We start from the raw sequence: 72,089 nt of genomic DNA on the forward strand, positions 1-72,089 counted from the left end.
TATCAAACATCTTCCTGTTATGAGTGAAAATGAGGTTTAATTAAACAAATCTCAATGTTATGTGACTCAGTTATGTAACAGATGAGTTAGATTAACATCAGAGACATTTCCAAACAGTACCATTGTGAGGGGCCGCTGACTTGGGTTTTGGACTCCTTTCAACTACAAGTATCATCGATTCAGTATTGTGCTATAAAAGCAGTCCCTTGGTCAGTAATACTATTGCTCTACGCCAGCTTCTGTGCATGTGAGGCACTGTGGGTCGGTTCCACTGATCGATTTAAATTCATATCCATCCATTCACTCTTCATTCTCACGTTTCGAATTATGGTCAGTGGACGTTTTTGGGCTTTTAATTTGTCACTTTATTTTGTCTCATTTCATACCATTAGAGGCCGATGACCTAGATGTTAGACCCCTTTAAACAACAAGCATCATCATAATCAGCTTTATTGTAACACTACTCTTTTGTTGGAAACCACCCAGAACAAATCGAGCTACTTTTCTTTAGATTTTTTCCAGTTCTTGAATCAAGTAATCCTGGTGAGGGTCCCATATACCGGAACCATACTCTAGTTGGGGTCTTACTAGAGACTTATATGCCCTTTCCTTTACATCTTTACTATAACCCTTAAACACTTCATATCCAGCTGCAGAAATCTGTACCCATTACTTACAATCCCATTTATGTTATTACCCCAATGAAGATCTTTCCTTACATTAACACATAGGTACTTAATGTTATAGAGTGCCATATTGGATTTTGGTAATATGCATACCACAAAATTTGCATCTATAAAAGGCAACAATCATGGATTGCTTAGGCACAGCTCCAAAAGAGTGTTGTGATTTCTGCAAAAAAATAACTGACTAGTGAAAGTGAGGCTATTGATGTAAGAGCTGCAACAGATGTCAGCATTTCATTTTTCTTTCATTTGCTTTACATCGCACTGACACAGATAGCTCTTACGGCAGCGATGGGATAGGAGTGGGTAGGAGTTGAAAGGAAACCACCATGGCCTTAATTAAGTTCCAACCGCAGCATTTGTTTGGTGTGAAAGTGGGATGGTGGTGGTGGTGATTATTGTTTTAAGAGGAAGTACAACTAGGCAACCATCCTCTATATAACACTAATCAGAGAGAAAAATGGAAGGGTTCCGACACTTCGAAAAATGAAGGTATCGGCCAAAGGAAGACAAGGGCCGCGAAGGGCATGAAAATGAAAGACTCCCTAGCCCTCGCAAACCTAATAGCGTCGGGGTCGGAAAAGAACAAGAGTTGACCAAGAGAGGTCGGATAGGATAGATGAAGGTGAGGAGCCTGGCACAAGTAAGTGGAAGAAATGCCAGGACTCAGCTGAGGGCCCCGTGGTCGCCAACCCACGCTCCAAAGTTCAGGGCCCCTGGAGCCCCATTTAGTTGCCTCTTACGACAGGCAGGGGATATCGTGGGTGTTATTCTACCGCCCCCACCCACAGGGGGCCTAAGCTGGAACAGCCCTCAGGATCAACAAGCACACAAGCCCCCACACCGACATCAAGGTCATGGTGTCCCTAGAGGGGGTATGTTACAAGAGTGTGAGCAACTGTAAAATGACCTTGATAATGTTGTGAGATGGATAGAAGGCAATGGTGTGTCGAAAAATGGGGTCAAAGGTCAGGTTGTGAGTTTCACAAATAGGAAAAGCCCTCTCAGTTTTAATTACTGCATTGATGGGGAGAAAGGTCCTTACGGGAATCATTGTAGGTAGGTAGGTGTTAAAGTAAGGAAATGATCTTCATTGGGATAATCACATAAATGGGATTGTATATAAAGGGTACAGATTTCTGTACCTGGTTATGAAGGTGTTTAAGAGGTGTAGTAAAGATGAAAAGGAAAGGGCATATAAGACTCTAGTAAGACCCCAACTAGAGTGTGGTTCCAGTGTATGGGGCTCTAATCAGTATTACTTGATTCAAGTACCAGAAAAATCTAAAGAAAAACAGTTCACTTTGTTCTGGATGATTTCCAACAAAAGAGTAGTGTTACAAAAGATTTTCGGCTGGGAAGACTTGGGAGAAAGGAGACGAGCTGCGTGACTATGCAGTATGCTCCGAGCTGTCAGTAGAGAGATGGCATGGAATGACATTAGTAGATGAATAATTGTGAATGGTGTCTTCAAAATTAGGAAAGATCACAATATGAAAATAAAGTTGGAATTCAAGAGGACAAATTGGGGCAAAATTTGTTTATAGGAAGGGGAGTTAGGGATTGGAATAACTTATTAAAGGGCATGATCAATAAATTTCCAATTTCATTGAAATTTAAGAAAAGGCTCAGAAGACATCAGATAGGAAATCTCCCACCTGGGCGACTGCCCTAACTGTAGATTGGCAATGATTGATTACATTGCTTGATTACATTCTGAAATATGTGAATACAGTTTGCTGAATCAATGTATTATTCTAGGCACCATACCAGAAAGATGGAAGAATATATCACTCAAAGTGTTATATAAAGGAAAAGTGACCCTAATTCACATCAATGCAGAGCTTTGAAATTTGTGCTCTTCAAGATCCTCATGAAACTCCGTGTGAAATGAATAGATTCAACTGCAGATTCAAAAATTCCTGAAGAGCAATTTGGGTTTTTGCACAGACAGATCTACCATTCAAGCAGCAAGATCTCTACAGGGCCAAATGAGAGAATCACTTAGACATCCCCGAGGTAAGTTGTTTGCTTTATTTATAGATCTAAAGCATATGACTTCTTGCACACTACTATCTAAATGACAAGACATAGGGATACTTTCGTACATTATTCAGTTACCGTTTTTGTAACTGTTATTTCTAATGCTTCAAACATCTTCTTTCCTCTTGAAGGATACATGTTTAAATGTTACAAGGAGATTTGTAAATAATGCAGTAGTAGCTAAACAATACAGTTGTGGGAAAATAAGAAGGTAATATGCAATCTTAGACACACAAACCTGCCAGAATATACTGCAGTTGCTAAACAATGCAGATGCAGAATGTAGTATTAAGTAAAAGAACCTTCATTTTTAAACTGAAAGCCTGCCAGAACTAAGCATCAACATTAAGAACCAAAGCATTTATGGACCAAGTGACAGCCTTGGTCTACAATTGCAAAAAGGTTAGGCAGTTGGTCTACTATTGCCTTTTAAGATGATACTTGGTCTTCAAATATGAAACACAGTAATGGACTTAAATCATGTGGCGCTTAGCGTTTTTATTTCACTGGAAATTTGACTGACGAAAGTAGGCATTTCTTATATTTATATTGAAATTTGAAGTCTTGGCCACCAGAATGCACCTTCTAGGGACACCATGACCTTGTGGAGGCTTGTGTGCTTGTTGATTCTGAGTGGTGTGCCAGCTCAGGGTTACTCATGCTGGATTGGCCTCCGTGTAGGGCCAACCTTACAATGTGTCCCCCGAGTTGCCTGAGAGGAGACTGTGCTCTTTATCTTTCATAACTATTTCTACCCTTTATTCTCACCTTCTTATATTTCATTCCTCTTTTGTCTAGCCAACCTCTCTGCCTCGGGTAGAATAAACGATAAGAATAGTTAGAATAGGTTAGTATGGAGTTTTTATCCTCCCCCAATTGCAAGTTTCGGGTCGTGGCGAGGTGATGCATGGCTACTGGGAGAGTAGTTCCTAGCGACCCACCTTCAGATACCGGGCGCAATCTGGAGTATATTGCCTCGCTTTCGGTATGTCAGCGCTCTGTTGAAGGTCAACCTTTTATATCCCGGGTACTCGTAGGACTATGTATGGTTTTTGAGTTTGGTTTTGATTCTTCGGAGGCTGCAGGCCTTAAAACTGCGTCCTTTAATTGTTCAGTTAGGAAACGTAAATGTTTCAATCTTGTTGACCTGTCTAGTAAGGAAGTTTCTGAAGAGTGTCTGCCACGATTTCTGGTTGCGACCAGAGTCGATGGGCAGAGCTTTCTTCAAGAGAACCCATTCCTGATAAGCAATGCTGTGGAAGGTCTTATTGGTGAAGTAGATGAAATGAGGGAATTGCGTGATTGTAGGGTACTCATTAAAACTAGTACGCACGTGCAGAGTAAAAAGTTAGTGGAAGCCACAGTGTTCGGACCAGTGCCGGTTAAGATTGAGAGCCACAAGTCCCTGACTTGATTAAGGCCTCCGATGATGGCCTTACCCGGAGCCTTGCTCGTAGAGGACTATCCGACGTTAAACGTCTTAAGAGGCATGTCGATGATAACCTCTATGACACCAAGGCTTTCATCTTAACTTTCTTTCTTGATAAACTGCCCGAACGTATTAAGGTATCCATGTACACACTCACTGTTCGACCATATTTTCCTTTTCTTATGAGGTGCCACAACTGCCAGCGTTTTGGCCACACCTCACCACGCTGCCAGGGATCAGCAATATGCGGGGCATGTGGAAAAGTGGTGCATGCCAGTGCGGAGTGCACACCACCACCAGTGTGTGTTGACTGCACTGGGGAGCACGCCCCTTGGCCCAAGGAATACCCTACATTTTAACAGGAGAAAAAGATCCAGGAGATTAAGACTCTGGATAAACTTTCTTATTCAGAGGCACAGAAGAAGTATAAATCAATGGCTACTCCAGAATTCTCCGTCTCTTTTGCAGAGAAGGCTGCTAGTGTACGCATATCTCCCGTATGTTTGTACCCTCTGTCCCGCCATGAACACCGCAAACATCAAGTACTCAGCAAGTAAACGTCAAACCACAGACAAATGAATCAATACACGTTTGGAGAAGAAACCTTCTCCAATGAGATGAGGGGTCCCAGGATCCCCAAAAAAGCCTGGCAAGCCATCTGCCAGCTCTCCTCCAAATTGTTTGAAAACGATGGGTAAGAGCGAGAGGTCCCTACTCACTCTTGTTTGATCACTTTCTGGAGAACCTTGTTCTCCCAGGAAGAAGGCCCACTGTTCCCAATCAATAAGATCACCGTCCGTGGAGTGTCCAGTCACCACACCTCCTCCTTCTGAGGAGACGATCGACACTGAACCACTCATTATCGTGGATGATTACGACAATACCGACAAGAACGGTGGAAAATGGCAGGTAATTGCCAAAAAGAAGGGCAAGCAATTGCCCTAATTTTGCAACACTACAAATCCACACAATGGCACTATTGCAGTGGAACTGCAGTAGTTACCACTGTCGCCTAGCTGAGTTACGTCAACTGATATCCGTCTATGCGGCATCCATAATCTGTCTACAGGAATCTCATTTGAGACCTGGACACGACACGACTATGAGAGGATACCGTCTTTTTTCCAAAAACAGAGTAGCTGTGGATGGCGCGGCACCTGGGGGCGTTTGTACCCTAGTTCGCTCCGACATCTTCAGCGAAGAAGTACCGCTCCGTATCAGCAAGATGCAGTTGCAGTTCACACTCCGTTGCCAGTAATGACAACGATTTGCAACATGTACTTTCCACCGGATTATAAACCTGAAATTCGTGCACTACAAGATTTGATCAGTCAGCTGCCTCCTCCTTTCCTCATGCTGGGAGACGTGAATGCCCGTAATATACTATGAGGTTCTCCGTCTTCCTGTTCTAGGGGGAGGATGCTCGAGCGAATGATCAATCTGTTTGATCTTTGGGTGCTTAATACAGGGGAACCGACACATTTCAGCAGCGTACCTGGCACATTTTCACACCTGGATGTCACTTTGTGCAGCGGTGTGCTAGTTCCCCTGCTATGATGGCAAGTACATGACGACCTCTCTGATAGTGACCACTTCCCGATAATTCTATCTCTGTTGAATCAAAGACAGTCCGAAGTACCCAAGCGCTGGTTACTTCGGTGGGCAAATTGGCCAGAATTTACAAAATGCGCAGTGATGGCTGATGATATGCTGGATTCTGTTGACGACCACGTTTCTCCCATTACTACTGGAATTTCGGCTGCTGTGGAGGAAACAATTCCTTCCTCATCCGGTATTCGTCGCCAGAAACACGTCCCATGGTGGACGGATGAAATTGCAGCAGCCATACATGATCGCCGACTGGCTTTTAAGCATTATCGTCGGAATCCTACAATGGACAATCATATAAATTTTTAGCGTTTGCGCGCGAAGGCCTGTTTTTTTATTTGAGAAAGCAAGAAAGCTACGTGGGAAAAGTAAGTGTCATCCATCACGGCACATACTCCGTCATCACAAGTGTGTATTGTCGGAGTACAGAATGTGACCTCGGTACCCGGAATCTCCATTAATGGAGATATAGTTATGATTCCTTCATCATTGCCGACCACATCGCATCACATTTCACAGATACGTCCAAATTAGGAGATTTGACTCTGCATTTCTTCCAATTAAGCGTGAAGAAGGGGCGCACCGTCTTCCTTTTGCCTCTAGTGCTTCGCATCCTTACATCATGCCCTTCATTGAGTGGGAGTTGCGGAGTACACTCACGCTATGCAGAGATGCTGCTCCTGGACCAGACAAAATCCATAATCAAATGCTTAAGCATTTGAGTGACAGACGTCTCAAGAATATCCTCACCCTATTCAACAGAATATGGAGTGAGGGAGTGTTTCCATCTCAATGGCGCGAGGGAATTGTGATACCAATTCCCAAGCCAGGTAAAGATCCAAAATTTCAGGATAGTTATAGGCCAATATGCCTTACGAATGGCCTCTGTAAGCTATTTGAAAGGATGGTTGACCGGCGTTTTGTGTGGGCCATGGAAAAGTAGGGTCTCTTATCTAACTACCAGTGTGGGTTTTGCTGTCATCGGTCTGACACTGATCATCTGGTCAGACTGGAGAGTGCAATTCAGGAGGCCTTTCTCCAGAAGAGACTCACATGACAGCCCCACAGGTGGTGGTGATTTTTGTTTTAAGAGGAAGTACAACGAGGTAATCATCCTCTCTGAACAAATAAGAGGAAAAGAAATTTAAAATATAAAACAAAATTATTTATTCAACAAAGGAATATGGAAACGCAGTACAAAATAAAACAAAAACAAAATTTATAAAAATAGGCCGAAAGGATTACTAACGTATCAAAAGGGAACGTACGTTCCCTGAGTAACAGTACACTTGTAATTTACATACCCTTGATAAGTCCACTGTCGCACATAAAGCGGAAGACGAGATCAGCAGTAGTCGCGTCATCGGCTAGTATGCGTTTGAGGGTTTCCTGCAGGCCGAGGCTCCGTCTTAGGCCAGAGAGATCGGCGCACTCTGTGAGGATGTGGGCCACGGTGAAGTCGGCACCACAAGAACACACTGGGGGGTCTTCCCTCTTTAGGAGATAAGAGTGCGTGGATCGTAAATGACCTATCCTCAGCCTGCACAGTACTATGGCCTCTCTCCGTGAAGGTCGGAAAGAGGACCGCCACACGGTAGTTGTCTTCTTAATTGCTCTCAGCTTGTTGGGAGTTCGGATATCTAGCCACTCCGATTCCCAGAACGCCAAGATGGTTCGACGTAGCTGAGAACAAATATCCTTAGCAGGTACATTGACGGGTCTTGGAGGTAAAAGTGCAGCTTCCTTTGCTGCTTCATCCGCAAGTTCGTTTCCCACAATCCCAACGTGGCTTGGAAGCCACGCGAAAGTGATTCTGGTGCTAGCATCGCTTAACCTGGCTAGAAGGTCATGTATCTGCTGCACCAGTGGGTGTTGCGAGAAACAGGTTTCAATAGACTGCAGAGAGCTTAACGAATCGGTACACAACAGAAAGTGGCTTCTTTCGTCATGCAGTGCAAACTGCAGAGCCTCTAAGTTGGCGTAAAGCTCTGCAGTATACACGCTACATACTTTAGGGAGCGAGACCTTCGTACTGATATCATCAATGACAAAAGAGCAACCAACATTATCTCCGATTTTAGAACCATCCGTGAAGATAAGTCTCGCGGCCGGATATTGGTGAACAAAATCCTGGAAATACCTCCCATGAACGGAGTAATCCGTGTTCACCTTGGGTCCACGGAGCAGATCTAGACGTATATCCGGTCGCGGAACCAACCACGGAGGTACCTCGCTAAGAGTTCGTTCAAGACAACTACCGATATCAATATTCAAATCATGACACAAGCTATCAATCCGAAACCCAACCGGCCGTGTGGCATTCGGCCGGTCTTGGCACCGCTGGTGGTATTGGGTGCGATAGATGCATTGATAGCTTGGATGTAGCGGCATTTCACGAATTTTGGCTGCGTACGTTAGGAGTAACTGCTGCCTCCTTATCCATAAAGGTGGAACTCCCGCTTCAGCGAGCAGGCTGGGAACGGGGCTAGTACGGAAAGCACCCGTTGCCAGCCTTACTCCACTATGGTGAATACTGTCTAAAAGGCTCAGCGTAGATTTTGATGCTGAGCCATAAGCCGCACTTCCATAGTCAATTCGGGAGAGGACCGTAGCCGTGTAAAATCGTAGCAGTACCGCACGGGCAGCCCCCCACGAAGTGCCGCTGAGAAACTTAAGCATGTTAAGTCTCTTCATGCACGCAACCTTTAACTGACGGATGTGGGGCTGCCACGTACGTCTCTTATCAAATTGGAGACCCAGGAATTTGCAGGTGTCAACCACTGGTAAGACACTGTTACGCAAGCGGAGCTCAGGTTCGGGATGCACAGGTCGATGTCGACAGAAATGTACAACTGAGGTTTTCGCTGCTGAAAATCGAAAACCATGTTGCTGGGCGCATCTGTCGACTCGGTTAATAGCTTGCTGTAGCTGTCTCTCTGCAAACGCCACCCTTCCGGAGCTGTAATGTAGAGCTAAGTCGTCTACATACAGCGATGGAACGACTGCGGGCCCAGCAGCGGCAACTATGCCGTTGATGGCGATTGCGAACAGCGTGACACTCAGTACCGATCCCTGAGGTACTCCATTTTCCTGAAAGTAATATTGAGAAAATGCATTCCCTACTCGGACTCGAAAGAGACGGAGGGACATGAATTTCCCCGAAATCCCCACTGGTGTAGAGTGGAGAGAATCCCATATCGCCAGGTAGTATCGTAAGCTTTTTCCAGGTCAAAAAACACGGCAACTAGGTGTTCCTTCCGGAGAAAGGCCTCCTGAATGGCGCTCTCCAGTCTGACCAGATGATCAGTGGCAGACCGATGAGAGCGAAAACCACACTGGTAGTTAGACAAGAGACCCTCCTTTTCCATGGCCCACACAAGACGCCGGTTAACCATCCTTTCAAATAGCTTACAGAGGCCATTTGTAAGGCATATTGGCCTATAACTTTCCAGACGTTTTGGATCTTTACCTGGCTTGGGAATTGGTATTACAATTCCCTCACGCCATTGAGATGGAAACATTCTCTCACTCCATATTCTGTTGAATAGGGTGAGGATATCCTTGAGACATCTGTCACTCAAATGCTTAAGCATTTGATTATGGATTTTGTCCGGTCCAGGAGCCATATCTCTGCATAGCGCAAGTGCACTTCGCAACTCCCACTCCGTGAAGGCCACGTTGTAGGGATGCGAAGCACTAGAGGCAAAAGAGAGATGGTGGGCCTCTGCTTCGCGCTTAATTGGAAGAAATGCAGGGTCGTATCTCCTAGAGCTGGACGTATCTGCGAAATGTGACGCGATGTGGTCTGCAATGACTGAAGGAATCGTAACTATATCTCCATTAATGGAGATTCCGGGTACTGAGGGCACATTCTGTACTCCGACAATACGGCGGAGTTTAGTCCACACTTGTGATGACGGAGTATGTGCCGTGATGGATGACACATACTTTTCCCACGTAGCTTTCTTACTTTCTCGAATCAAAAAATTAGCCTTCGCGCGCAGACGCTTAAATGCGATATGATTGGCCATCGTAGGATTCCGACAATAATGCTTAAAAGCCCGTCGGCGATCACGTATGGCTGCTGCAATTTCGTCCGTCCACCATGGGACCTGCTTCCGGCGACGAATACCGGACGAGGAAGGAATTGTTTCCTCTGCAGCAGCCAGAATTCCAGTAGTAATGGAAGAGAGGTGGTCGTCAACAGACTCCAGCATATCATCAGCCATCACTGCGCGTTTTGTAAATTCTGGCCAATTTGCCCGCCGAAGTAACCAGCGCTTGGGTACTTCGGACTGTCTTTGATTCAAGAGAGACAGAATTATCGGGAAGTGGTCACTATTACAGAGGTCGTCGTGAACTTGCCACCGTAGCAGGGGAACTAGCGCACGGCTACACAAAGTGACATCCAGGTGTGAGAATGTGCCATGCGCGCTACTGAAGTGTGTTGGTTCCCCTGTATTGAGCACACAAAGATCAAATAGGTTGATCATTCGCTCGAGCTTCCTCCCCCTAGAACAAGAAGACGGAGAACCCCATAGTGTGTTACGGGCGTTTACATCCCCCAGCATGAGGAAAGGAGGAGGCAACTGAGCGATCAAATCTTGTAGTGCATGCATATCAATGTTATAATCCGGTGGAAAGTACACGTTTCAAACCGTTGTCATTACTGGCAACGGAGTGCGAACTGCAACTGCATCTAGCTGAGTACGGAGTGGTACTTCTTCGCTGAAGATGTCGGAGCGAACTAGGGTACAAACGCCCCCAGTTGCCGCGCCATCCACAGATACTCTGTCTTTGGAATAAAGACGATATCCTCTCATAGTCGTGTCGTGTCCAGGCCTCAAACGAGATTCCTGTAGACAGACTATGGAGGCCGCATAGACGGATATCAGTTGACGTAACTCAGCTAGGCGACAGTGGTAACTACTGCAGTTCCACTGCAATAGTGCCATTGTGTGGATTGGTACTGTTGCAAAATTAGGACAATTGCTTGCCCTTCTTTTTGTCAACTACCTGCCATTTTCCGCCGTTGTTGTCGGTATTTTCGTCACCATCCACGACAATGAGTGGTTCAGTCTCCATTGTCTCCTCAGAAGAAGGAGGCGCAGTGACTGGACCCTCCGCGGACGGTGATCTCAATGGTCTGGAACAGTGGGCCTTCTTCCTGGGAGAACTAGGTTCTCCACAAAGTGATCGAACAAGAGGGCGTCTGGCCCTCTCGCTCTTGCCCACCGTTTCTCTCTTTTTGGGAGGAGAGCCGGCAGATGGCTTGCCGGATTTCTTCGGTGATCCTGTGGACCCCGACTGAGTTGGAGAAGGCTTCTTCTCCATTTTTTTGGGGGAGCTCTGTGGCTTCACCTTCTCCTCCTTTATGATCTGGGCATTGGAAGGAGGGCTGGACTTTCCAGCCCTATTTGGGGAAGTCTTTCCCCCCGCCCTGTTGGGGGAGGACTTCCCAGCCGAACGTTCCTGGGAAGGGCCCTTCCCAGGCAACGTCGACAGTAACGCTCTTTTCGGTGCTTCACATGCTGAATCTCCAGTTTCTTTAGTTACTGAATTTTGTTGCTGGCTTTGACTCTTCAATGCATTTTTAGTACCGGTGTTCTGTACAAAACTCTGTGGAGTGATCCGTACGTTTGCGACCTTTTCCGCGAATGAGATGGAGAACTCCGGAGCAGCCATGGACTTGAACTTCCTCCGGGCGTCTGGATAAGATAGCTTATCCAGCGTTTTTTTCGCCTGGATCTTCTTCTCCCGCTTGAATGTGGGGCACTCCTTGGAGATTGGAGCATGCGTACCCGGGCAGTTGACGCACACAGGTGGTGGTGTGCATTCAACCCCAGCATGCTCGCACTTCCCACACATTTTGCAGGTCGTCGAACCTGTATATCGCAATGAGGTGTGGCCAAACTTTTGACAGTTATAACACCTCATTGGTGCCGGAATGTACGGACGAAAAGTCAGGCGATACATTGCTACCTTTATTCGTTCAGGCATGGTCTCAGCGTCGAAGGTAAGGATGAAAGCACCCATATCGAGTAGCTTATCACCCACACGCCTCTTCAACCTCTTCACGTCGGTTACACCCCGACGTGCTAGGTACCGGATCATTGTATCATCGGAAGACTTAACCAAATCCCTGTGGAATATAACTCCCTTGCAGGAGTTAAGGGTTTGGTGCTTCTCGATTTTCACCTCTACCTTACCGAATAACTTGGCTTTAAGTAGCCGTCTGGACTGTTCAGCCGTAGATGTCTTGATAAGTACGGATCCATCTCGGAGCTTGCGCATCTCGTCGACTTCACCAGCAACAATTTCTTCAATTGAATTACTTATCATAAAAGGACATTCGTCAAGGAAACTTTTACCATCGACCCTGGAAGCAACCAGGAATCGAGGAAGACGTTCGTCACTCATGTAGTCTACAGGTACTGGAGTATACCGCTTACATTTTTACCAATATTTGACGCTGTTTTTTGAAGGGTGCCACCCTTTGTAAAAGAAGGAAGAGAAAGAGGTTCCGTCTTTTGTCCCACGAGTACTCACGGAAATATGAGGTCGACCTCCGGCAGAGCCAAGGAGATTTACCGGAGGCAAGGCTATATACTCCAGAGGGCGCCCGGTATCTGGAGGGGGTCGCTAGGAACTACTCTCCCAGTAGCCATGCATCACCTCGCCACGACCCGAAACTTGTGATTGGGGGAGGATAAAACCTCCGTACTAACCTAATAATTTTTTTTAAATTTAATTTTTTAATTTATTTTTTAATTTTTATTTTATTATATTTTTTCATTTTTCTGTAATGTCTAACCTAATCTACCCGAGGCAGAGAGGGTGGCCAGACAGGAAGAGGAATGAAATTAAAGATGGTGAGAATAGAAGGGTAGAAATAGTGATGAAGAATAAAGAGCACAGACACCTCTCAAGCAACTCAGGGGACACCTTGTTAGTCTGGCCCTACACCGAGGCCTATCCAGCATGGGTAACCCTGAGCTGGCACAGCCCTCGGGATCAACAAGCACACAAGCCCCCACACCGACTTCAAGGTCATGGTGTCCCTAGAGGGGGTGGCAGCCCCACATCCATCTGTTAAGGTTGCCTGCATAAAGAGACTTAAAATGCTTAAGTTTCTCAGCGGCACTTCGTGGGGGGCTGACCGTGCGGTACTGCTACGATTTTACACGGCGACGGTCTTCTCCCGAATTGACTGTGGAAGTGCGGCTTATGGCTCAACATCAAAATATACGCTGAGCCTTTTAGACAGTATTCACCATAGTGGAGTAAGGAGTAACGGGTGCTTTCCGTACTAGCCCCATTCCCAGCCTACTCGCTGAAGCGGTAGTTCCACCTTTACAGATAAGGAGGCAGCTGTTACTCCTCATGTACGCTGCCAAAATTCGTAAAATGCCGCTACATTCAAGCTATCAATGCATCTATTGTACCCAATACCACCATTAGGCAACTGCATTCCTTAAAATTCAATATCTTCAGAAAGCCTACCCAAACATCTTCCACTATTCATCAAGATTCCTCTCATCCACAAATCCATAAAAGAGCAGCTTATAATAATATGGTTCATCGAGCCTATACTGTCCCAATGACCGAAAGTGATCTTAAAAAAGAATTGAACAACATCCGTATGATTGCTAAACTCAATGGATACAATAGTTCTTTCATTGAAGGTATTATCAATAAATACAAACATCGTCCTATAACCACTCTGAAAAAAGAAATACCAAAAGTTTCTTTATTTTCTACCTTTACGTTCAATAAAGATATTTATAAGGTCACTAACATTTTTAAAAAACATTATATTAAAATCTCCTTCAGAACCAACAATAATAACGCTAAAGTCTTACACAACTCATCATCTGTTAATAGAACTGACTGTTTTTTAAAATCCGGTGTATATAGGGTAACATTCAACAGCTGCAACTTTTCTTATATTGGACGAACAGGAAGAAGCTTTAAAATACTATACTTGGAACATGTCAATACCCTAAAACACAATAAATTTCCTGCAGTTGGTCAACACATGAATGATTATAAACATAAATTTACAGACATAAAACATGAAATGGTAATTCTCAAAATTATGAATAAAGGACCCCTTCTTAACGTAACAGAGAATTGCTTTATAAATCTAGACCAGTATTTTAATCCAAACTTCAATCTTAATGACATTTCTGAAAAATTGAACATTCTTTTTGACCTGCTCATTTAGCTTTTAAGACAATCAAAATCAAATGTTAAAGGTCCGATTTTTCATTCTATTTATAGTACTTTTCTTAAACAATCTTCCATATTCCCACATCCCTCATCCTCACCTTAATATCCTCTCACCCTCCCCCTTTTCTTCTCTTTCCGTTCTTTTTCTCCCTTCACCTCCTCAAGATTTACTTTGAACCTCACCTACCCCTTTTTCTCTCTTCAGCTTATTACAACACGCATCAATTCCCTTATGACATATTTCATTTAAATATTTTCTTCCACCTGACCAAATTTCTTTCTTTTTTTCCTTGCTGTCATTTTTTCAGAGTCAAATGTTTGGTCCGCATTGAACTGCGTATTTCTATCCACCTTTATTTAACTCCATATATGTCAATCCTCCTCGCGTAACATCCATCGTCCTTCAAGATTCTCGAAACAGAAGAGCTTTTTTCTAGCATCTTACTTCGCATCGACATTTATTTCAAGTTTATAAACATCTTGAGAAGACAATGTTACGGTACTGTAATATCAATTGATCTCTGAATGAGCAGCAGCGTCGCTTGAAAACCAACCTTTTTCGAATTCCATGACCAACAACTTAAGTTATACTTTCACAACTTGTTACTTTCATACGGTGCACGGGACCTTTTTATGGATCTCTAATTTTAACATAATGTAGCGCATCTCTGGATTCTTAAGCCTCCACGTGCAACAATTACCTTCCTTCAAGTTCGAAAAAACTGAAGAGCCTTTCCAGCATCCATGTGTTTTTACGTCTATGAATATCTTAAAAAACGACGTATCTTCATCTCAGTTGTTCTTCGAATATACAGCAGCAAATTTAAGAAGCCAACATATGTTGAATTCCTTGACCAACAACTGAAAAATTTCCATCCCTATCAACTTTTTAATGCTATACGGCGCACTGGTCTTTAATCGTACATAAACGACGTGACTTCGGCTCAGTGGTTCTTCAGTTGGATGCCAGTATCTTAAAGGAGCTAGCATATTCTAATCTCCTTATCCAGCAACTCAAGAATTCTTTTCTATAACCTCTTTTTAGTGCGCTCTGGACTTTTTAATGCTATACGGCACACTGGACTTTATTCATAAATAAACGACGTAACTTCAGCTCAGTGGTTCTTCAATTGAATACCTGCATCTTAAGGGAGCAGCAACTCAAGGATTCTTTTTAATATGCATTGGACATATTATGAATCTCTTTCAGTGAGTTATTTTTTAACATAGTGCTGCAAAATATCTCACATGGTATGTACTTTTACGAGACCTTACGTGTCTTTACATTGTTCAATTTCTGCGGTATTTGCATTTTAATTTTGCTTTAGGCTGACGATGATCTATTACTAGGTCAAAACTAGTCCCTAATCATTTATGTAATTTAAACTATTTACATTTTGTATTTAAAAGGTGGACCCTAATAATACATTAATTTACTCTATTGGAATGCCACATGGCCGGTTGGTTTCGGATTGATAACTTGTGTCATGATTTGAATATTGATATCGGTGGTGGTCTTGAACAAACTCTTAGCGAGGTACCTCCGTGGTTGGTTCCGTGACTGGATATACATCTACATCTGCTCCATGGACCCAAGGTGAACACGGATTCCTCCATTTATCAGAGGTATTTCCAAGAATTCATTCACCAATATCCGGCTGCGAGACATACCTTCATGGATGGTTCTAAAATCGCAGATAATGTTGGTTGCTCTTTCGTCACTGATGAAATTAGCACGAAGATCTCGCTTCCTAAAGTATGTAGCGTGTATACTGCAGAGCTTTACGCCATCTTAGAGGCTCTGCAGTTTGCACTGCGTGACGAAATAAGCCACTTTCTTATGCATACCGATTCGTTAAGCTCTCTGCAGTCTATTGAAACCTGTTTCTCACAACACCCACTGGTGCATCAGATACATGACCTTCTAGCCAGGTTAAGGGATGCTGGCACCAGAATCACTTTCGTATGGCTTCCAAGCCACGTTGGGATTGCGGGAAACGAACTTGCGGATGAAGCTGCAAAGGAATCTGTACTTTTACCTCCAAGACCAGTCAATGTACCTGCTAAGGATATTTGTTCTCAGCTACGTCGAACCATCTTGGCGTCCTGGGAATCGGAGTGGCTAGATATCCGAACTCCCAACAAGCTGAGAGCAATTAAGAAGACAACTACCGTGTGGCGGTCCTCTTTCCGACCTTCACGGAGAGAGACCATAGTACTATGCAGGCTGAGGATAGGTCATTTACGATCCACGCACTCTTCTCTCGTAAAGAGGGAAGACCCCCCAGTGTGTTCTTGTGGTGCCGACTTCACCGTGGCTCACATCCTCACAGAGTGCGCCAATCTCTCTGGCCTAAGACGGAGGCTTGGCCTGCAAGAAATACTCGAACGCATACTAGCCGATGACGGGACTACTGCTGATCTCGTCATCCGCATCATGTGCGACAGTGGACTTATCAAGGGTATATAAATTACAAGTTTACTGTTACTCAGGAAACGTACATTCCCTTTTGATTTGTTAGAATTTTTTTTGGCCTAATTCTAATTGTTTTTTTTTCAATTTTGTACTGCACTTCCAAATTCCTTTGTAGAATAAATAATACGGTTTTATATTTTAAATTTCATTCCACTAATTTGTATAGAGAGTACTTCCTCTTAAAACAAGAATCACCACCACCACCACCACCAGAATGCAGGAAAAGCCTGAAATGGGCAAATTGTCGCTTAGTCTACGAATGCATAAGTACATCCAATTACACTAAGCAAGGCTTTATCTGACCCTGTAATCATTAAGAGAGGAATTCCTCTGTGCAGTATTATTGGACATTTATGTTTCCTTATATATATAAATGATGTGGGAAGGGAAGTGGAGTCAGAAGACTTTCTGTGCATTATACTTTTTGTATAGAGTAAGAAATAAGTTACAAGATTGTGAGCATCTGCAAAATGACCTTGATACTGTAGTGAGATGGGCAGAAGGCAATGGTATGATGATAAACGGGGTTAAAAGTCAGGTTGTGGGTTTTCAAATAGGAAAAGCCTTCTCAGTTTTAATTTCTACATTGATGGGTTGAAAGTTCCTTATGGGAATCCTTTCAAGTACCTAGGTATTAATGTAAGAAAAGAACTTCATCGGAGTAATCACATAAAGGGCATTTTAAATAAAGAGTACAGATTTCTGCACCTGGTTATGAAGGTGTTTAAGGGTTGTAGTAAGGATATAAAGGAAAGAAGTCTCTATTATGACCCCAAATAGGGTATGGTTCCTGTGTATGGGAACCTCATCAGGATTACTTGATATAATAACTGGAAAAAATTTAAAGGAAAGCAGCTTGATTTGTTCTGAGTGTTTTCCAACACAAGAGTAGTGTTACAAAAAATTTTGGACTGGAAAGACATGGGACAAAGGAGACGAGCTGCATGACTAAGCAGTATGCTCTGAACTGTTAGTGGAGAGATGGCACTGAATGACATTAGTAGATGAATAATTGTGAATGGTATCTTTAAAGGAGGAAAGATCACAAGGTGAAAGTGTAGTTGGAATTCAAGAGGACAAATTGGAGCAAAGTTTCTTTGTATGAAGGGGCGTTAGGGATTGAAATAACTTTAATTAATCAATCACTCAATACTGATCTGCATTTAGGGCAGTCGCCCAGGAGGCAGATTCCCTATCTGTTGATTTCCTAGCCTTTTCCTAAATGATTTCAAACAAATTGGAAATTTATTGAACATCTCCCTTGGTAAGTTATTCCAATCCCTAACTCCCCTCCCTATGAATTAATATTTGCCCCAGTTTGTTCTTGAATTCCAACTTTATCTTCATATTGTGATCTTTCCTACTTTTATAAACGCCACTCAAATGTATTCGTCTACTAATGTCATTCCACGCCATCTCTCCACTGACAGCACGGAACATACCACTTACATTCAATTCACAAAGTATACATTTATTATTCACCTATTCAATACATACAGTACCACATTTTGTGGTTAAATAATCATGAAAGTTTGAAAAGTTGTGAGATTAATGACTTGTAACATACCACTTAGTCGAGCAGCTCTCCTTCTCTCTCCCAATTCTTCCCAGCCCAAACTTTGTAACATTTTTGTAATGCTACTCTTTTGTCAGAAATCACCCAGAAGAAAATCGAGCTGCTTTTCTTTGGATTTTTTCCAGTTCTTGAATCAGGTAATCCTGGTGAGGGTCCCATACACTTTAAACATACTCTAGTTCAGGTCTTACCAGAGACTTATATGCTCTCTCCTTTACATCCTTACTACAACCCCTAAACACTCTCATAACCATGTGCAGAGATCTGTACCCTTTATTTACAATCCCATTTATGTGATTACCCCAATGAAGATCTTTCCTTATATTAACACCTAGATACTTACAATGATCCCCAAAAGAAACTTCCAACCCACAAATGCAGTAATTAAAACTGAGAGGACTTTTCCTATTTGTGAAACTCAAAACCTGACTTTTGATCCCGTTTATCAACATCCCCATTGCCTGCTGTCCATCTCACAACATTATCAAGGTCACGTTGCAGTTGCTCACAATCTTGTAACTTATTTATTACTCTATAGAGAATAACATCATCCGCAAAAAGCCTTACCTCTGATTCCACTCCTTTATTCATATCATTTATATATATAAGAAAACATAAAGTTCCAATAATACTGCCTTGAGGAATTCCCCTCTTAATTATTACAGGGTCAGATAAAGCTTCACCTACTCTAATTCTCTGAGATCTATTTTCTAGAAATATAGCATCCCACTCAGTCACTCTTTTGTCTAGTCCAATTGCACTCATTTCTACCAGTTGTAACTACTGCAGACTATTGAAATACTGAACAGATAAACGTTGACTCAACTAAGTGAAAAGAACAAGGATAATGGGCGCCACCTGCAAAACAATTGCAGGAATATTTAATGTGTAGAGCAACGAGCCACTCTCTCTCTCAAGGCGACGGTCATCAGGCTGACGAGGCTCCAGACTTGCTTTGTAACCTTACCTGTTTGCTATATAACCCCTGAAATTAAATTTGGGTAACATGCCAGGTTCAGCCTCACTCCACTGACAAAAGACTCACTTAAAGTTTGATTCTATGACTTTACTCCCAGAATAAGAACTAATATGTTACAAACACCAACAAAAATAAACACTTATGCAACCCACTTAGTGCTTGCTGTTTACATAGAGCTAATATACACAATACTATCCAACAAAATCATCTCTTCACGAGATTTACTCGTTTGCCGTCTACAAAGGCAAATTACACATCATTAAAACCTTCAATAAACATAGAACATCGAATAATAACTAATATGTGACAAACACCAACAAAATCTACACTAATGCAACCCACTTAGTGCTGGCCGTTTACATAGAGCTAATATACACAATACCACCCAACAAAATCATCTCTTCACGAGATTTACTCGTTTGCCGTCTTACAAAGGCAAATTACACATCATTAAAATCTTCAATAAACATAGAACATCATTATACTTTTAACATACCTCCAGGTAAGAGCCCCTTCGCACTCCACTGTTACCGTGGATTCTAATCTGGTAGAGAAAAGTACGACGACTATTTCTCTACATATGGATGCAACCTTCTTAAGACGAGCATCCCTAACCTTATTTACACTTCTTCGTCGACGTCTTGAATTCTTTACAATTGCTGGCTGGACAGAAAGCGTTACATGTCCGGAGGCAAGCAAACAGCAATATTCTCCACCAACTGAAGCTGCATACTCGGGTTACAAGTTCCAAACAAACACTTTCTTTTACAGAAAGTCCACTGCAAACCCGGTAAGTCGTTGAGATTAGGCCATGTTCACTCCGTAACAGATACTCCCAACAATAGCAGATCGTATAGCAAACTGCCCAAATACGTCGCTCCCGCAGACCAGTACAAATGAGAAACACACAGTATCAGCATCAGAGTCAGAAACACAATGAGAATCAGAATCAGAATCAGAATGCCTCGCCGCACACGCTTACCCACTTATATATCCTTGCTACACGTGGTAATCGCGTCCTGAAAAGTTTAGTGGTAGCAACGCTCACACCGGCACTTCTTCCCGCGTCACTCTGTCAACACAAACCTCGCTCAAAACAAAGCCCTCGCATTGGCTATCGAGTATATGATGTGACATAGACCGTCCACTCATGTATGTCCACATTGATTCACTCCAATTCTTCAACCGATACAACCTGCCGTACCCCGTGTTTTCAAGCCACCTGTTGCAACACATCCAACTGACTTCAACCGTCCTTCCCGATATAGTCGCAGTTTTCCCAGTTGCACAATCCTTACGGCTAGGCCATATTTACAGACTCTTACCCAAACGGAAATTTATACAAAATATAATGATGAACATATGCAATATTCCCTAACTATACATTCTTCTTATAATATTACGTTTTTACATGGTAAATAAACAAAATTACATGATTTTAACGTAACAAACTATATACGAAAATTTCCTAACCTAAAAACTCGGGGATCGTACATACGTACGGTTACAATACCTCCCCTTGATTTGTGAAGATTATATACAATACATCTGAGCAAATCAGTCTTTTCAGTACAGCAGCCTACACAGCCTGACAAAGTCACTCAGGATTTAAAGAAAATTCACATATTCTTCTTAACATACACAAAACATCTGAACTTACAATACTTCACCTTACATACCTCTTAAGATTGTGAATATTGTGTGTACCAATCATGTCACCTTTGTTATTCAACAGGTGATAAGCACACTTGCCAACTTTCTTACCTACTGTATAAGGTCCCTGATACAATTTAAAAAACTTACGAATTTCTTTGTTGTCTGCAGATGAAATGTGTGGAACCTTTAGTAACACCTCCTCCCCTACTTCAAAACTATCTCCATGATGCCTCCCCTGCTGCATCATTCTCCTATCAGCTGACTTCCTTAAATTCTGCCTCGCTAAATCAATCATCTTTGAAGATACCACTTCTGCTGAGGGTAGATCTACCCTGGTTGCCAATCTCACACAAAAACTCTCTTCCCATTCTTTCACACACAACTTACACAGACTTACATTCGGAACACACATACATTTCACAATCAAAACATCCCTCCTGTACTGAAAACACACCACAATCGCACCTCTTTCATCAATACTCTTCCACACTTCAATGAAATCATTCGTACGATCTTCAGCATCAGATATTCCACTCAACATACGTTTGAATCGGCCTCCTGTTCTCTCATACACGTCACTCTCACTTTCTTTGAACTTTCTCCAAATACCAAAAAGCTTTCCAACACCATTATTCCTCATAAAATCTTCAAACCCTGAATCCCCATAATATTCACAACCACTCTTATGATTCTCATTATGCACAAAATGTGACCTAACCTCCACTTCACAAAGAATTTCACCCACAGCATTGACAGTTTTCCTCCACTCATCCTTATCGGACATACCAGCTTCAATCACCTCAATCTCATTCACACAACCCTTCTCACACTTTCCTTCACTCACACTCTCTCTCTTCCTGAAATCACTACTATCACTGAACTCGAGATCCCGACCATTACTACTAAATTCTCCCACTTCCATATCTTTCATCGCTGTTCCCACTCGCACATCATTCATGCCATCAACACTGTTGCTCTTGACCCTCTTAACGGAAGTTTCATTAATCTCAAAATCATCACTACTCAGACACATTATCGACGTAACATTAATCTCCTCAATTACACCATCCTCTACAACATGATATGTCTTCCTCAAAGACTCCTCCTCCACAAAATAATCTTCATCACCTTTACAACTAACTTCCTTTTCAATTTCTGCAACTTCCCAAAGAGCATCAATTACCACAGTGTTATCACCATCAATTTTAGCACATAGTAGGTCCTCCGACAAATCCTCCTCCTTTTCTTCACACCCCTTACCCCCAAAATCCCTCAAATCATCACCTTCCCTCCCTACATTATCAATTCCTTTCTCCACACTACTACCCCAATCATTAGCTGCCGTGCAATGCTTATCAATTAAATTACTTACCTCCTCCCCTACATTACTAATTTTATCACTTAATTCCTTCCCCTGATTACTAATTTGACTACTTAAATTATTCCCTTGATCAATCAATTTGGCCAACTGCTCCAATACTAACTTCATAAACTCATTATTACCCCCCATGCTACTTTGATTTTGATCACTACCTTCCCCTTCACCCCCCCATTACAATTCCATACACTTTTTCCATAGACATATTATCACTCTGAAAACTACTTTCATCAAACTTTGTGTGCTTGTGCCACAACTGCTCTCCTCATCATTAACTGACATACTTCCTTTATGCACTTTTCTCCTTCTCAAATTCATTACACTACTATTACTCTTACTATTATTCATATTCCACTGATAAAACATAGAACTCAAAACATGACAACACCGATACATAACTCCTAACACAAGCTCACTAAAACACTGGACCAAATGTGCCTACCAAGGTCATATAGCAAGTCTGGATATCATTCTGCCTCACGTTGGCGGCGCCAATTGTAACTACTGCAGACTATTGAAATACTGAACAGATAAACGTTGACTCAACTAAGTGAAAGGAACAAGGATAATGGGCGCCACCTGCAAAACAATTGCAGGAATATTTAATTGTGTAGAGCAACGAGCCACTCTCTCTCTCAAGGCGACGGTCATCAGGCTGACGAGGCTCCAGACTTGCTTTGTAACCTTACCTGTTTGCTATATAACCCCTGAAATTAAATTTGGGTAACATGCCAGGTTCAGCCTCACTCCACTGACAAAAGACTCACTTAAAGTTTGATTCTATGACTTGACTCCCAGAATAAGAACTAATATGTGACAAACACCAACAAAAATAAACACTTATGCAACCCACTTAGTGCTTGCTGTTTACATAGAGCTAATATACACAATACTATCCAACAAAATCATCTCTTCACGAGATTTACTCGTTTGCCGTCTACAAAGGCAAATTACACATCATTAAAACCTTCAATAAACATAGAACATCGAATAATAACTAATATGTGACAAACACCAACAAAATCAACACTAATGCAACCCACTTAGTGCTGGCCGTTTACATAGAGCTAATATACACAATACCACCCAACAAAATCATCTCTTCACGAGATTTACTCGTTTGCCGTCTTACAAAGGCAAATTACACATCATTAAAATCTTCAATAAACATAGAACATCATTATACTTTTAACATACCTCCAGGTAAGAGCCCCTTCGCACTCCACTGTTACCGTGGATTCTAATCTGGTAGAGAAAAGTACGACGACTATTTCTCTACATATGGATGCAACCTTCTTAAGACGAGCATCCCTAACCTTATTTACACTTCTTCGTCGACGTCTTGAATTCTTTACAATTGCTGGCTGGACAGAAAGCGTTACATGTCCGGAGGCAAGCAAACAGCAATATTCTCCACCAACTGAAGCTGCATACTCGGGTTACAAGTTCCAAACAAACACTTTCTTTTACAGAAAGTCCACTGCAAACCCGGTAAGTCGTTGAGATTAGGCCATGTTCACTCCGTAACAGATACTCCCAACAATAGCAGATCGTATAGCAAACTGCCCAAATACGTCGCTCCCGCAGACCAGTACAAATGAGAAACACACAGTATCAGCATCAGAGTCAGAAACACAATGAGAATCAGAATCAGAATCAGAATGCCTCGCCGCACACGCTTACCCACTTATATATCCTTGCTACACGTGGTAATCGCGTCCTGAAAAGTTTAGTGGTAGCAACGCTCACACCGGCACTTCTTCCCGCGTCACTCTGTCAACACAAACCTCGCTCAAAACAAAGCCCTCGCATTGGCTATCGAGTATATGATGTGACATAGACCGTCCACTCATGTATGTCCACATTGATTCACTCCAATTCTTCAACCGATACAACCTGCCGTACCCCGTGTTTTCAAGCCACCTGTTGCAACACATCCAACTGACTTCAACCGTCCTTCCCGATATAGTCGCAGTTTTCCCAGTTGCACAATCCTTACGGCTAGGCCATATTTACAGACTCTTACCCAAACGGAAATTTATACAAAATATAATGATGAACATATGCAATATTCCCTAACTATACATTCTTCTTATAATATTACGTTTTTACATGGTAAATAAACAAAATTACATGATTTTAACGTAACAAACTATATACGAAAATTTCCTAACCTAAAAATTCGGGGATCGTACATACGTACGGTTACACAGTAGTCTCCAATGATCCACCCTATCAAATGCTTTAGACTGGTCAATCGCAATACAGTCCATTACAGTCCATTAAGGGAGATGTTCAATAAATTTTCAATTTCATTGAAATTTAAGAAAAGGCTGCGAAGGCATCAGATAGGGAACCTGCCACCTGGGTGACTGCCCTAAATGTATATTAGTAGTATTTGATTACAGTGCTTGATTACATACTGAAAGATGTGAATACAGTCTGCAGATTTAATGTCTTATTCTAGGCACCATATCAGAAAGAAAGAAGAATGCATCACTCAAAGTGTTATATAAAGGGAAAGGTGACCCTAATTCACATCAACGCATAGCTTTGAAGTTTGTGTTCTTCATGATCCTGATGAAACTTCTTGTGAAATGAATAGATTCAACTGCAGATTCAGAAATTCCTGAAGAGCAATTTGGGTTTTGCAAAGGCAGATCTACCATTCAAGCAGCAACATCTCTACAGAATCACTTAGACATCCCCGAGGTAACTTTTACGCTTTATTTATAGATCTAAAGCATTTGACTTCTTGCACTCTACTACCTAAATGACAGAACATAGAGATATATTCGTACATTATTCAGTTACCGTTTTCGTAACTGTTATTCCTAATGCTTCAAACAACAGACAGGGAATCTGCCACCTGGGCAACTGCCCTAAATGCAGATCAGTAGTGATTGATTGATCTTTCCTCTTGAAGGATGCATGTTTAGAGCTTACTAGGTGATTTGTAAATACTGCAGTAGTAGCATTTTTTTTTCTATTTTGCTTTACGTCGAACTGACACAGATATGTCTTATGGCGATGATGGGATAGGAAATGGTTAGGAAGTGGAAAGAACGGTAGTAGCTAGACAGTCAGATGTGGGATTATAAAGAAGGAAATATACATTCTTAGACACAAACCCACCAGAATTAACTGCAGCTGCTGAACAATACAGATGCCGAATGCAGTATTAAGTAAAAGAACCTTCATTCTTAAACCAAAATCCTGCCAGAACTAAGCATCAACATTAAGAACCAAAGCATTTATAGACCATGTGACAGCCTTCGTCTACAATTGCAAAATGTTTAGTCGGTTGGTCTACTGTTGCCTTTTAAGATGATACTTGGTCTTCAAATGCGAAACACAGTAATGGACTTAAATCGCGTGGCGCTTAGTGTTTTTTATTTTACAGATAATTTTACTGAAGAAATTTTGCATTCCTTATTTTTATATTGATGTTTGAATTCTTGGCCACCAGATTGCAGGCATAGTTGCCGCTGCTGGGCCCGCAGTCATTCCTTCGCTGTATGTAGATGACTTAGCTCTACATTACAGCTCCGGAAGGGTGGCGTTTGCTGAGAGACAGCTACAGCAAGCTATTAACCGAGTCGACAGATGGGCCCTGCAACACGGTTTTCGATTTTCAGCAGCGAAAACCTCTGTTGTACACTTCTGTCGACGTCGGCCTGTGCATCCCGAACCAGAACTCCGCTTGCGAAACAGTGTCTTACCAGTGGTTGACACCTGCAGATTCCTGGGTCTTCATTTTGATAAGAGACTTACGTGGCAGCCCCACATCCGTCAGTTGAAGGTTGCCTGCATGAAGAGACTTAACATGCTTAAGTTTCTCAGCGGCACTTCGTGGGTGGGTGACCGTGCGGTACTGCTGCGATTTTACACAGCTTCGGTCCTCTCCCGAATTGACTATGGAAGTGCGGCTTATGGCTCAGCATCAAAATCTACGCTGAGCCTTTTAGACAGTATTCACCATAGTGGAGTAAGGCTGGCAACGGGTGCTTTCCGTACTAGCCCCATTCCCAGCCTACTCGCTGAAGCGGGAGTTCCACCTTTACGGATAAGGAGGCAGCAGTTACTCCTCACGTACGCTGCCAAAATTCGTGAAATGCCGCTACATCCAAGCTATCAATGCATCTATCGTACTCAATACCACCAGCGGTGCCAAGACCGGCCGAATGCCACACGGCCGGTTGGGTTTCGGATTGATAGCTTGTGTCGTGATTTGAATCTTGATATCGGTGGTTGTCTTGAAAGATCTCTTAGCGAGGTACCTCCGTGGTTGGTTCCGCGACCGGATATACGTCTAGATCTGCTGCGTGGACGCAAGGTGAACATGGATTCCTCCGTTTATCGGAGGTATTTCCAGGACTTCGTTCACCAATATCCGGCTGTGAGACTTATCTTCACGGATGGTTCAAAAATCGGAGATAATGTTGGTTGCTCTTTCGTCATTGATGATATGAGTACGATGATCTCGCTTCCTAAGGTATGTAGCGTATATACTGCAGAGCTTTACGCCATCTTAGAGGCTCTGCAGTTTGCACTGCGTGACGAAAGAAGCCACTTTCTGTTGTGTACCGATTCGTTAAGCTCTCTGCAGTCTATTGAAACCTGTTTCTCGCAACACCCACTGGTGCGGCAGATACATGACCTTCTAGCCAGGTTATGGGATGCTGGAACCAGAATCACTTTCACATGGCTTCCAAGCCACATTGGGATTGCGGGAAACGAACTTGCGGATGAAGCTGCAAAGGAAGCTGCACTTTTACCTCCAAGACGAGTCAATGTATCTGCTAAGGATATTTGGTCTCTGCTACGTCGAACCATCTTGGCGTCCTGGGAATCGGAGTGGCTAGATATGTGAACTCCCAACAAGCTGAGAGCAATTAAGAAGACAACTACCGTGTGGCGGTCCTCTTTCCGACCTTCATGGAGAGAGGCCATAGTACTATGCAGGCTGAGGAGAGGTCATTTACGATCGACACACTCTTATCTCCTGAAGAGGGAAGACCCCCCAGTGTGTTCTTGTGGTGCCAACTTCACCGTGGCCCACATCCTCACAGAGTGCGCCGATCTCTCTGGCCAAAGACGGAGCCTCGGCCTGCAGGAAACACTCGAACGCATACTAGCCGAAGACGCGACTACTGCTGATCTCATCATCCGCTTTATGTGCGACAGTGGACTTATCAAGGGTATATAAATTACAAGTGTACTGTTACTCAGGGAACGTACGTTCCCTTTTGATACGTTAGTAATCCTTTCGGTCTAATCCTGTAATCGCTTTTTGTTATATTTTGTACTGTGTTTCCAAATTACTTGTTGAATAAATTATTTCTTTTTTATATTTTAAAGTTCTCTTCCACCTATTTGTTCAGAGAGGATGATTACCTCGTTGTACTTCCTCTTAAAACAAAAATCACCACCACCACCACCAGATTGCAGGAAAAGGTGGTGGTGGTGATTATTGTTTTAAGAGGAAGTACATCTGGGCAACCATCCTCTATATAACACTAATCAGAGGGAAAATATGGACGGGATCCTACACTTGGAAAAATGAAGGTGTCGGCCAAAGGAAGACGAGGGTAAGGGCCATGAAGGGCGTGGAAATGAAAGACTCCCTAGGCCTCGCCAACTTAATACCGTCGGGGCCTGAAGAGAACAAGAGTTGACCAAGAAAGGTCAGATAGGATAGATGAAAGTTAGGAGCCTGGCACAAAGTAAGTGGAAGCAATGCTAGGACTCAGCTAAGTGCCCCGTGGTCGCCAACCCACGTTTCAATAATCAGAGCCCCTGAGGCCCCGTTTGGTCGCCTTTTATGACAGGCAGGGGATACCATGGGTGTTATTTTACCTTCCCCACCCACAGGGGTAGAAGAGCCTAAAATGAGCAAATTGTCACTTAGTCAACAAATGCATAACTAAGTCCAATTAGTCTAGGCGAAGCTTTATCTGACCCTGTAATAATTAAGAGGAGAATTCCTCAAGGCAGTATTACTGGATATTTATGTTTCTTTATACATATAAATGATGTAAGTACAGAAGTAGAATCAGGGGGAAGGTTTTTTGGGAATGATGTTATTTCATATAGATTAGAAAAAAGTTACACGATTGTGAGCAACTGCTAAATGAACTTGATAATGTTGTGAGATGGACTGAGGGCAATGGTATGACGATAAACGGGGTTAAATGTCAGGTTGTAGGTTGCACAAATAGGAACAGCCTTCTCAGTTTTAATTACTGCATTGATGGGGTTGAAAGCTTCTTATGGTAATAATTTAAGTACCTAGGTGTTAATGTAAGAAATGACCTTCATTGGGATAATCCCATAATGGGGATTTTAAATTAAGGGTACAGGTTTCTGCACCTGGTTATGAAGTTGTTTAAAGTCTGCAGTAAGGATGTAAAGGAAAGGACATATAAGTCTGTAGTAAGACCCCAACTAATGTATGGTTCCAGTATATGGGACCCTCACCAGGATTACTTGATTCAAGAACTGGAAATATCTAAAGAGATGCAGGTCGATTTCTTCTGGGTGATTTCCAACAAAAGAGTAGTATTTCATTAACTTTGGGCTGGGAAGACTCGGGAGAACAGAGATGAGATGCCTGACTAAGCACTATGCTCCAAGCTGTCAGTGGAGAGATAGTATGGAATGACATTAGTAGATAATAATTCTGTGTGGTGTCGTTAAATGTAGGATAGATCACAATGCGAAAATAAAGTTGGAATTCAAGAGAACAAATTGGGGCAAAATTTGTTTATAGGAAGGGGAGTTAGGGATTGAAATAACTTACTAAGAGAGATGTTCAATAGTTTTCCAATTTCTCTGAAGTCAATTAAGAAGAGGCTCAGAAAACATCAGATAGGGAATCTGCCACTAGGCAGACTGCCCTCAATAAAGATCAGTAGTAATTGATTAAATTGCTTGATTACATTCTGAAAGATGTGATAACAGTCTACTGAATCAATGTCTTATTCTAGGCACCACACCAGGAAGGTGGAAAAATGCATCACTTAAAATGTTATATAAAGGGAAAGGTGACTTCAGCGACCCCAATTCATAGCAATGCATAGTTTTGAAATTAGTACTCTTCAGAATCCTTGTGAAAAGAATAGGTTCAACTGCAGATTCAAAAATTCCTGAAGAAAAATTTGGGTTTTGCACACGCACATGCAGCAAGATCTCTACAGGGTCATATAAGAGAATCACTTAGAATTCCCCAAGGTAAGTTGTTCTCTTTATTTATAGATCTAAATCTTTTGACTTCATGAACACTACTATCCAAAAGACAGGACATACGGCTACAATCGTACATTATTCAGTTACCATTTTCATAGCAGTTATGCCTAATGCTTCTAACATCTTCTTTAATCTCGAAGGATGCATGTTTAGGGCTTACAAGGACATTTGTAAATACTGCAGTAGTTGCTAAACAATACAGAAGTGGGATTATAAAGAAGGAAATATGCATTCTTGGACACAAAAATACGCCAGCTGCTAAGCAATGCAGATGCCAAATGCAGTATTAAGTAAAAGTACCTTCATTCCTAAACAAAAAGCCTACCAGAACTAGGAATCAACATTAAGAACGACAGCATTTATAGACCAAGTGACAGCCTTGGTCTACAATTGCAAAATGTTTATTCGGTTGGTCTACTATTGCCTTTTAATATGATACTTGGTCTTCAAATGCAAGCACAGTAATGGAATTAAAACGTGTGGCGCTTAGGTTTTTTTATTTTACTGGAAAGTTTACTGAAGATAGTTGGCATTTCTTATTTTAATATTGAAGTTTGAAGTCTTGGCACCAGAATACAGGAAAATCCTGAAATGAGCCAATTGTTGCTTAGCCTACAAATGCATAACTATTTCCAATTAGACTAGGCGAAGCTTTATCTGACCCTGAAATGATTAAAAGGGGAATTCCTCAAGGGAGTGTTATAGGATATTTATTTTCCTTATACATATAAATGATGTGAGTAACGAAGTGGAATCAGAGAGAAGGCTTTTTGCGAATGATGTTATATTGTATAGAGTAAGAAATTAGTTACAAGATTGTGAGCAACTGCAAAATGACATTCATAATGTTGTGAGATGGACAGAGGGCAATGGTGTGATGATAAACAGGGTTAAAATCAGGTTGTGTGTTTCAAAAATAAGAAAAGCCATCTCAGTTTTAATTACTGCATTGATGGGGTGAAAGTACCTTATGGGAATCAATTTAATTACCTAGGTATTAATGTAAGAAAAGATCTTCATTGGGGTAATCACATAAATGTAAATAAAGGGTACCGTACAGATATCTGCACCTGGTTATGAAGGTGTTCAATGGTGGTAGTAATGATGTAAAGGAATGGGCATATAAGTCTCTAGGAAGAACCAAACTAAAATGTGGTCCCAGTGTATGGGACCCTCACCAGGATTACTTGATTCAAAAACTGTAAAAATCTATAAAGCAGCTCGATTTGTTCTGGGTGATTTCCAACAAAAGAGTAGTGTTACAAAAAATGTTAGGCTGGGAAGACTTGGGAGAAAGGAGATGAGCTGCATGACTAAACAGTATGCTCCAAGCTGTCAGTGGAGAGATGGCATGGAATGACAATAGTAGATGAATAATTCTGAGTGGTGTCTTTAAAAGTAGGAAATATCACAATGTAAAATAAAGTTGTAATTCAAGAGGACAAATTGTGGCAAAATTTGTTTATAGATAGGGGAGTTAGGGATTGGAATAACTTACTAAGAGAGATGTTCAATAAATTTCCAATTTTTTTGAAGTCATTTAAGTAAAGGCTCTGAAAACATCAGATAGGGAATATGCCACCTTGGTGACTGCACTAAATAAAGATCAGTAGTAACTGAACACATTGCTTGATTACATTCTGAAAGATGTGATAACAGTCTGCTGAATCAGTATCTTATTCTAGGCACCATACCAGGAAGATGGAAAAAAGTATCACTCAAGTGTTATATAAAGGGAAAGGTGACTCCAGCGACCCCAATTCATATCAGGGCATAGCTTTGAAATTTGTGCTCTTCAAGAACCTGTTGAAACACCTTGTGAAACGAATACAATCAGTTGCAGATTAAAAAATTCCTGAAGAGAAATTTGTGTTTCGCACAGGCAGATCTACCATTCATGCAGCAAAATCTCTGCAGGGATAAACAAGAGAATCAATTAGACGTCAACGAGGTAAGTTGTTCTCTTCAATTATAGATCTAAAGCTTTTGACTTAATGCACACTACTATCTAAGCTACAGGACAGAGGGATACAATCGTACAATATTCAGTTACCATTTTCATAGCAGTTATTCCTAATGCTTCTAACATCTTGTTTCCTCTTGAAAGATGCATGTTTAGAGCTTACTAGGAGATCTGTAAATACTGCAGTAGTTGCTATACAATACCGAAGTGGGATTATAAACAAGGAAATACGCATCCTTAGATGCACAAACACGCCAGAATATACTGCACGTGCTAAACAGTGCAGATGCCGAATAAATTATTAAGTAAAACAACCTTCATTCTTAAAGCAAAAGCCTGTCAGAACTAAGAATAAACATTAAGAACCAAAGCATTTATAGATCAAGTGACAGCTTTGGTCTACAATTGCAAAATGTATAGTCGGTTGATCCACTATTTCTTTTTTAATATGGTACCTGGTCTTCAAATGCAAAACACAGTAATGGGCTTAAATTGTGTGACGCTTAGTGTTGTTAATTTTACTGGAAATTTTACTGAAGAAGGTTGGTATTTCATGTTTTTATATTAAAGTTTGAATTTTGGCCAGGAAAAACCTGAAATGGGCAAAATGTTGAATGCACAACTATGTCCAATTAGACTAGGCAAAGCCTTATCTGACCCTGTAATAATTAAGAAGGAATTCCTCAAGGCAGTATTATTGGACATTTATGTTTCCTTATACATATAAATGATGAAAGTAAAGGAGTGTAATCAGAGAGACGAATTTTTGCAAATGATGTTATATTGTACAGAGTAAGAAATAAGTTACAAGATTGGTAGCAACTGCAAAATGACCTTGATAATGTTGTTAGCTGGACAGAAGGCAATGGTATGATGATAAACGGGGTTAAAAGTCAGGTTGTGGGCTTCACAAATAGGAACAGCCCTCTCAGTTTAAATTGCTGCAATAATGGGGTGAAAGCTCCTTATGAGGTGGTGGTGGTGGTGGCGATTATTGTTTTAAGAGGAAGTACAACTAGGCAACCATCCTCTATATAACACTAATCAGAGAGAAAAACTGGAAGGGGTCCGACACTTCAAAAAAGGGTATTGGACAAAGGAAGACAAGGGCCACGAAGGGACTGAAAATGAAACACTTCCTAGGTCTCCATACGTAATACTGTTGGGATCGGAAAAGAAGAAGGTGGTGGTGGTGGTGATTATTGTTTTAAGAGGAAGCACAACTAGGCAACCATCCTCTATGTAACACTAATCAGAGGGAAAAATTGAAGGGATCCGACACTTCGAAAAATGAAGATATTGGTCAAAGAAAGACAAGGGCCACGAAGGGCGTGAAAACGAAAGACTCCCTAGCCCTCGCAAACCTAATAGCGTCGGGGTCGGAAACGAACAAGAGTTGACCAAGGGAGGTCGCTTAGGATAGATGAAAGTGAGTAGCCTGGCACAAGTAAGTGGAAGAAATGCCAGGACTCAGCTGAGTGCCTCGTGATCGCCAACCCACGCTCCAAAGTTCAGAGCCCCTTTTAGTCGCCTCTTACGACAGGCAGGGGATACCGTGGGTGTTATTCTACCGCCCCCACCCACAGGGGGAAACCTTCAAGAGAAAGAAATGCAGCTCGATTTGTTCTGGTTCTTTTTTGTTTCCAACAAAAGAGTAGTGTTACAAAAACTGATGATGATGATGATGCTTGTTGTTTAAATGGGCCTAACATCTAGGTCATCAGCCCTAAAATGCACAGAAGGAAATGACAAATTAAAAGCCCAAAAACATCCACTGACCACTATTCAAAACATCAGGACGAAGGATGAATGGAAGGATGGATGGATATGAATTTGAAACTATCAGTGGAACCGACCCACAGTGCCTCACGTGCACAGTAGCTGGTGTAGAACAATAGTATTAGTGACCCAGCGACTGCTTTATAGCACAATGGTTGGTGGTGGTGGTGGTGATTATTGTTTTAAGAGGAAGTACAACTAGGCAACCATCCGCTATATAACACTAATCAGAGGGAAAAATGGAAGGGGTCTGACACTTCAAAAAATGAAGATATCGGCCAAAGAAAGACAAGGGCCACGAAGGGCATGAACATGAAAGACTCCCTAGCCCTCGCAAACCTAATAGCGTCGGGGTCTGAAAAGAACAAGAGTTGACCAAGAGAGGTCGGACAGGATAGATGAAAGTGAGGAGCCTGGCACAAGTAAGTGGAAGCAATGCCAGGACTCAGCTGAGGGCCCCATGGTCGCCAACCCACGCTCCATATTTCAGAGCCCCTGGGGCCCCTTTTAGTCGCCTCTTACGACATTCAGGGGATACCGTGGGTGTTATTCTACCGCCCCCACCCACAGGGGGTTTATAGCACAATACTGAATCTGATATTTGTAGTCGATAGGGGTCCAAAATCCTAGTCAGCAGCCCCTCACAATGGGACTTATCGCTAGGAAAGTGGAACCTTATTATTTGTCATGTTGCGGTACTAATCAAGAATAGCATAGATTCACGGTATTCCACACATTATGGTACTACACACAGGTAATAAAATTCACATGTTTATTACACACCTATCTGTTTAGGACATTACATAAAATCAGTTTCATGGTCCGTATCACACTTCAATAGATTCACAATTAAGTATTTATTATTTTCCACCTAGTCGATACAATGATTGCTTAAGGCAATTTAATGTTTAAAAGTGGTTCATGTTTCGTATTTTATCAACATCTTCAGCCACATAACACTGTTTAGATGAAAAATATATAAAATTGACAAAGTAATGCTTAAGAGGAAGTGTCCTTAAAATTAACATAAGATTGACAACATTAAAACAAACACCCTGAGACACAGAAAAGGTCAGCATATTATAGTTACATTAACAGAGAGTTTAGTATTCCTTTATCCAAATCTGAAAGGAATAAAGAACTGTTGTTTATCTGACAGGAGGTGATTATTGTTTTAAGAGGAAGTACAACTAGGCAACCATCCTCTATATAACGCTAATCAGAGGGAAATATAGAAGGGATCCGACACTTCGAAAAATGAAGATATCGGCCAAAGGAAGACAAGGGCCACGAAGGGCGTGAAAATGAAAGACTCCCTAGCCCTCGCAAACCTAATAGCGTCGGGGTCGGAAAAGAACAAGAGTTGACCAAGAGAGGTCGGATAGGATAGTTGAAAGTGAGGAGCCTGGCACAAGTAAGTGGAAGCAATGCCAGGACTCAGCTTAGGGCCCCGTGGTTGCCAACCCACGCTCCAAAGTTCACAGCCCCTGGGGCCCCTTTTAGTCGCCTCCTACGACAGGCAGGGGATACCGTGGGTGTTATTCTACCACCCCCACCCACAGGGGGATTTATCTGACAACAAGCCCTCTTGAATGGTTTCAACAATAACATGATTGATAAAATAATTAATAAATTTTCGGAGAAGCAGCATTCTAAATTAGCAATCAAACCTAGTAAAACTGAAAAATACATCAAGTTCACATATAATAATCCAAACATACATGTAATAACAAATTTATTTAAGAGAAGAAATTTCAAAATTGCATTTTCCACCAATAACAACATGAAACATCGAATGCAAGAATACATACATAGGACAATCTGGCCGCAATTTTAAAGTTGGTTATTTGGAACGTGTGAATGCTGAAAAACATAGAAGATTCTCAGCTATGGGATCACACATGACTGCCACAGGTCATAAATTTACCAACATAGAACAAGACCTGACCATCATAAAGAAATTAAAGAAGGGCAGCTTAATGAACACATATGAAGATCTATACATTCATCTAGACCAACTTATAAAGAAAAATGATAACCTTAATGAGGCTGTAGAATATAAGAATCCTTTATATTATCAAATTCTAGTATATTTGAAAATGCTTGAGAAAGATCACGAAAAAAGAATTGGAATTTCTCCATCTACAGATAGCCCTACAACTTATTCCTCCTCGGTTGAAGCTATAGGTGGCAGCAAGGAGGTTCTTGACACACCTATATCCCCCGCTCCTCCACCTCCTCAGGTGCAAGAGCAAGGAAGAACGCATCATCAATATTACACCAGACACAAGACTGTGAAAGAATGACAGGAGTTACTGTTCCAAAGGAAAGCATGCTTAATAAGAATTGACAACTAGGAATTAGTTATATTTTCATCTGCATTAATAATAAGAACCACATTGTGATATCTGGTTTTCTTCATTTCGACAATTACCTATAAACTGTATAATTTATAATTTGACCTTTTTTCATGAATTATTAAGAAAAGAATATTCATTTAGGACATACTCTGTATGGAATATTGTACAAGTGTTTCCTTGACAACTGCTTTCAATTGTAGTAATAATTTATATATTTTCTCTTGAGTTTTTGTTTGTTTTAATGTTGTCAATCTTATGTTAATTTTAAGAACACTTCCTCTTAAGCATTACTTTGTCAATTTTATATATTTTTCATCTAAACAGTGTTATGTGGCTGAAGATGTTGATAAAATACGAAACATGAACCACTTTTAACCATTAAATTGCCTTAAGCAATCATTGTATCGACTAGGTGGAAAATAATAAATACTTACTTGTGAATCTGTTTAGGACATTGCGGTGCCATCTACAGGCAACGCAAGCCTATGGCATTCATCACATAAGGGTACTAACCACAGGGACTCGTACAATCCCGTGTTGTTCCTCATGTAGTTGGTACTAATCATAGGCAAGCCAGAACCATGGGTTCTCTTATCCCATGGTGTTGCTCATATAGTGCTACTAATCACAAACTTATTTGGTACCCAACATAGTGGTACTTCACGCAAGTAAATGCAACCCATGGTAGTTTCATGTTTCTAGTTTGATCATACCTTGGTCACCCCTTTTAGTTGTCTCTTATGACAGGCAGGGGTTACCATGGGTGTATTCTTCGTTTGCGTCCCCCACCCACAGGAGGTTGTGTGTTTGGTCCGTGAGAGATATTTTTTTCTCCTCAAGTCCACCGGCAAGCCGGTTAGGACTCCCCTATCCGCCAGTGGAATATCACCTCTCCCCATGCTACGCCAGTGTAATACGTTCATGGTTACAAAAATACGTTTGGGCCGGGAAGATTTGGGAAAAAGGATACGAGTTGCATTACTAAGCAGTATGCTCTGAGGTATCAATGGAGAGTGGCAAGGAATGACATTAGTAGATAAATAATTCTGAGTGGTGTCTTTAAAAGTAGGAAAGATCACGATATGAAAATAGAGTTGGAATTCAAGAGAACAAATTGGGGCAAAATTGGTTTATAGGAAGGGGAGTTAGGAATTGGAGTAACTTACTAAGGTAGGTGTTCAATAAATTTCCAATTTCTTTGAAGTCATTTAAGAAAAGGCTCAGAAAACATCAGATAGGTAATCTGCCACCTGGGCGACTGCTCTAAATGTAGATCAGTAGTGATTGCGTACATTGCTTGATTACATTTTTAAAAATGTGATAACAGTCTGCTGAATCATGTCTTATTCCAGGCATCATACCAGAAAGAGTTAAGAATGCATCACTCAAAGTGTTATATAAAGAGAAAGGTGCCTCCAGCGACCCCATTTCATATCAATGCATAGCTTTGAAATTTGCGCTCTTCAAGATCCTGATGAAATTCCTTGTGAAATTAATAGATTCAGCTCCAGATTCAAAAATTCCTGAAGAGCAATTTGGGTATTGCACAGGCAGATCTCTACAGGACCAATTAACAGAATCACTTAGACGGTGGTGGTGGTGGTGGTGGTGGTGGTGGTGGTGGTGAAGTACAACTAAGCAACCATCCTCTATATAACACTAATCAGAGAGAAAAAATGGAAAGGATCAGCCACTTCGAAAAATGAAGGTTCAGCCAAGGAAAGAACAGGGCCAGAAGGGGCATAAAAATAAAAGACTCCCTAGGCCTTGGGAAACTAATACCTTCATGGTCAGAAAGAACAAGTGTTGACCAAGAGAGGTTCTATAGGATAGATGAAAATAAGGAGCCTGGCACAAGAAAGTGTAAGCAATGCCAAGACTCAGCTAAGGGCCCCATGGTCGCCAACCCACGCTCCCGAGATTAGAGCCCCTAGGGAAAAATCAATCACTTAGACATCGCCGAGGTAAGTTGTTCACTTTATTTGTAGATCTAATGCTTTTTACTTCATGCACACTGCTATCTAAATGACAGGACATAGGGATACAATCGTACATTATTCAGTTACCATTTTCATAACATGCTTCTAACATCTTCTTTCCTCTTGACGGATGCATGTTTAGAGCTTAATAGGAGATATGTAAATACTGCAGTAGTTGCTAAACAATGCAGAAGTGGGATTATAAAGAAGGAAATATGCATTCTTAGACACACAAACCTGCCATATATACTGTGGCTGCTAAACAATTCAGATACTAAATGCAATATTAAGTAAAAGTACCTTCATTCTTAAACCAAAAGCCTGCCAGAGCTAAGCATCTACATTAAGAACCAAAGCATTTATAGACAAAGTGACAGCCTTGGTCTACAATTGCAAAATGTTTTGTCAGTTGGTCTAGTATTGCCTTTTAAAGTGATACTTGGTCTTCAAATATGAAAAGCAGTAATGGACTTAAATCTTAATGTTCTTAGGGTTATCAATTTTATAGGAAATTTTACTGAAAAAAGTTGGCACATCTTATTTCTATATTGAAGTTTGAAGTCTTTGCCACCAGAATATAGGAAAGGCCTGAAATGTGCAAACTGTCGTTTAGTCTATGAATACATAACTACGTCCAATCAGACTAAACAAGGCTTTATCTGACCCCGTAATATTTAAGAGTGGAATTCCACAAGGCAGTATTATTGGATATTTATGTTTCCTTATACATATAAATGATGTGAGTAACGAAGTGAAATCAGAGAGAAGGCTTTTTGCGAATTATGTTATTTTGTATTGAGTAAGAAATAAGTTACAAAATTGTGGGCAACTACCAAATGAACCTGATAATGTTGTGAGAAGGACAGAAGGCAATGGTATGATGATAAGCTGGGTTATAAGTCAGGTTGTGTGTTTCACAAATAGGAAAAGGCTTCTCTGTTTTAATTACAGCAATGATGAGCTGAAAGTTCCTTACGGGCATCATTTTCAGTACCTAGGTGTTAATGTAAGCAAAGAACTTCGTTGGGGTAATCACATAAATGGGATTGTAAATAAAGGGTACAGATTTCTGCACCTGGATATGAAGGTGTTTAAGGATTGTAGTAAGGATATAAAGGAAACGGTATACTTTCTTGATTCAAGAACTGGAAAAAATCTAAAGGAAAGCTGGCGATTTGTTCTGGATGTTTCCAACAAAGTAGTAGTGTTACAAAAAGTTTGCAATGGGAAGACTTGGGAGAAAGGGGATGAGCTGTGTGACTAAGCAGTATGCTCCGAGCTGTCAGTGGAGAGATGGTATGGAATGACATTACTAGATGAATAAACCTGAGCGGTGTCTTTAAAAGTAGAAAGGTCACAATGTGAAAATAAAGTTGGAATTCAAGAAGACACATTGGAGCCAAATTAGTTTATAGGAAGGGGAGTTAGGGATTGGAACAACTTACTAAGGGAGATGTTCTATAAGTTTCCAATTTCTTTGAAGACGTTTAAGAAAAGGCTCAGAAAACATCAGATAGGGAATCTGTCACCTGGGCGTCCACCCTAAATGTAGAGCAGTAGTGATTGATTACATTGCTTGATTACATTCTGAAGGATGTGATAATAGTCTGCTGAATCAATGTCTTATTCTAGGCACCAAACCAGTCAGATGAAAGAATGCATCATTCAAAGTTTTATATAAAGGGAAAGGTGACTCCAGTGACCCCAATTCATATCAAGGCATAGCTTTGAAATTTGTGCTCTTCAAGATCCTGAGGAAACTCCTAGTGAAATGAATAGATTCAATGGCAGATTCAAGAATTCCTGAAGAGCAATTTGGGTTTTGCACAGGCAGATCTGCCTTTCAAGCAGCAGGACCACTACAGGGCCAAATGAGAGAATAATTTAGACATCCCCGAGGTAAATTTATCACTTTATTTATAGATCTAATGCTTTTGATTTCATGCACACTACTCTCTTGTAATTTTTTGATGATAATAATAAATAAATAAAATCATGAATAAAAATATATAAATAAAATTACTCAAAAACTTAATAAAATTAATAAGCATAATTAACCGAAATGTCCGTAGTATGGGTGCCAGAGTTCACCAGAATGGATCCCTCGAATTTAGATAAGAGCATGATAAGCTGTATATCCCAGGGCGTGTACATAATGCTGCGTACTGGTACATCTGTTGCAGGCCTTACCTAACCTCCTGAAAACGACTAACTAGGTAGGAACTGCACCTAGGTTTATCAATAACACTGATTCTAAAATAGCTAACTATATTCTGAACAAATTCCGTGCATGAGCACCTCATCATCATACAACATTATACATATAATACACACATAAAATATTGCTGGAAGACTCCATATTTACAACAACAACAATAATGAAAATCGTGGGAAAACGAAAGCGAGAACTAAGCTACCATTTGTAGATAGTCCGATGAACAATGTACATGTATGAAGATAAACACCCTTCACTGTCTCTATATCAATTCGATTTACCGATTCTCATAATCGGCAGTTATCACATCACACAGATACTGTACCTTGTACTACTGTGTTCACATATTTTAACACTTGTTGTAAAGATATATACACACGTCTGTCGATCCTCAACATATAAATTTATGGAAAGTCTGAGATAGCTTTCACCAACATATAATGCTAGGCCGCCACAAGTGCTACAATACTTAATGCGCAAGCACTCTCCACAAACAGCCACTTTCCACAAACATAACAAGACTACGCTCCACGAACGTTTGAAGTCCAGTCCATTGCAGCCGTGTCACTCCAGTACTATGTATCAGCACCACTTCCTTCCCGTACAGTGCGTCAGTTGTAGTTGTAGTTGTAGTTGTAGTTATCTTCCTTCTCGTTTCTTTACAATCACCTCTACAATCACCCTTACAATGTTCCTTACAATGTCTCTCATTGCCGCCGTATCATCAACCTTTATAGACATCAACATCCCCCTCCTCTCAGATGATACGTCTGGATTGGTGCTTGCCAGCCAATCATGAGTGAACCTCTTCTTTCTCCCAAGTTATAAACAAACACTCGGGAGTTTTACATGAATCATCAAATTTCCCTGGTACAACAACAAGCTCATCTCATCAGGCTGGGATATATACATGACTAATGGAATTTCCTGACACAAGTACATCACAACAGACACTGGGGTAGCCATATGACTCATTCAAATTACCAGAGTTATTACAGCAATGTTTTCCCACTCGTGCAAAACAAATTACTCATACCTACATATGTGGATATCTTCCAGCTTATAAATATAAATGACAAAACCTACAAATGAAATACCGATAATAATAATAATAATAATAATAATAATAATAATAAATCGAATACTGACAATAATATCTCTACCTTCTACATATAATTCGGGGGTGTGATATATGTACTATCACACTCTAAATGACAGGAATAGGGATACAATTGTACCATTCAGTTACCATTTTCATATCATGCTTTTTACATCATCTTTCCTCTTGAAGGATGCATGTTTAAAGGTTACTGGGAGGTTTGTAAATAATGCAGCATTTGCTAAACAATACAGAAGTGGGATTATAAAGAAGGAAATATGCATTCTTAGGCCTATATTACACTATCACATCTCTGTGTCACAGAAGTTTGATAATGTTTATGTGATAAAATATTTTACAGTGTAATACAGCATCTTTGATCACATCTAGCTGTGACACAGTTGTGTGATAAAAGTTATACTCATGATCATACCTTTGATCAAGTCTGTGACAATTCAGAAAGAAAATGGCGGATAATAAGCGCACATGGTCTGTGGTAACCACAAAACTTCTTATTTAATATTATGAATATTATGAATCACATGCAAAGTTGTACAATTCGAAGCACAAAGATTATAAAAGCAGGAACAGAAGACTGAAAATTGACAAAAATATTCTCTCTCTCTCTCTCTCTCTCTCTCTCTCTTGTTCTCCTCAACCTGATGATTTGTGGGTAGCATGACTGTCCTCATCCAACGACCTTCTATCCTGAGCCAGCTGCTTGATTAGTTGATATGGACGTCACCCGTTAATGCCATCGAGGAACCCTGCTCTTGGTCGTCCTCTTCTAGTATTTCCTTCCAGTTTCCCTTCAAGCAGTGTGGTGCACCATGATGAATGCTGCAGTAAATGACCTCTCCAACTACATCTTCTTTTCGCGATCATTTTCTCTTCTTCAGCTCTCTTGAGAACTTCTTCATTTGTTAGCCTGTGAGTCCAGAGTATTTGTAACATTCGACGCCAGCACCACATTTCAAATGCATCTATTCTTTTCTTATCAGCCTTTGATAGAGTCCAGGTTTCAGAGCCATAGGACACAATGCTCAAAATGAAGCTCTTAATGAAATGCTTTCTTACCGGTAGAGATATTGCCTTGGAGGTCAACAGGCTTCTTTTTTTTTAAATTTTATTGAAAGCTCCTTTAGGCTGGGCTATTTGAGAACGGACGTCCTTTCCACACCTCTGATCAGATATAATGATGCTTCCCAAATAACTGAACTGATTTACTTGAGTCAATTTTTTCTCCTTCCAACCAAACATTAACATCCTGTTTACCATCCGGGGTCTTGGTTTTTGTTTTTTTAACATTCATGTTACACTTTAGTATTAGTAGATCATTCAATTTCTTTAGTGAGGTCTGTATCTCTTTCTCAGTTTCAGCTATGAGAGCAATATCATCCGCGAAACGTATTGTTTGGTATAGTTGGCCATTTATTTTTATTCCATGAGTGGTGGTGGTGGTGGTGATTATTGTTTTAAGAGGAAGTACAACTAGGCAACCATCCTCTATATAACACTAATCAGAGAGAAAAAAATGGTAGGGATCCGACACTTCAAAAAATGAAGGTATCGGCCAAAGAAAGACAAGGGCCACGAAGAGCCCTCGCAAACCTAATAACGTCGGGGTCTGAAAAGAACAAGAGTTGACCAAGAGAGGTCGGATAGGATAGATGAAAGTGAGGAGCCTAGCACAAGTAAGTGGAAGCAATGCCAGGACTCAGCTGAGGGCCCCGTTGTCGCCAACCCACGCTCCAAGGTTCAGAGCCCTTGGGGCCACTTCTAGTCGCCTCTTACGACAGGCAGGGGATACCGTGGGTGTTATTCTACCGTCCCTACCCACAGGGGGTTGAAAATGAAAGACTCCCTAGCCCTCGCAAACCTAATAGCGTCGGGGTTGGAAAAGAATAAGAGTTGACCAAGAGAGGTCAGACAGGATAGATGAAAGTAAGGAGCCTGACACAAGTAAGTGGAGGTGGCTGATAACTCTTTCATTGCTTCTTCTAAATACACATTGAATAATAGAGGTGACAGACCACATCCCTGCCATACTCCTTTTCTTATTTTCTCATTGATTTGCTCCTTTCCTACAAACGCTGTCTGGTACTTGTACAGCTGATAGATGATTTTCCGATCTCTGTAGTCCACTTTCAGACTTCTAAGGGCTTTAAGCATAGTATTCCAGTTAACATTATCAAACGCTTTCTCTATATCAATGAAAGCAATTAGGATGTTCTTATTGATTCTTAGGGCTTGTTCAATAATTGTTCTAAGGCTCAGAATTGCTTCTCTTGTTCCTCCGTTTCTCCTAAACCAGAATTGATCCTCTGAGAGATTTTCTTCTATTCTCCATGCGATGGTACATAATTCTTGTAATAATTTTGGAGGCATGTGTTACCAAGCTTAACATTCTATAATATTGACATCTCTTTCTATGATTACTTTATATAATGTTGAGTTCAGTTGCACTGTTCTTCTGATATATTTATCCAGAATTTTCTCCATTGCTTTCAGCATGAAGGAGGATGCTTTGGTTTGGGCATAGTAGGTCAATGAAAATTGATTAATTTAAAAGTGCGCATAAGAGATTGAAATATTTCAGATTCCCTAACGGAATTAACATCTAATCATCTGATGGCCAAGCAGGCATCAATTTTTGATAATGAGACAAAGTGTCTCATAGTGTATTGGCACTGCCGGTGGCTACATTTAACCTACGCAGTGGCCTGCCCAGTATGCACTAGCCAGCATCTTGGTAGGTGTGCTAGGTATCAACTGATGAGCCCAGCCTAGCACACGAGGGCGAAACGCTGGCAACCAGGAATGAGTTAGCTGAAAAAAAAAGGAAAAAAAATTATAATGTCCTATAATGGACCATTTATATTGGTATTATAAGAGATTGAAAGACGAGAGAATTTGAAAGAATTAACATAATAAAGTGTACTAGATTGGAAGAAGAGAGATTCTTCAAGTAAAGCACAAATAAAGTGTACTAGATTGGAAGAAGAGATATTCTTCAAGTAAAGCACAAGTAAAGTGTACTGTAAGTGCCACATGTTTATTATATCTTAGATAAATAGTGATCAAGAAGTTATACAAATTCCTCAAAACAATGTCTTAATCAACTATGCCACCGCCTGCTAGAATCGTATTTTAGGTCATGTTATTTAAGAATGGTGGATGGTGACAAATTTTACACAATGCTGAACAATCACCATTGTTGTTAGCGACGTCAGCTCTGACTGAGTAAAGAGTCAAGATCTGAGTCCTGACATTGCTTCCACATACTTGTGCCAGGCTCCTCACTTTAATCTATCCTATGAGACCTCCCTTGGTCAAATCTTGTTCTTTCCGACCCCGACGCTTTTAGGTTTGCGGGGCTAGGTTGTCTTTCATTTCACGCCCTTCGTGGCCCTTGTCCTCCATTCTCCGATACCTTTATTTTTCGAAGTGTCGGACCCCTTTCATTTTTCTGTCTGATTAGTGTTATATAGAGGATGGTTGCCTAATTGCACTTCCTCTTAAAACAATAATCACCACCACTTCCTTGGGCATAGTATGCCTTTCCAGGTTTAGGTATGAATACTGCTTTAGCTTCAGACCATGATTTTGGGCCGTACCCTAAAGCTAGACTAGCTCTGAAGAGGTCTGTCAGGGAATTGACGAGTATCTCCCGTCCTTCCTGTAGGAGTATCAGAAGAATCTCCTCTGGCCCTGGAGCGTGGATTCATCATTACAGTACTGTGACATAACATATGATAAAAGCTTTGGCATAGCGTAATATACTCAAGAAGTCCTTAATGAGCAAATTTCATCACATTCATGTGATCTAAGATTTTATAATATTCTGTGACACAGAAATGTGATAGGTGTAATATAGGCCTTAGAAACACAAACCCACCAGAATATACTGCAGCTGCTAAACAAGGCAGATGCCGAATGCGGTAATAAGTAAAAGAACCTTCATTCATAAACCAAAAGCCCACCAGAACTAAGCATCAACATTAAGATGGTGATAGTGGTGGTGGTGATTATTGTTTTAAGAGGAAGTACAACTGGGCAACCATCCTCTATATAACACTAATCAGAGAAAAAATGGAAGGAGTCCAACACTTCGAAAAATGAAGGTATCGGCCAAAGTAAGGCAAGGGCCACGAAGGGTGTGAAAATGAAAGACTCCCTAACCCTCGCAAACCTAATAGCGTCGGGGTCGGAAAAGAACAAGAGTTGACCAAGGGAGGTGGGATAGGATGGAGGAAATTGAGGACCCTGGCACAAGTAAGGGGAAGCCATGCCAGGACTCAGCTGAGGTGGTGGTGGTGGTGGTGATTATTGTTTTAAGAGGAAGTACAACTGGGCAACAATCCTCTATATAACACTAATCAGAGGGAAAAATGGAAGGGATCCGACACTTCGAAAAATGAAGATATCGGCCAAAGTAAGACAAGGGCCACGAAGGGCATGAAAATTGACTCCCTAGCCCTCGCAAACCTAATAGCGTTGGGGTCGGAAGAGAACAAGAGTTGACCAAGGGTGGTCGGATAGGATAGATGAAAATGAGGAGCGTGGCACAAGTAAGTGGAAGCAATGCCAGGACTCAGCTGAGGGCCCCGTGTTCGCCAACCCACGCTCCAAAGTTCAGAGCCTCTGAGGCCCCTTTTAGTCGCCTCTTACGACAGGCAGGGGATGCCGTGGGTGTTGTTCTACCGCCCCCACCCACAGGGGGAGGACTCAGCTGAGGGCCCCGTGGTCGCCAACACACACTCCAAAGTTCAGAGTCCCTGGGGCTCCAGGACTCAGCTAAGGGCCCCATGGTCGCCAACCCACGCTCCAAAGTTCAGAGCCCCTGGGGCCCCTTTTATTCGCCTCTTACGACTGGCAGGAGATACTGTGGGTGATATTCTACTGCCCCCACTCACAGGGGGAATCAACATTAAGAACCAAAGCATTTATAGACCATATGACAGCCTAGGTCTACAATTGCAAAATGTTTAGTCGGTTGGTCTACTATTGCCTTTTACGATGGTACTTGGTCTTCAAATGCGAAACACATTAATGGAGTTAAATCGTGTGGCACTTAGGTTTTTAAATTTTACTGGATATTTTACTGAAGAAAGTTGGCATTTCTTATTTTTATATTGAAATTTGAAGTCTTGGCCACCATATTGCTGGAAAAGCCTGATATGTGCAAATTATCGCTTAGTCTACGAATGCTAAACTACGTCCAATTAGACTAAGCGAAGCTTTATCTGACCCTACAATAATTAACAGGGGAAGTCCTCAAGGCATTATTATTGGACATTTATGTTCTCTTATACATATATAAGTAATGTGAGTAAATAAGTGGAATCAGAGAGAAGGCCTTTGCGAATGATGTTATTGTGTACAGAGTAAGAAATAAGTTACAAGAATGTGAGCAACTGCAAAATGACCTTGATAATGTTGTGAGATGGACAGAAGGCAATGGTATGATGATAAATGGGGTTAAAAGTCAGGTTGTGGGTCTCACAAATAGGAAAAGCAGTGGTGGTGGTGGTGATTATTGTTTTAAGAGGAAGTACAACTAGGCAACCATCCTCTATATAACACTAATCAGAGGGAAAAAATGGAAGGGGTCCGATACTTCGAAAAATGAAGATATCGACCAAAATAAGAGAAGGGCCATGAAGGGCAAACCTAATAGCGTCGGGGTCGGAAAAGAACAAGAGTTGACCAAGAGAGGTCGGATAGGATAGATGAAAGTGAGGAGCCTGGCACAAGTGAGTGGAAGCAATGCCAGGACTCAGCTTAGGGCCTCGTGGACGCCAACCCACGCTCCAAAGTTCAGAGCCCCTGAGGCCCCTTTTAGTCGCCTCTTACGACAGGCAGGGGATACCGTGGGTGTTATTCTACCGCCCCCACCCACAGGGGGAAATAGGAAAAGCCCTCTCAATTTTAATTACTGCATTGATGGGGTGAATGTTCCTCATGGAAATCATTGTAAGTACCTAGGTGTTAATGTAAGGAATGATCTTCATTGGGGTAATCACATAAATGGGTTTGTATATAAAGTGTACAGATTTCTGCATCTCGTAATGAAGATGTTTAAGAGTTGTAGTAAAGATGTAAAGGAATGGGCATATACCAACTAGAGTACGGTTCCAGTGTATGGGGCCGTCACCAGAATTATTGATTCAAGGACTAGAAAATCTAAGGAAAAGCAGCTCGAATTGTTCTGAGTGATTTCCAACAAAAGAGTAGTGTAACAAAAAATTAGGGCTGGGGAGACTTGGGATAAAGGAGACGAGCTGTGTGACTAAATAATATGCTATGTGGTGTCAGTGGAGAATGGTGTGGGAGGATATTTGTAGATGAATATTTCTGAGTGGTCTCTTTAAAAGTAGGAAATATCATGATGTGATAATAAAGTTGGCATTCAAGAGGACGAATTGAGGCAATATTTATTTATAGGAAGGGGAGTTACGGATTGAAATGACTTACTAAGGGAAATGTTCAATAAATTTCCCATTTTTTTGAAGTCATTTAAGTAAAGGCTCAGAAAACATCAGATAGGGAATATGCCACCTGGGTGACTGCCCTAAATGTAGATCAGTAGTGACTGAATACATTGCTTGATTACATTCTGAAAGATGTTATAACAGTCTGCTGAATCAGTGTCTTATTCTAGGCACCAAACCATCAAGATTGAGGAATGCATCACTCAAAGTGTTATATAAAGGGAAAGGTGCCTCCAGCAACCCCAATTCATATCAAGGCATAGCTTTGAAATTTGTGCTCTCCAAGGTGCTGATGAAACTCCTTGTGAAATGAATAGATCCAACTGCAGATTCAAAAATTCCTGAAGAACAATTTGGGTTTCGCACATGCAGAGATACCATTCAAGCAGAAAGATCTCTACAGGGCCAAATAAGAGAATCACTTGGACATCCCCGAGGTAAGTTGTATGCTTTATTTATAGATCTCTAGCTTTTGACTCCATGCACACTACTATCTATACAACAGGACATAGGGATACAATCATATATTATTCAGTTACCGTTTTCATAACAGTTATGCCTAATGCTTCTAACATCTTTTTCCTCTCGAAGGATGCATGTTTAGAGCGGTGGTGGTGGTGGTGATTATTGTTTTAAGAGGAAGTACAACTAGGCAGCCATCCTCTATATAACACTAATCAGAGGAAAAAAGGGAAGGGATCCGACACTTCGAAAAATGAAGATATCAGTCAAAAAAAGACAAGGGCCACGAAGGGCGTGAAAATGAAAGAGGTGGTGGTGGTGGTGGTGATTATTGTTTTAAGAGGAAGTACAACTAGGCAACCATCCTCTATATAACACTAATCAGAGGGAAAATATGGAAGGGGGCCGACACTTCGAAAAATGAAGATGTCGGCCAAAGGAAGACAAGGGCCACGAAGGGCGTGAAAATGAAAGACTCCCTAGCCCTCGCAAACCTAATAGCGTCGGGGTCGGAAAAGAACAAGAGTTGACCAAGGGAGGTCGGATAGGATAGATGAAAGTGAGGAGCCTGACACAAGTAAGTGGAAGCAATGCCAGGACTCAGCTGAGGGTCCCGTGGTCGCCAACCCACGCTCCAAAGTTCAGAGCCCCTGAGGCCCCTATTAGTCACCTCTTACGACAGGCAGGGGATGCCGTGGGTGTTATTCTACTGCCCCCACCCACAGCGGGAAGCATGTTTAGAGCCTACTAGGTGATTTTTAAATACTGCAGTAGTTGCTAAGCAATACAGAATTGGGATTATAAAGAAGGAAATACGCAATCTTAGACGCACAAACCCTCCAGAATATACTGCAGAAGCTAAACAATGCAGATGCCCAATGCATTATTAAGCCTGCCAGAACTAAGCATCAACATTATGAACCAAATCATTTATAGATCATATGACAGCCTTGGTCTCCAAATGAGATGATACTTGGTCTTCAAAAGCGAAACACAGTAATGGACTTAAATCGTATGGCGCTTAGGGTTTTTTATTTTACTGGAAATTTTACTGATGAAAGTTGGCATTTCTTAGTTTTATATTGAAATTTGGCTGATGCTTGTTGTTTTAAGGGGCCTAACATCGAAGGTCATTGGCCCCTTGAAATTTGGATTCCTGGCTGCAAGAATACAGGAAAATTCTGAAAGGAGCATATTGTCACTTAGTCTACGAATGCATAACTACATAGAATTAGACTAAACAAGGCTTTATCTGACCCTATAATAATTAAGAAGGGAATTTCAAGGCATTATTATTGGACATTTATGTTTCCTTATACATATAAATGATTTGAGTAAAGAAGTGGAATTGGAGGTGGTGCTGGTGGTGATTATTGTTTTAAGAGGAAGTACAACTAGGCAACCATCCTCTATATAACACTAATCAGAGTGAAAGTATGGAAGGGGTCCGACACTTCGAAAAATGAAGATATCGGCCAAAGGAAGACAAGGGCCATGAAGGGCATGAAAATGAAAGACTCCCTAGCCCTCGCAAACCTAATAGCATCGGGGTCTGAAAAGAACAAGAGTTGACCAAGAGAGGTCGGATAGGATAGATGAAAGTGAGGAGCCTGGGACAAGTAAGTGGAAGCAATGCCAGGACTCAGCTAAGGGCCCCATGGTCGCCAACCCACGCTCCAAAGTTCAGAGCCCTTGGGGAGGTGGAACCAGAGAGAAGGCTTTTGCGAATGATGTCATATTGTATAGAGTAAAAAATATGTCACAAGATTGTGAGCAAATGCAAAATGACCTCGATAATGTTGTGAGATGGACAAAAGGCAATGCCTTGACCATAAACAGTGCTAAAAGTCAGGTTGTGAGTTTCACAAATAGGAAAAGCCCTCTCAGTTTTAATTACAGCATTGATGGGTGAAGGTTCCTTATGGGAATCATTTTAAGTTCCTAGGTGTAAATGAAAGGTAATGAAAGGAAAGATGCCTTATTGGGGTTATTACATGAATGGGATTGTAAATAAAGGGTACAGATTTTGGTACCTGGTTATGAAGGTGTTGAAGGGTTGTAGTAAAGATGTAAAGGAAAGGGCATATAAATCTCTAGTACTTAAGAACCCAACTACATTATGGTTCCAGTGTATGGTACCCTCACCAGGATTACTTGTTTCAAGAACTGGAAATTTTTTTTTAAAATTCATCTCAATTTATTCTGGTGATTTACAACAAAAGAGTAATTTAGTGTTACAAAAATGTTTGGGCTGGGAAGACTTGGGAGAAAGGAGATGAGCTGCATGACTAAGCAGTATGCTCTGAGCTGTCAGTGGTGAGATGGCATGGAATGACACTTGTAGATGAATAATTCTGAGTGGTGTCTTTAAAAGTAGGAAATATCACAATGTGAAAACATAGTTGGAATTCAAGGGGATAAATAAGGACAAAATTTGTTTATAGGAAAGGATTGGAATAACTTACTCAGGGAGATGTTCAATAAATTTCCAATTTCTTTGAAGTCATTTAAGAAAAGTCTCAGAAAACATCAGATAGGGAATCTGCCACCTGGGTGACTGGCCTAAGTGTAGATCAGTAGTGATTGATTACATTGCTTGATATCATTCTGAAATATGTGATAACAGTCTATTGAATCAATGTCTTATTCTAGGCACCACACCAGGAAGGTGGAAGAATGCATCACTCGTAGTGTTATGTAAAGCGAAAGGTGACTCCAGTGATGCCAGTTCATATCAAGGCATAGCTTTGAAATTTGTGCTCTTCAAGATCCTGATGAAGCTCCATGTGAAATGAATAGATTCAGCTGCAGATTGAAAAATTCCTGAAGAGAAATTTTGGTTTCGCACAGGCAGATCTACCATTCATGCAGCAAGATCTCTACATGGCCAAATAAGAGAATCACTTAGACATCCCCGAGGTAAGTTGTTCACTTTTATTTGTAGATCTATAGCTTTTGACTTCATGCACACTACTATCTAAATGGCAAGGTATAGGGATACAATTACACATTATTCAGTTACCGTTTTCATAACAGTTATTGCGAATGCTAACATCTTCTTGTTTAGAGCTTACTAGGAGATTTTTAAATGCTGCAGTAGTTGCTAAACAATACAGAAGTGGGAATATAAAGTGGTGGTGGTGGTGATTATTGTTTTAAGAGGAAGTACAACTAGGCAACCATCCTCTATATAACACCTATCAGAGGGAAAAATTGAAGGGATCCGACACTTCGAAAAATGAAGTTATTGGTCAAAGAAAGACAAAGGCCACGAAGGGCGTGAAAACGAAGGACTCCCTAGCCCTCGCAAACATAATAGCATCGGGGTTGGAAAAGAACAAGAGTTGACCAAGGGAGGTCGGATAGGATAGATGAAAGTGAGGAGCCTGGCACAAGTAAGTGGAAGCTATGCCAGGACTCAGCTGAGTGCCCCGTGGTCGCCAATCCATGCTCCAAAGTTCAGAGCCCCTGAGGCCCCTTTTAGTCGCCTCTAACAACAGGCAGGGGATACCATGGGTGTTATTCTACCGCCCCCACCCACAGGGGAAGATTTTAAAGAAGGAAATACGCATTCTTAGACACACAAACCGCCAGAATACACTGCAGCTGCTAAACAATGCAGATGCCAATTGCAGTATTAAGTAAAAGAACCTTCATTCTTAAACCAAAAGCCTGCCAGAACTAAGCATCAACATTAAGAACCAAAGCATTTATAGACCATAGGACAGCCTTGGTCTACAATTGCGAAATGTTTATTCGGTTGGTCTTTATTGCCTTTTAAGATAATACTTGGTCTTCAAATGTGAAAAAGAGTAATGGACTTAAATCGTGTGGCGCTTAGGGTTTTTTATTTTACTGGAAATTTTACTGAAGAAAGTCGGCATTTCTTATTTTTATATTGAAATTTGGATCCTTGGCCACCAGAATACAGGAAAATTCTGAAAGGAACATATTGTCCCTTAGTCTACGAATGCATAACTATGTCCAATTAGACTAGGCAAAGCTTTAACTGACCTTGTAATAATCAAGAGGGGAATTCCTCAAGGCATTATTATTGGATAATTATGTGTCCTTATACATATAAATGATGTTAATGAAGAAGTGGAATCAGAGATAATGCTTTTAGTGAATGTTGATATTTTGTATAGAGTGAGAAATATGAGCAACTGCAAAATGACCTTGAAAATGTTGTGAGATGGACAAAAGGCAATGGTATGATGACAAACAGGATTAAAAGTCAGGTTGTGAGTTTCACAAATAGGAAAAGTCCTCTCAGTTTTATTTTCTGCATTGATGGGTTGAACGTTCTTTAACGGAATCATTGTAAGTTCTTAGGTGATAATGTAAGGAAAGATCTTCATAAGAGGAATCACATAAATAATAAAGGGTACAGGTTTCTGCACCTGGTTATTAAGGTGTTTAAGAATTGTAGTAAAAATTTAAAGGAAATGGCATTTAAGTCTCTAGTAAGGCCCCAGCTAGAGTATGGATCTAATGTATGGGACCCTCACCAGGATTACTTGATTCAAGTACTGGAAAAAGTCTAAAGAAAAACAGCTCGCTTTGTTCTGGGAGATTTCCAACAAAAGAGTAGTGTTACAAAAGAGTTTCGGCTGGGAAGACTTGGGAGAAAGGAGACGAGCTGCATGACTCAGCAGTATGCTCCGAGCTGTCAGTGGAGAGATGGCCTGGAATTATATTAGTAGATGAATAATTCTGAGTGGCGTCGTTAAAAGTAATAAAAATCACATTGTGAAAATAAAGTTGGAATTCAAGAGAACAAATTGGGGCAAAATTTGTTTATAGGAAGGGGTCTTAGGAATTGGAATAACTTACTAAGGGAGATGTTCTATAAATTTCCAATTTCTTTGAAGTTATTTAAGAAAAGGCTCAGAAAACATCAGATAGGGAATCTGCCACCTGGGCAACTGCCCTAAATGTAGATCAGTAGTGATTGATTACATTGCTCGATTACATTCTGAAAGATGAGTCTGCTGAATCAATGTCTTATTCTAGGCATCATACCAGAAAGATGGAAGGATGCATCACTCAATGTGTTACATAAAGGGAAAGGTGACTTCAGCGACCCCAATTCATATCAAGGCATAGCTTTGAAATTTGTGCTCTTCAAGATCCTGATGAAACTCCTTGTGAAATGAATAGATTCACCTGCAGATTCAATAATTCCTGAAGAGCAATTTGTGTTTTGCAAAGGCAGATCTGCCATTTAAGCAGCAAGATAACTACATGGCCAAATAAGAGAATCGTTTAGACATCCCGAGGTAAGTTGTTTGCTTTATTTATAGATCTAATGCTTTTGACTTCATGCACACTACTATCTAAATGACAGGACATAGGCATACAATCATACGTTATCCAGTTACCATTTTCATAACATGCTTCTGACATCTTCTTTCCTCTTGAACGATGCATGTTTAGAGCTTACTAGGAGATTTTTAAATAATGCAGTTGTTGCTAAGCAATACAGAAATGGGATTATAAAGAAGGAAATACGCATTCTTAGACACACAAACCCACCAGTATATATTGCAGCTGCTAAAGAATGCAGATGCCGAAAGCAGTAATAAGTAAAAGAACCTTCATTCTTAAACCAAACGCCTGCCAGAACTAAGCATCAACATTAAGAACTAAAGCATTTATAGACCAATATAACAGCCTTGGTCTATAATTGAGGACTGTTTTTTCAAAACTCGCTCATTGCAAAAATGGGGTGAATTGAGTTATATACGGGACATGGATGTTAGGTCACTTGGCTTTCATGTCCTTAAACTGGTTTTAGCAAAAGTTGTTTATTGTCATCATAACAAGCAGCTAAATATGGGTCGTTTTCCCAAAACTCGCTCATTACTACGATATGCGGTATACCAAAACTCGCTCATTACAGCAAACGTCGCTAGACTGCTGGATATTTTGCTGACATGTCAGATTCCATTGTTTTTTTTAATGTATGAATGTTAGTATCCGGACCTTAAAATCAATAAAATGTATGTTCATTTCTGCAAAGAAAGAGATTTATAAGGGAAATCAAAATGTTCAATCTCAAAGTACAAGCAAATTTTCTATACGAAATTCAATTTAGATACATGTTCAACGTGTAAAGAACTTTTATTGATAATTAAAGATACGAAAAATGACGTTGTTAGGAACAAGGCTCGATTATAAATTACACAAAGCACGAGCTAATAATTTTTTTGCCATACTTAAAGAAAAGGATGATAGTCATGTTGATGTTATATTTGACATATAACAAAATCAACCCATTCCTAAAATATCTATAGAGGAAGCATTTTACCTGAGACAAGCATGGTTATATAATCTTTGTGTCATGTCGAATGAAAAGCGACTGAACAAAAGTAAAGTTTTCTTTTATACGTGGTTGGAGACAGAAGGGGTCGTGGAGCGAATGATATAGCTTCGGGTGTTAAAGACTATCTTGAGCACTTAGAAAATAATCTTAACAAGGAAGGGGCTAGATATAAAAAAACTCAGGCTATTTTCAGACTCTTGTGTATCCCAAAATAAGAATAGTATTTTATTAGGATCTGTGGCACGTTTCCTCGAAAAGTCTAAAGTTTTCACATCAGTTGAACATTATTTTCCCATTCGAGGTCATAGCTTTTTGCCGCCAGATCGAGTGTTCGGGAACGTAGAGAAAAAATACAGAGAGAAAGAAGATATTGTATCGCCTATGGAGTATCACAGCCTACCCGGTGGTCACGGAAAAGTGAGAATACTGCGAAAAGATAGCAACATCTATGATCTGAAGGCAAAATCAATAAAGATTTTGAACAGGAAAGTACCATTCAAGTGGTGGTGGTGGTGATTAATGTTTTAAGAGGAAGTACAACTAGGCAACCATCCTCTATATAACACTAATTAGAGGGAAAAAATAAAGGGATCCAACACTTCGAAAAATGAAATGTTGTGAAGTGGACAGGTGGTGGTGGTGGTGATTATTGTTTTAAGAGGAAATACAACTAGGCAACCATCCTCTATATAACACTAATGAGAGGGAAAAATGGAAGATATCGGTCAAAGGAAGACAAGGGCCACGAATGGCGGGAAAATGAAAGACTCCCTAGCCCTCGCAAACCTAATGGCGTCGGGGTCGGAAAAGAACAAGAGTTGACCAAGGGAGGCCGGATAGGATAGATGAAAGTGAGGAGCCTGGCACAAGTAAGTGGAAGCAATGCCAGAACTCAGCTGAGGGCCTCGTGGTCGCCAACCCACACTCCAAAGTTAAGAGCCCCTGAGGCCGCTTTATTCGCCTCTTACGACAGGCAGGGGATACCATTTGTGTTTTTCTACCACCCCCACCCACAGAGGAGAGAAGGTATAGAGGTTCCAGCTTTTCAATACACTGTTATTAAGTAGTACCAACATTAAGTTAGAACATGTTAATTTTGGTACTGGTTTTGACACATTTAAAGTTTCATCATCAGCTGATTAAGAGAACAGGGCAAAAGGACTAAATCATAAACAAGTTTAAATACACATAACAAATATAAGACGTTATTCACAGTCAAGAGGGTGTACATAGAAATATCAGCACTCTTTATGAAGAAATAAATTCAGTTGAAGTTCATTGTAATGTGACAGTCTTGTATATTCCTGCTGTGCTGTATTCACGTAAAAACACGTTGAATTGATGGTAAATAATGAGTTAAATATCTTGATGCAACATAAGATCTTGAGGGATGATTCGTTAAAAGATAGATCCAGAGATGCAGCTTCTGTACAGTGGTGGTGGTGGTGAATTTTTTGTTTTAAGAGGAAGTACAACAAGGTAATCATCCTCTCTAAACATATTAGTGGAAAATAAATTTAAAATAAACGCAAAATTATCCATTTGACAAAGGAATTTGTAAACACAGTACAAAATAAAACAAAAAATAACTTATTTATCCTGAAATATTACTAATGAATCAAAAGGGAACAGCATTCCTTGAGTAATAGTACGCTTCCAATTTATCTACCATTGATTAGTCCAGTGTCACAAATAAAGCAGATGACGAGATCAGCAGTAGTCGTGTCATTGGCTAGTATGCGTTCAGGTGTTTCCTGCAGGCCGAGGATCGGTTTTAGACCTGAGAGATCAGTGCACTCTGAAAGGATGTAGGCCACGGTGAAGTCAGCACCACATGAACACACTGGGGGGGTCTTCTCTCTTTAGGAGATGGTGGTGGTGATTATTGTTTTAAGAGGAATTACAACTAGGCAACCATCCTCTATATAACACTAATCAGAGGGAAAATATGGAAGGGATCCGACACTTCAAAAAATGAAGATATCGGCCAAAGGACGACAAGGGCCACGAAGGGCGTGAACATGAAAGACTCCCTAGCCCTCGCAAACCTAATAGCTTCGGGGTCGGAAAAGAACAAGAGTTAACCAAGGGAGGTCTGATAGGATAGATGAAAGTGAGGAGCCTGGCACAAGTAAGTGGAAGCAATGCCAGGACTCAGCTGAGGGCCCCGTGACTCTCTCTCTTTAGGAGATAAGAGTGCGAGGATCGTAAATTACCTATCCTTAGCCTACAAAATACCATGGCCTCTCTCCGTGAAGGTCGGAAAGAGCACCGCCACACGCTAGTTGTCTTCTTAATAACTCTAAGCGTGTTGGGAGTTCACATATCTAGCCACTCCAATTCCCAGGACGCCAAGATGGTTCGACATAGCTGAGAACAAATATCTTTAACAGGTACATTGACAGGTTGTGGAGTTAAAAGTACCGCTTCCTTTACAGCTTCATCCGCAAGTTCATTTCCCGCAATCCCAACGTGGCTTGGAAACCACACAAAAGTGATTCTGGTGCCAGCATCACTTAACCTGGCTAGAAGGTCATGAATCTGCTGCACCAGTGGGTGTTGCCAGAAACAGGCTTCAATAGACTGCAGAGAGCTTAATGTGTCGGTACACATCAGAAAGTGGCTTCCCTCATCACGCAGTGCAAACTGCAGTGCATCTAAGGTGGCGTAAAGCTCTGCAGTATACAAGCTACGTATACTATGAAGCGAGATCTTCGTGCTCATATCATCGGTAATGAAAGAGCAACCAACATTATCTCTGATTTTAGATCTATCCGTGAAGATATGTTTCGCAGCCGGATATTGGTGTAGGAAGTCTTGGAAATACCTCCGAAATACAGATGATTCCATGTTCACCTTGGGTACACGGAGTAGATCTGGAGTAGTTCCGGTCACGGAACTAATCACCGAGGTACCTTGCTGAAAGTTTGTTCAAGACAACCACTGATATCGATATTCATATCACGACACAAGCTGTAGGCCGGTTTTGGTACCTCTGGTGGTATTGGGTACTTAATATGCATTGATAAACAGGATGTAGCAGCAGTAAATTCTGCCTCCTTATCCGTAAGGGTGGAACTCCCAATTCAGCGAGTAGGCTGCGAATGGGGCTAGTACGGAAAGCTCCCGTTGTCAGCCTAACTCCACTATGGTGAATAGATTTTGATGCTAAGCCATAAACCGCACTTCCACATTCAATTCGGGAGAGGATCCTTGCAGTGTAAAACTGTAGAAGTACCGCACGCTCAGCCTCTCACGAAGTGCCGCTGAGAAACTTAAACATGTTAAGTGTCTTCATTTAGGTGGTGGTGGTGATTATTGTTTTAAGAGGAAGTACAACTAGGCAACCATCCTCTATATAACATTAATCAGGCGGAAAAATGGACGGGATCCGACATTTCGAAAAATGAAGATATCGGCCAAAGAAAGACAAGGGCCACAAAGGGCGTGAAGATGAAAGACTCCCTAGCCCTCGCAAACCTAATAGCATTGGGGTCAGAAAAGAACAAGAGTTGACCAAGGGAGGTCGGATAGGATAGATGAAAGTGAGGAGCCTGGCACAAGTAAGTGGAAGCAATACCAGGACTCAGCTAAGGGCCCCGTTGTCACCAACCCACGCTCCAAAGTTCAGAGCCCCTGGGGCCCCTTTTAGTCACCTCTTACGACAGGCAGGGGATACCGTGGGTGTTATTCTACCACTCCCACCCACAGGGGGAGGTCGATTACACCCCGATGTGCTAGGTACCGGATCATTGTATCATTGGAAGACTTAACCAAATCCCTGTGGAATATAACTCCCTTGCAGGAGTTAAGGGTTTGGTGCTTCTCGATTTTCACCTCTACCTTTCCGAATAACTTGGCTTTAAGTAGCCGTCTGGACTGTTCAGCCGTAGATGCCTTTATAAGTACGGATCCATCACAGAACTTGCACATCTCGTCGACTTCTCCAGCAACAATTTCTTCGATGGTATTGCTGATCATGATACCACATTAGTCTCTTATCAAAATGGAGACTCAAGAATCTGTAGCTTCTACCACTGGTAAGACATTGTTTCGCAAGGGGAGCTCTGGTCCAGGATGTACAAGCCGACATCGACAGAAGTGTGCAACTGAGGTTTTTGCCCCTGAAATTTGAAAACCACGTTGCAGGGCCCATCTGTTGACTTGGTTAATAACTTGCTGTAGCTGTCTCTCAGCAAACACCACCCTTCCGGAGCTGTAATGTAGAGCTGAGTCATGTACATACAGCGATGGAATGACTGCAGGCCCAGCAGCGGCAAATATGCCTGGATGGCGATTGCGAATATTGTGACACTCAGTACAGATCCCTGAGGTACTCCATTTTCCCCAGTGGTGTAGAGTGTAAAGAATTCCATATTGCCAGGTAGTATCGTAAGCTTTCTCCAAGTCAAAAACACAGAGACTAGGTGTTCCTTCCGAAGAAAGGCCTCCTGAATGGCACTCTCCAGTCTGACTAGATGATCAGTGGCAGTCGAATGAGAGCGAAAACCACACTGGTATTTAGACAAGAGACACTCCTTTTCAATGGCCCACACTGGATGCCAGTTAAGCATCCTTTCAAATAGCTTGCAAAAGCCATTTGTAAGGAATATTGGCCTATAACTATCCAGGAGTTCTTGATCTTTACCTGGCATGGGAATTGGTATCACAATTCTCTCACGCCATTGAGATGGAAACACACTCCTCACTCCATATTCTGTTGAATAGGGTGAGGAAATCCTTGAGACATCTGTCACTCAAATGCTTAGCATTTGGTTATGGATTTTGACTGGTCCAGGTGCCGTATCTTTGCATAGCGTGAGTGCACTCCGCAACTCCCACTCCATGAAGGGAATGGGAAGCACTAGAGGCGAAAGAGAGATGGTGTGCCTCAGCATCGTGCTTAATTGGTAGAAATGCAGTGTCGTATCTTCCAGAGCTGGACGAATCTGCAAAATATGAAGCGATGTGGTTGGCAATGACTAATGGAATCATAACAATATCTCCATCAGTGGAGATACCAGAGTGGTGTTGGTGGTGGTGATTATTGTTTTAAGAGGAAGTACAACTAGGCAACCATCCTCTATTAAACACTAATCAGACGGAAAAATGGAAGGGATCCGACACTTCAAAAAATGAAGATATTGGCCAAAGGAAGACAAGGGCCATGAATGGCGTGAAAATGAAAGTCTCCCTACCCCTCGCAAACCTAATAGCATCGGGGTCGGAAAAGAACAAGAGTTGAGGTGGTGGTGGTGGTGATTACTGTTTTAAGAGGAAGTACAACTAGGCAACCATCCTCTATATAACACTAATCAGAGAGAAAAATGGAAGGGGTCCGACACTTCGAAAAATGAAGGTATCGGCCAAAGGAAGACTAGGGCCACGAAGGGCATGAAAATGAAAGACTCCCTAGCCCTCGCAAACCTAATAGCGTCGGGGTCGGAAAAGAACAAGAGTTGACCAAGGGAGGTCGGATAGGATAGATGAAAGTGAGGAGCCTGGCACAAGTAAGTGGAAGCAATGTCAGGACTCAGCTGAGGTGGTGGTGGTGGTGATTATTGTTTTAAGAGGAAGTACAACTAGGCAACCATCCTCTATATAACACTAATCAGAGGGAAAAATGGAAGGGGTCCGACACTTCGAAAAAATGAAGGTATTGGCCAAAGGAAGACAAGGGCCACGAAGGGCATGAAAATGAAAGACTCCCTAGCCCTCGCAAACCTAATAGCGTCGGGGTCAGAAAAAAACAAGAGTTGACCAAGTGAGGTCGGATAGGATAGATGAAAGTGAGGAGCCTGGCATAAGTAAGTGGAAGCAATGCCAGGACTCAGCTGAGGGCCCCGTGGTCGCCAACCCACGCTCCAAAATTTAGAGCCCCTGGGGCCCCTTTTAGTCGCCTCTTACGACAGGCAGGGGATACCGTGGGTGTTATTACCGCCCCCACCCACAGGGGGAACTCAGCTGAGGGCCCCGTGGTCGCCAACCCACGTTCCAAAGTTCAGAGCCCCTCGGGCCACTTCTAGTCGTCTCTTACGACAGGCAGGGGATACCGAGGGTGTTATTCTACCGCCCCTACCCACAGGGTGTTGAAAATGAAAGACTCCCTAGCCCTCGCAAACCTAATAGCGTCGGGGTTGGAAAAGAATAAGAGTTGACCAAGAGAGGTCAGACAGGATAGATGAAAGTAAGGAGCCTGACACAAGTAAGTGGAAGCAATGCCAGGACTCAGCTGAGGGCCCCGGGGTCGCCAACCCACGCTCGAAAGTTCAGAGCCCTTGGGGTGGTGGTGGTGATTATTGTTTTAAGAGGAAGTACAACTGGGCAACCATCCTCTATATAACACTAATCAGAGTGTAAAATGGAAGGGATCCGACACTTCGAAAAATGAAGATATCGGCCAAAGGAAGACAAGGGCCACGAAGGGCGTGAAAATGAAAGACTCCCTAGCCCTCGCAAACCTAATATCGTCGGGGTCGGAAAAGAACAAGAGTTGACCAAGGGAGGTCGGATAGAATAGATTAAAGTGAGGAGCCTGGCACAAGTAAGTGGAAGCAATGCCAGGACTCAGCTGAGGGCCCCATGGTCGCCAACCCACGCTCGAAAGTTCAGAGCCTTTGGGGCCGCTTTTAGTTGCCTTTTATGACTGGCAGGGGATACCGTGGGTGTTATTCTACTGCCCACACCCACAGGGGGACTCATTGATCAAACAGGTTGATTATTCGCACGAGCATCCTCCCCCTAGCATAGGAAGACAGAGAACCCCATAGTATGTTACGGGCGTTCACATCCTCCAGCTTCAGGAAAGGAGGAGGCAACTGAGCAATCATATCTTGTACTGCAGGCATTTCCAGATCGTAGTCTGGTGTAAAGTACACGTTGCACACCGTTGTCATTACTAAACGGAGTGCGAACTGTGACTCCATCCAGCTGAGTACGGAGCGGTATTTCTTCGCTAAAGCTGTCGGAGCGAACTAGGGCACTAATGCCTCAAGTTGCCAAGCGATCCACAGCTACACTGTCTTTGGAATAAAGGCGACATCCTCTCATAATCGTGTTGTTTGCAGGTCTCAAACGAGATTCCTATAGGCAAACTATTGAGGCCGCATAGACGGATGTCAACTGACGAAGCTCAGCTATGCTACAGTAATAACTACTGCAGTTCCACTGCAATAGTACCATTGTGTGGATAGGTAAAGCTCTGAATTTTGAATAATTTTTTGCCCTTCGTTCGGTCCATTACCTGCAAGTTCCACCGTCTTTGTCGGTGTCTTTCTTTCCATCATCTCCATCCACGACAATGAGTGGTTTGGTCTCCATTGTTAACTCAGAAGAAGGAGACTCAGTGACTGGGCACTCCGTGGATGATGATCTCATTGATCAGGAACGGTAGGCCTTCTTCCTGGGAGAACTGGGTTCTCCATTAGGTGATCGAACAAAAGGGCGCCGGGGCCTCCCGCTCTTGCCCACCATTTCTGTATTTTTTGGAGGAGAGCCGGCTGACTGATTGGCGTATTTCTGCGGGGATCCTGTGACCTCTGATTGATTTGAAGAAGGCTTCTTCTCCAATTTCTTAAGGGAGCTCTGTGGCTTCACCTCCTCCTTTGTAATCTGGGTATTGGAAGGAGGGCTGGATTTTCCAGCCCTATTTGAGAACCCTTTCCCCCCACCCTGTTTGGGGACGACTTTCCAGCCGAAAGTTCCTGGGAGGACTCTTCTCAGGCAATGTTGCAATAAGGCACTTTTCGATCCTTGTGCTGTTAAAACTCCACTTTCTGTAGGGATTACCTTTTGTTGCTGGCTTTGAATTATTGATGCATTTTCTGTACTGGTGTTCTGTACAAAGCACTGTGGGCTGATCGGCACATTTGCGACCTTTACTGTGAAGGAGATGGAGAACTCCATAATGGTGGTGGTGGTGATTATAGTTTTCAGAGGAAGTACAACGGGGCAACCATCCTCTATATAACACTAATCAGAGAGAAAAAATGGAAGGGGTCCGACACTTTGAAAAAAGGTATCAGCCAAAGGAAGACAAGGGTGTGAAAATGAAAGACGCCCTTGGCCTCCATACGTAATACCGTCGGGTCGGACAAAACAGGAGTCGACCTAGAGAGGTCGGATATGATAGATGAAAGAGAGGAGCCTGGCACAATTGAGTGGAAGCGATGACAGGACTCTTTTCTTTTCCTCATTTACCACTTTCTTTTTACATTTACTTTTAATTTCCAGGTACTTAATCTTACTTCCTTCTTTCCTATCTGTATTCCTTTCTTGCTATGCTTTTGTCACTTGTTTCACAACATCCTTCAACTTTTCATTCCACCAAGATTTCTCCTTTTCCTTCACTCTCTCTGAAGTTCTGCCACAAATCTTCTCTGCACAGCTTAAAAATACGTTTTAAATTTGGTCCACTCTTCTTCTGCACTTTCTATTTCTGATATAGAGAAATGCTGTTTTAATTCCCTCTGAATTCTGAGTTACTTTATCTTTTAATTTCCATACTTTTATTTTCTTCTATCTTATTTCTTTTACTCTCACTATTTTACCTATTTTCAATTTTCTACCACTACTCTGTGGTCTCCATCAAATGCCTCACCTTGTAGTGCTGTTGCATCCTTTAACAGTTTACAATTTATTTTCTCATCCAAAAAATAATAACTGTTTTTGTCCTTCTTTGTTATTTGCTTTACGTTGCACCGGCACAGATAGGTCTTATGGTGATGATGGGACAGGAATGGCCTAGGAATGGGAAGGAAGTGGCCATGGCCTTAATTACGTTAAAGCCCCAGCATTTGCCTGGTGTGAAAATGAGAGGTGGTGGTGGTGATTATTGTTTTAAGAGGAAGTACAACTAGGCAACCATCCTCTATATAACACTAATCAGACGGAAAAATGGAAGGGATCCGACACTTCGAAAAATGAAGATATCGGCCAAAGCAAGACAAGGGCCACGAAGGGCGTGAAAATGAAGGACTCCCTAGCCCTCGCAAACCTAATAGCGTCGGGGTCGGAAAAGAACAAGAGTTGACCAAGGGAGGTCAGAAAGGATAGATGAAAGTGAGGAGCCTTACACAAGTAAGTGGAAGCAATGCCAGGACTCAGCTGAGGGCCCCGTGGTTGCCAACCCACGCTCCACAGTTCAGAGCCCCTGGGGCCTCTTTTAGTCGCCTCTTACGACAGGCAGAGGATACCGTGGGTGTTATTCTACCGCCCCCACCCACAGGGGGAGTGTGAAAATGAGAAACCACGGAAAACCATTTTCAGGTCTGCCGACAGTGGGGTTCGAACACACTATCTCCCGGATGCAAGCTCACAGCTACATGCCCCTAACTTCACGGCCAACTTGCCCAGTTTTTTGTCCTTCTGTCAACCCTGTCATATCTAGTGATCATTCTGCTATTCTTCTTTCTAAACAAAGTGTTACACACAATCATTCCATTTCTCTCACAAACATCTCCCTCGCTGTTTTTTTCTCCATATCCAAATGAACCAGTCACTTCTTCCTTACCAATTCTGTCATTTCCAACCTGCGCTTTGAGGTCTCCCATGACTATCACTTCCACATTGATGATCATTTCCTCGAGTATGTCCAAGAATTCCTCTATATTTTCCTCACTCTTTCCAGTTTGGGGTGCATAAACTTGGATGAAATATTTCACTCCTTTATCTATCCTCAGTCTTAGTCTACTCTATCCATATTTTCATCCAGGTTCTTTTATCAAACACCCCTACTCCATTCTTTGCCTCAACCCCTCCACTCCAGTATAGGGTGTACCCTCTAATCATCTTCACGCCCTTTGACTTCACTCAGTCTCATCATTACAACATTTTCTTTCTCCATAAAATCAATCAACTCCTCGGATTTTGCTGTCAAAGTCATAACATTAATTAATCCCACATTCATAATATTAACTGCTTTTAGCAGGTTTCACCCTAATCTTTTCCAAGGCTGATAATTACCACCACTCATTTTAGGCTATTGTTATGATATATTCGCCACACCCAAAGGCATTTTAGAGCTACTGCCAGCAATTAATCAGGCTACCCCTTACATGGCGAACAGATGCCCTTGCAGCCACTCCTGCTGATAAAATCTGTACTCTTACTATTACCGAGTACTAGGCTGCCTCTTCTGCAATCTCCACCATTTCAAAGTCCATCTCCTCTGCTGTCGATTCCATTGAGGTTTTCACTCGCAACCCAGAGCTGGGACACTTACCTGATGCTACACACTGGTCAGTGTGCTCTGGGACTCACATAGGCAGGGGCGCGACTCCCTGGGCAGTGTAGCCTCCAAAGAGGGCCCATACCTGCTACCTGCTCATATATTAAATGATACAAAGAGCACTAGGAAAGTTTTGCAATGTGAGTGAACACTTTAATCTTTTTCAAAATAATTTCCATCACACTCAATACACTTCTTCATACGTCAAAACCCGTCATTCTGGCACTTTTATTCAGTTACATTTTTACACTCTTGATCCCATGCTGTCAGAAGCTCCTCATCGGATGCAAAATGCCACCCTTTTAGCTTCATCTTCACTTCTGGGAAGAGTGCAAAGTCACATGGGGCAAGATCAGGACTGTATGGAGGGTGATCAAGCACAGTCCACCCTGATCTGGCAAGAAAATCCATTGTTACATTAGCACGATGTGCTGGAGCATTGTCGTGATGCAAGAGCCAAGTGTTGATCCGTGACCTTGGACGGACCTGAGGCAGACAAGTCTCACTGTACCACTTCGCAGTAACTGTCCTTTGTGTTTCTAGCACAATCCGAATCAGGATGCCCCGTGAAGAATACTGTAATCATCCTTTTCTTCACTGACCTTGACTTTCGCACAGTCACAGGAGTACCCTCATCTTCAAACAGCCACACCTTGTTCTGGGATTTTGTTGGAACATCGTAATAATAAAGCCAAGTTTCATCACCTGTAACGATGCTATTGATGTTAAGCGAACTCCAATTTTAAAACCGTTTTAGCATTTTTCGGCACCATTTCACTCGATGTGCCCTTCGTTCCTCTGAAAGTGAACAGGGCTCCCAAAGGGACCAAACCTTTCTAACATGGAGATGGTCACGTAGAATTGAATGAATAGCTGGTGCATGGATGTGGAGGATCTCTTCTACCTACCAATATGTCAACTGCCTCTCTTGCTGCTACATTTTCTTCACAGCTTCAATGTTTTCGTAAGTCACTGATTCAGACAGTTGCCCAGAACGAGGATCATCTTCAACCCCAAAATTTCTCCTCTGGAACTCTTTGTACCATCGAAGATTGTTGTCCAATGTGGACAGTCTGTCTCCAGCACAGGAGTCATTTCCTCCAGCACTGCTCAGCAGTTAATCCACAAGCAGAATTGTAGTGGATAGTTGCATGATATTCACCTTTAGACCACACTGACATCTTAACTTGCTTTCAATCCCGCTGCTTGGTAACAACTGGTGTGAAGGTCGCACCTTTCTGTCTTCTAGATCGGTTTTCATCCTTCACCATAACAGGGGTGTCCAGCCAACCATTTTTGCATATTGCAAAACTTTCCTAGTACCCTTTGTATGAGCAAAGAATTAGTATCAAAGATAAGGCTTTTTGTAGATGATGTTATACTGTTACATAAGTTACAGGATTGTGAACAATTGCAAAAAGAACTTTACAATATTGTGAGATAGACAACAGACAATGTTATGGTGGTAAATAGGGTCAATATAGGGTCCAGTGACTGAAAAATCCTCCAAAATCAAAGAAAATGCTCTTACAATAAAAAACGAAGAAGTGGAAATAATGCAAAATAAAAACGATACCGGTATATTATTGTAACCTTGGTGCCATGAACAGAGTTTGTAGGCCTAATATGTTTTTGGTTCTACTAACTACATATTTATGCTTTTTGGAACGCCAGATGTTTCACAAGAGTAAAAGTCCTATCAGTTTTAATTGCTGTGTTGATAGGCTGAAAGTACCTCAGGGGATCACTGTGAGTACTTTGGTGTTAAGAGAAGGAAAGAACTTAATCTAGACTGTAAATAAGAGTTGCACATATCTCCATAGGCTTATGAGAGTATTTTGGGGTTATAGCAAAGTTATAAAGGAGAGGGCAGATAAGGGTAAAAATCAGCTAAAATGTGGTTGCATTGCAGGGAACTGACATCAAGATTTCTTAATACAAGAACTAGAAAATATTTGAAGGAAAACAGCACGACTTGTTCTGGTTGATTTCTGACAAAAGAGCAATGTTATGAAAATGTTGCAAACATGTCTAAGACTTGTAAGGAGAGGAGCTGTTAAACTAAGCGGTATGTTCTGAGCTGTCAGTGGAGAGTGGTGGTGGTGATTATTGTTTTAAGAGGAAGTACAACTGGGCAACCATCCTCTATATAACACTAATCAGAGGGAAAAATGGAAGGGGTCCGACACTTCGAAAAGTGAAGATGTCAGCTAAAGGAAGACAAGGGCCACGAAGGGCATGAAAATGAAAGACTCCCTAGCGCTTGCAAACATAATAGTGTCGGGGTCGGAAAAGAACAAGAGTTGACCAAGGGAGGTCGGATAGGATAGATGAAAGTGAGGAGGTGGTGATGGTGGTGATTATTGTTTTAAGAGGAAGTACAACTAGGCAACCATCCTCTATATAAAACTAATCAGAGGGAAAAATGGAAGGGGTCCGACACTTCGAAAAATGAAGATGTCGGCCAAAGGAAGACAAGGGCCACGAAGGGCGTGAAAATGAAAGACTCCCTAGCCCTCGAAAACCTAATGGCGTCGGGGTCGGAAAAGAACAAGAGTTGACCAAGAGAGGTCGGACAGGATAGATGAAAGTGAGGAGCCTGGCAGAAGTAAGTGGAAGCAATGCCAGGACTCAGCTGAGGGCCCCGTGGTCGCCAACCCACGCTCCATATTTCAGAGCCCCTGGGGCCCCTTTTAGTCGCCTCTTACGACAGGCAGGGGATACCGTGGATGTTATTCTACCGCCCCCACCCACAGGGGGATGAAAGTGAGGAGCCTGGCACAAGTAAGTGGAAGCAATGCCAGGACTCAGCTAAGGGCCCCGTGGCCGCCAACCCACGCTCCAAAGTTCAGAGCCCCATGGGCCCCTTTTAGTCGCCTCTTACGACAGGCAGGGGATACCGTGGGTGTTATTCTACTGCCCCCACCCAAAGGGGGTTGAAAGTGAGGAGCCTGGCACAAGTAAGTGGAAGCAATGCTAGGCCTCAGCTAAGGGCCCCGTGGTTGCCAACCCACGTTCTAAAGTTCAGAGCCCCTGGGGGCTCTTTTAGTCGCCTCTTACGACAGGCAGGGGATACCGTGGGTGTTATTCTACTGCCCCCACCCACAGGGGGGTGTCAGTGGAGAGATGGTGTTGATGCAAGTGTGATAGATGAGATGAGAATTTTGTAGAATATCCTGTTCATTCTATCATGGTCTTAAGCACTCACGAATTAATGAGAAAATGTATCTTCAAATCAAATCAAAATCTCTTTATTTGCAAATGAGGTGTCTACCTTGGTGGCAAATGGTACACTAAAATATTTATTATTGTCAAGCAATAAATTTCAAATTAACAAGAGAAGAAGAAAATTTTCCTAGAATACAATATTATACAATTTACACTAACAATTTTTTCTATTAAACACACAGCTCATCCTTAATACATTAATATTGTTTACAAAATTCTACTTATAATATCTCCTGTACTTACAAACATAGTGAACTCCTATACTGTATGTGGAATTACTTCAAATAATACTATACAACTGGTATAAGATTAACATTTACATTGGATTTATTTACTTATTTATTTTTTACCCATTTTGGAACCTAAGTAGCATAATGACCTGCTGCGTCTTAACCAGAGCCCCTTTTGCCACCACTTTTCAGAGTTCCTGAAGGGTCTTCACAGCTACCATAGCGGTCCCAGGGCCGTCAAAGTACCCACTGTACTTCACCCCTACAGGCAATCCCCTACTTCGGCTATCCAAACTCCATAGACCAGGGGATGGAATTAATTTATTCAAACACATTTTTTTATTTACAATATCCTGCACTGGTCGAATGCCCTCTAACATTTCATTTATTTTCTATGTTGCTGTTTATATTCTTCTTGAATATCTGTACAGATTTTGGAAAAGGATCAAACACTATCCCTGGTAAACTGTTCCACTCCTTCACGCCCGTCCCAATGAAAGAAAATTTACCCCAATCGCTTTTGCTAATATTCCTTCTAATTTTATACTTGTGTTCAGTTCTGCCGATATAATTATCTCTGCGCATATTAAGAAAAGTAACGGACCGATTATACTTCCCTGTGCAAAGCCTCTCACGGTTTTCTCCCCATGTTTCTTTTCCTGTGTAAGCTCTATATTATCATATAAGTCTAGTTTTCTCCCGTCTCTTACTTAAAGTTTCCCACCCAAGTTCCTCTTAACATTCCTGATACACTACTTTTTCTCCTGAAATCCCCCGTTACAAATCTTGCTGCTTTCCTCTGCACACTATCTATTTCTTTTATTAGGTATTCTTGGTGAGGATCCCAGACACTGTTTGCATATTCCAATAATGGACGAACCACACTTAAGTAACTTTTTTCTTTTAATTCTTTGTTGCATCTTTTAAGTAGCCTCATTATGACATGTAACAATCTGTATGCTTTCCCAACAATGTTATCAACATGACCCTTCCAGTGAAAATTACTTTCAAATCTCACACCTAAGTATTTGCACTTGCCATCTTTTGGGATAACTACCCCATCCAAAGTATATTCAAATTCAGTTTTAAAGGTCCTGTTTGTGAATGTTGTAACAGTTGATTTGCCTCCATTAACCTTCATATTATTTTCTTCAACCCATTCTTGGATACTCTCAAGATCCCTTTGTAATTCTGAACAATCCTCAATGTTATTTATTTCCCTATAAACAATTATGTCATCTGCATACAATCTTATTTTTGATGTTATATTGTTCCCTAAATCATTTGCGTATATTAAGAAAAGTAACGGTCCGATTATACTTCCCTGTGCAATTCCCTTCTGAACTTTCTCTTCCTGTGATATATTATTTCCTACTTTGACTTTCTGAACCCTTGAATTTAGAAATGTTTTAATCCAACGTATAACCCTTATGTCCAATCCTATTCGCTTTAATTTCTTTAATAATATTCCATGTTCCACTCTATCGAAGGCTTTGGAAAGATCTATGGCTATGCAATCTAACTGGCCTCCTGAATCCCACTGATCTGATATGTCCTGCTGAAATTCCACCAGTTGTGCCTCACAAGAAAATTTCTTTCTAAATCCATACTGGCTCCTCATGAACCAATTTTTATCATCACACATCCCTCTGATGTACTTTGCTATTAAACTCTCCAGTATTTTACAAACTATACTGGTCAGGCTGATTGGTCTGTAGTTCTCTGGTTTCCTTTTATCACCCTTTCCTTTATAAATTGGTATTATTATAGATTCCTCCCATTCCTTTGGTATTACACTATTATATATGACATTGTCAAAGAGAAATTTTAAATAAGGCACTTTAATAACTCCCCAGTAATTTGATCTCTTCCTGCTGCTTTTCCTTGCTGAAGCAGTTGGATTTCTCTGAAAATATCTTCATTTATGAATGAGAAGCTTCTTGTTTCTCTATGTGTTTCTCCCTCTCTATCTTCTGTTACAGTTTCTAACTCCCGACAACCTTCTATTGAATCTCTGAATTCCCTACTAAATAGATTTGCTTTCTCAGTATCTGTTAAATAGTGTTCACACCTTTCTCCCACCATTGTAGGAATTTGGATTCCTTTTCCTTTCTAGAAGCTTGGCCAGGCACCTATGTAAGAACTGGATCTTGATGGTAGAGATGAGTTATTGTTTAGTTGAAGTTATGGTTTAACAGGAGGTATACTTGCGACCAAGGAGAATGAGTAACCATGTGTTGTGGATGACATGCTTGTAAGCAGTCAATTGTTTTAAGGTTGCGATCTCCATGTAGGTGGTGATTATTGTTTTAAGAGGAAGTACAACTAGGCAACCATCCTCTATGTAACACTAATCAGAGGGAAAAACGGAAGGGGTCCAACACTTCGAAAAATGAAGTTATCGGCCAAAGAAAGGTGGTGGTGGTGGTGATTATTGTTTTAAGAGGAAGTACAACTAGGCAACCATCCTCTATATAACACTAATCAGAAGGAAAAATGGAAGGGATCCGACACTTCGAAAAATGAAGATATCGGCCAAAGGAAGACAAGGGCCACGAAGGGCGTGAAAATGAAAGACTCCCTAGCCCTCGCAAACCTAATAGCGTCGGGGTCGGAAAAGAACAAGAGTTGACCAAGGGAGGTCGGATAGGATAGATGAAAGTGAGGAGCCTGGCACAAGTAAGTGGAAGCAATGTCAGGACTCAGCTGAGGGCCCCGTGGTCGCCAACCCACGCTCGAAAGTTCAGAGCCCCTGGGGCCCCTTTTAGTCGCCTCTTACGACAGGCAGGGGATACCGTGGGTGTTATTCTACTGCCCCCACCCACAGGGGGATGTACTGTGATAGGCAATTGTTAAAATGGTGGTTTGTTGATGTGTATATGATTATGTGAAGTTAAGGTGAAATAAATAAGTGTACCAACTGACAGCATTTCATGTGCATCTTTGTGGATACATCAATGTGAAATGGTATTAGTAGAAGAATAAGCTTGAAAGGGGTTTTAAACGCAGGAAAATTCATTATATATGGAGATAAAGTTGCAAATCGAGAGGATAAATTGGAATAAAGAAGAAACAGGAATTGGATTAATTTATCAAGGAAGATGTTTGATGAATTTCCAACTTTTTTGAATCATTTAAGAAAAGACTAAGTAAACGACTGACAGAGAATCCACCACCTGGGTGACATCATTGTTATTGTTATTTAGAACAACATATGTTCCATTTTGAGACATTTTCTGCTTTAAGACGAATCCAACTGTGTAGCATCAATGTTCCCTCTCCCACTCTATTCTTTTTTGCACTGACTACTCAATGGATCAGGTATCTGTGACAGTACCTCTACCACTTGACAGATTCCATGTACGGACTTAACCTATCATGGCTTGCCATTTGACTGTTAGATCACAGCTGTCATATTTACCATCTCTGGGTTACAGTGCTCCAGTACTTTAGAACAGTTAAAGCTGGACGTAGCAATCCCTAACCACTCATCCTCTGTATTCTTTTGTATGAGTGTCTGTAAAATGCTTTTTGTCTACTTTCAGAGGTAACTAACATCCCCACTTACAACATAGATACTCTCTGTTACTGGGTTCCTGCATACAAGACCATGTTACCTTCTTACGGCGTCCGACGTACGATCTACCTTTAGGATTGCAAGAAGAATTCTTCAACATATCGCCTGAAATTCTAAAGATGTACCTGTTTATGAATCAAAATGTTCTATGTCCTATACCTGCAGTCACTTTAAGGAACTGTCCATATTTTTATCTGTGAACCTTGCATACATTTTATTCACCATGTTAATTAGATATAATTTCTATTATAAAAATTAAAGCCCTCCAGTATCCATCACCCAAAAATGAAAATATGTTTTTTAAATGTCTCATTTAAATAAAGAAACTTGTTAAGTATTGCAACAGAATAGACATTTTATATCTACTGTGAATTAATATGTGTTAACTTGCATCACCTAGTACTACAATGTTTCTAAGAAATGCTCAAAATGTAATATTTCAAATATGGACCTGTGCATGGGATTTTTGGTACAGACAGATAAAAGGCTTGATGTTGATTGTTTCCTGTACTTATACAGGCAAAATATTATTCAATTAGAGAGTAAGTTAGTCATATTTACCAGCAGCAGCTATTGTGCTCAGTCACCAACAATGTACAAAAGAAATAATATGAGATACTTTTCCTCACAAGAACTATTTCTATTAAATTTAAATTTCAAGAAAATGTATGCTTTTGTTTTTCTGCCTTTATTTGAACGAGCACACAAACTGACCTGCACTCTGGCAGCGCTTGTTAGAGTGTGTCAAGCAGATCTCACAGGAACTGCTTGCGAACATAGGCCACTGTACAAAATACTGTTTGGCTTTGGTCTGTATGTGGTGTTACATGCTGAAG

General features: G+C 41.5%; 1 long non-coding RNA gene across 1 annotated transcript; it reads left to right on the forward strand.

The window, feature by feature from the left end:
* Nucleotides 1-31,051: 31,051 nt before the first annotated feature.
* On the forward strand, nucleotides 31,052-52,918 carry LOC136858708 (uncharacterized). Its single transcript, XR_010858661.2, has 5 exons — nucleotides 31,052-31,262; nucleotides 39,025-39,291; nucleotides 47,371-47,637; nucleotides 50,315-50,581; nucleotides 52,679-52,918. It is a non-coding gene; the product is annotated as an uncharacterized lncRNA (long non-coding RNA).
* Nucleotides 52,919-72,089: the final 19,171 nt, after the last annotated feature.

The sequence above is a fragment of the Anabrus simplex genome, chromosome 1 (assembly GCF_040414725.1).
Source record: "Anabrus simplex isolate iqAnaSimp1 chromosome 1, ASM4041472v1, whole genome shotgun sequence".
Lineage (NCBI taxonomy): Eukaryota > Metazoa > Arthropoda > Insecta > Orthoptera > Tettigoniidae > Anabrus > Anabrus simplex.